Source organism: Oncorhynchus mykiss, chromosome 5, assembly GCF_057628025.1.
Source record: "Oncorhynchus mykiss isolate SJ-2025 chromosome 5, ASM5762802v1, whole genome shotgun sequence".
Taxonomy (NCBI): Eukaryota; Metazoa; Chordata; class Actinopteri; order Salmoniformes; family Salmonidae; genus Oncorhynchus; species Oncorhynchus mykiss.
Window position 1 is genome coordinate 21254604 of NC_143026.1, and position 71578 is coordinate 21326181.

At 45.1% G+C, this 71578-nt stretch overlaps 3 protein-coding genes across 8 annotated transcripts in view; all 3 read left to right on the forward strand.

Moving 5' to 3' along the window:
- The first annotated feature begins 8234 nt into the window (after positions 1 to 8234).
- LOC110522818 (inactive carboxypeptidase-like protein X2) lies at positions 8235 to 38726 on the forward strand. Of its 4 annotated transcripts, none has more exons than XM_036977024.2 (20): positions 8303 to 9137; positions 21917 to 22207; positions 22563 to 22646; positions 22893 to 22937; positions 23036 to 23080; positions 23280 to 23339; positions 23966 to 24043; positions 24805 to 24914; positions 27857 to 27996; positions 28351 to 28435; positions 29242 to 29386; positions 34628 to 34707; positions 35011 to 35134; positions 35256 to 35452; positions 35655 to 35828; positions 35955 to 36086; positions 36562 to 36817; positions 37047 to 37186; positions 37358 to 37457; positions 38005 to 38726. In XM_036977024.2, the coding sequence occupies exons 1-20, from the start codon at positions 8894 to 8896 to the stop codon at positions 38610 to 38612; spliced, it is 3138 nt and encodes a 1045-aa protein (XP_036832919.2). In that variant the 5' UTR covers positions 8303 to 8893; the 3' UTR covers positions 38613 to 38726. The 4 variants fall into 4 exon arrangements, with proteins under 4 accessions (XP_090090276.1, XP_036832919.2, XP_090090274.1 ...); XM_090234148.1 differs by having other exon boundaries at positions 8319 to 9137; positions 22560 to 22646; XM_090234150.1 differs by lacking the exon at positions 22563 to 22646 and having other exon boundaries at positions 8235 to 9137.
- A 620-nt stretch (positions 38727 to 39346) lies between these two features.
- On the forward strand, positions 39347 to 54189 carry LOC110523395 (synaptobrevin homolog YKT6). Its single transcript, XM_021602058.3, has 8 exons — positions 39347 to 39637; positions 40036 to 40183; positions 40682 to 40764; positions 40907 to 41007; positions 42274 to 42378; positions 42577 to 42642; positions 49992 to 50093; positions 50230 to 54189. The coding sequence occupies exons 2-8, from the start codon at positions 40080 to 40082 to the stop codon at positions 50263 to 50265; spliced, it is 597 nt and encodes a 198-aa protein (XP_021457733.1). The 5' UTR covers positions 39347 to 39637; positions 40036 to 40079; the 3' UTR covers positions 50266 to 54189.
- Positions 54190 to 64084: 9895 nt separating this feature from the next.
- Positions 64085 to 71578, forward strand: part of ccar2 (cell cycle and apoptosis regulator 2) — a 20076-nt gene continuing 12582 nt past the window's right edge. Inside the window, exons 1-4 of one of the 3 annotated variants that reach the window (XM_021602060.3) lie at positions 64085 to 64182; positions 71025 to 71098; positions 71185 to 71270; positions 71508 to 71578. The exon at positions 71508 to 71578 is cut by the window's right edge and continues 50 nt beyond it. In XM_021602060.3, coding sequence (XP_021457735.3) covers positions 71087 to 71098; positions 71185 to 71270; positions 71508 to 71578 — 169 coding nt within the window. In that variant the 5' untranslated portion in view covers positions 64085 to 64182; positions 71025 to 71086. Of the gene's footprint in view, positions 65039 to 71024; positions 71099 to 71184; positions 71271 to 71507 lie in introns of all 3 variants that reach the window. The other 2 variants (XM_021602061.3, XM_036977025.2) reach the window with 2 other exon arrangements.

Genomic DNA, 71578 nt, shown 5'->3' on the forward strand with positions numbered 1-71578 from the left:
TCACTCGCTGGAGACTACAGATTAGTAGAAGTCATATTACTAATGTATGGCTAAGGACAGGACTATTAATAAGGCTTTATAGTGCTTTTATAGAGCATTCCTGATAGACGATTCAGATATCTGGCATGTAGGCTGCAAAGAATGTACAGTACATTTATTTGGAAGAGGACTGATAGACTGTACTGCGCTGCACCACCTAAACAGCACTTGGGTCATTCCACCAATCCGGTGCCTTTTGAAAACAAGGTTTGATTTCACCTAATTTTAACATTCCTTCATAAAGAGCACATGTTAATCTTCATTAAAAAAACGTGTTTAAACAGTTCTCCCCATCTTAAGAGGTTAAATGTAAAAAAAATACTATAGTAGGTGCCTATTAAGAGCCAGATAAAGTAACAGGGTTGACCATAACAGGGTTTACGATTTAATCTTGAATCAGCCATGAATCCCCTCGTGAACATGGGAATAGAAGCTTGATGTGTGAAACAGGGTGTGGCAATTGAATGCAAGCTTCATAATTGTTACATTTCTAGCCTGTCTATATATATATGGGTAGCACAGGGTTGACGTGTTAGGTTCAATCCACTCAGTTTTCCACCACAGCTCACCTGCTTTTACACTAGGATTTTACTATTAGATGTTCAATGTTTATTTTAAAATATATATTTAAAAGGAATAGTTTCGCCATATTAAAGTGAGGGACAGACTTGTGGTCAATATTAATTATTTAGAGTCTAAGACATTGGGGGAGAAGGGGGTGCTAAACTGACATAATGGAATTGTTTTAAGATGGTCATACTATGAATTACAGTGCCTTGCGAAAGTATTCGGCCCCCTTGAACTTTGCGACCTTTTGCCACATTTCAGGCTTCAAACATAAAGATATAAAACTGTATTTTTTTGTGAAGAATCAACAACAAGTGGGACACAATCATGAAGTGGAACGACATTTATTGGATATTTCAAACTTTTTTAACATATCAAAAATGGAAAAATTGGGCGTGCAAAATTATTCAGCCCCCTTAAGTTAATACTTTGTAGCGCCACCTTTTGCTGCGATTACAGCTGTAAATCGCTTGGGGTATGTCTCTATCAGTTTTGCACATCGAGAGACTGAAATTTTTTCCCATTCCTCCTTGCAAAACAGCTCGAGCTCAGTGAGGTTGGATGGAGAGCATTTGTGAACAGCAGTTTTCAGTTCTTTCCACAGATTCTCGATTGGATTCAGGTCTGGACTTTGACTTGGCCATTCTAACACCTGGATATGTTTATTTTTGAACCATTCCATTGTAGATTTTGCTTTATGTTTTGGATCATTGTCTTGTTGGAAGACAAATCTCCGTCCCAGTCTCAGGTCTTTTGCAGACTCCATCAGGTTTTCTTCCAGAATGGTCCTGTATTTGGCTCCATCCATCTTCCCATCAATTTTAACCATCTTCCCTGTCCCTGCTGAAGAAAAGCAGGCCCAAACCATGATGCTGCCACCACCATGTTTGACAGTGGGGATGGTGTGTTCAGCTGTGTTGCTTTTACGCCAAACATGACGTTTTGCATTGTTGTCAAAAAGTTAAATTTTGGTTTCATCTGACCAGAGCACCTTCTTCCACATGTTTGGTGTGTCTCCCAGGTGGTTTGTGGCAAACTTTAAACGACACTTTTTATGGATATCTTTAAGAAATGGCTTTCTTCTTGCCACTCTTCCATAAAGGCCAGATTTGTGCAATATACGACTGATTGTTGTCCTATGGACAGAGTCTCCCACCTCAGCTGTAGATCTCTGCAGTTCATCCAGAGTGATCATGGGCCTCTTGGCTGCATCTCTGATCAGTCTTCTCCTTGTATGAGCTGAAAGTTTAGAGGGACGGCCAGGTCTTGGTAGATTTGCAGTGGTCTGATACTCCTTCCATTTCAATATTATCGCTTGCACAGTGCTCCTTGGGATGTTTAAAGCTTGGGAAATCTTTTTGTATCCAAATCCGGCTTTAAACTTCTTCACAACAGAATCTCGGACCTGCCTGGTGTGTTCCTTGTTCTTCATGATGCTCTCTGCGCTTTTAACAGACCTCTGAGACTATCACAGTGCAGGTGCATTTATACGGAGACTTGATTACACACAGGTGGATTGTATTTATCATCATTAGTCATTTAGGTCAACATTGGATCATTCAGAGAACCTCACTGAACTTTTGGAGAGAGTTTGCTGCACTGAAAGTAAAGGGGCTGAATAATTTTGCACGCCCAATTTTTCAGTTTTTTATTTGTTAAAAATTTGTTAAATTTTTTTTGAAATATCCAATAAATGTCGTTCCACTTCATGATTGTGTCCCACTTGTTGTTGATTCTTCACAAAAAAATACAGTTTTATATATTTATGTTTGAAGCCTGAAATGTGGCAAAAGGTCGCAAAGTTCAAGGGGGCCGAATACTTTCGCAAGGCACTGTATTTAGGTATCTGATTTAGAATTTTAGGACCCTTTAGGTATCACAAAAATATAGATATATTTTCTTGGGTAAAATATAGATTTTGGCCTTTACTACGAAAGTCCATAGAAACGCATTGAATAAAACATTCAGAAATGGCAAAAAGGACAGTCCAAAAATAAAATAAACAAACAAGGTTTTGAAGTGTCTGTCCTAAATCTAGGAGATATTTATTTTAAACTCTGGAAATATATATATATTTTTTTACACATATTTAACCCATTCTTTTGGTAGGAACAAAACTACCTTCATACTTCCCATTTTTCAGACCAGTCCCATAACACTTGCTGAGGTCAGAGAGCAAAACAGAGAACACCACCATGTTCGTGAAAATCTCCCCTTTCCAAAACAGTTCGGACGCTACCAAACAGAAGTTGGCACATCAACTGTACCGAGTTCAGACTAGTTTCCTGACACTTGTGGGGTTCGTAGAGCAAAACGGAACATCATCGTCTGTTTGTGAGAATCTCCCCTTTCCATAGAGTGGTCAAAACTGTTTGGGCGCTACAGATGTTTTCGTGAGAAGTCTGATTTTCGGATGTCTCATGCACTGTCAAACACCTCTCTAGCTCTACCACCGATCACCACAGATGTAGAAGTGAGACACTGACAGATGCTGTCGATTGAGATGCATCCAATGCAAAAAACAGATATCTATAGCTTAAATGTATGGATTTTGATGGCAATTTTTTGTTATGTAACTAGATTACCGAGTAGGGGGTATATTAGAGGGCACTTAATTTAATATAACAGGCTTTTAAAATTTAATTGCTGCACAATTTCTACTTGAAATATCAAAGGGATGCAAAAGGCACTAATTTCGGGGTACAACCCACTTATCCAATGTGCACATATCAGTGGGATTTATTATTATACAAACTTCCCCGTGGATCTCTCTGTGGTCATATTATGCTATGTGGTTGATGTTGCTTCTATGGTTTGTTTGAGAGATGAAAGATACTAAGAGATTTTACATAAAAGTATGTGGATTGGTTTGAAATCTAGCCTACAGTCCACAATAGGATAGTAATAGGTTCCCACTTCGAGCCTACCAGGTATACTTGGAAACAGTGGAGAGAAACTGATACACCAATGAAGAACACATTTGGAGAACCGTTATCAAGGGATTCTGAAACAATGTGTTCTAACAGTAGGCTACAACAGCACAAATTACGACAGGGAAATAAGCTCCAAGTTAACTAATAGGCACAAAATGCTTTAGTTAGGTCTTAAATTTCATACTGTTGAGCAGACAGATGGGCTATTGCATTCATAATCATGTTAGTTGTAAATGTGTGGACCTCTAATCATAGCTAAGTGTTTGTGTGATTAGACTCACTACAAAGCTATACATTTTAACCACATCCAATAAAAAACACAAATGTTTCTATTGATATTCGTGCACAAGTGAAGCAGCATCACTTTCACTCTGAGAGGAGTCGATTACTTAGAATGACAACCAGAGTTCACGTGTCCTACCAGCGTAAAATCACACAATTGCAAATAATGACAAGCCAAACGACAAAAAGGAACACGGTTGTAAAGAAAACGGCACATTTTAAACAGATGCTCTGCAATAAATAACCGAGACATCTGAGAGCGCTCATTAGCATTTTAAAGTGCCCGCGCAGGGGTTCCTTCTTCCGCGCACTCGGCCAGTGTTGTTTGTTCGTGTGTGTGTCCGTGCGTGTTGCGAGCACCAAATTACGCACGCAGGAAGGAGCACGTGTTTTTTCTTGCAGAGCGCAGTCGGGCACTTGTAATTGTGGAAATGCTAATTTTATGCGGGGGAGCGGCGTGTGCTTGACCTGTATAAATTGAGGGGCGCCAGGGCAACAAGAATCAGACACGGGGATGTAAGGTGGCGCGCGCAGTGGTACTCGAGTTATCTACCACCTCCTTCACTGAAAAACGTGTGCATTTTCGTCCAAATTTACACAACAGATAATTAAAATGCAGCCAGAAAAGTTGTCACAGGTTAGCAGAACCTCTTTCTCTGTAGCAGACATCATGGATCCGTCTAAATTCACTGGGAGTCCAAGCAGTACCCATCCGAGCCATGGTTCAACTGCTGAGAGTGATGCTGCAAGACAGACCACAGGTAGGAGTGTTCAGTTATTATAACTATTTCTTTTGAAAACTTAAAGGGTTTAAAATCCATTTACTTACTAGTTATATTTTATAAATAAATATTATCCTTAGATTGAGATATAGGGTTGATGCAGAAGTTTAGTTTATAGGCGTAGCCTAGTACTGCTACAGTTGATACAGTAGTATTAGTTATTTCCCAGAAGGCAGTGTTGAGTTATTTATTTTTGGCCCAGCCCTCAACAATTAACGTTTAACATTATTCTTTATCAGCATTCAACCCATATCATCATAACTGCAGATTAGAATGGTTGAGGTCCTTCTCTGAACTCACTATTTTAATATTCAGGTGGGGCAGCCATTCCAGAAAGCCATTCCAAGAGAGTAGAATTCCCAAGTGGTCCAGCAGCCAGTAAATGCTCCACCACAGTGGACTCAGTGGAAAGGGAGTCTCACCCTGCATCTGTGTGCCGTAGCCTGGAGAGGTCAAAGGGCAAGTCACGGCGGGTTCGGACAGCGTTCACCTTGGATCAACTACACATTCTAGAACATAGTTTCCACAGCAGCCACTACCTGTCTGTGTTCGAGCGCTACGCCATCGCCTTGATGCTCTGTCTCACAGAGACCCAGGTTAAGATCTGGTTCCAGAACCGACGCACCAAGTGGAAGAAAGAGTGTGAGGGGAAAGGGCTGCCTGAGCAGCAGCTCCAGTGTGGGGTCAGATACCCCTCACCTCCTCCTATCTATCCTACAACCTTTCCACTGTACAACAAAATGCATTTTCACCAGGGACCACAGATTCAAATGTTCACGCCACCAACCTTCCTCACTCCACAATACAACCATCATCAATTTTAGATGAGAACATTTTTAGCTTACCATTTGCACAAATTATGGTTGTGGTTTCAATCAGATTGAGCTCACAGTTTAGACACTATAACCTGCTATGTCATAAAGGTATTTGTGCAATGTAATAGGCCACTGTAAATTAATATCAGTATTTATGAGTTACTATTTATGTGTTGTTTAAAAGCCAGTGGAAAACTATGTCAATCTATTCCATATGCCGAAGGATTATTGCTGTGAAATGTTAAATGATAGGGTTATTTTCTTATTGTTAAAAGGTGTTGACTTATTTGGATGTAATGTCCATACACAAAGATTAAATATATTTGTACTGTACCAATAGTGTTCTTCTTCACAATTTAGTAAAAAAAAATCAATCTTGAATGATTTATTATGCAAAAAAGACACAAGCACAAGTAAACACACACACACACACACACACACACACACACACACACACACACACAAACACACACAAACACACACACACACACACACACACACACACACACACACACACACACACACACAGAGGAGACGAAGGAAGACAGATGTGGAGTGGATATGATAGTAATAGCCACCAATCCTAGCAGTTTCCTGGTCTCTGAGATGAGAAACAGCAGCACTCATTGAGGATGATGAGAAAGCATACAATCAGACCAGCAGGATCACGCACACAAACACACACACACACACACACACTGGATTCGTCCAGCCGGGGCACATCTGTTTGCAATCCATCATATGCTCTCTGTTAGCCGCAGATGTCAGAGAGCCATCAGTTATCTCTAGATTAAACAGTGTATGTTTTTACTTTTAAAAAATATATAGAGCTATATAAAAAAAAAAAAACTTTTTTTTCCTGTAATTCTACTAGCCACCTAGCAATTTTATGAGTAGGCTTTAGCCCATATAGATTCCCAATCTCCCAACCTCATAACTAGCTACCAAGAAGCCATTTCAGGCTATCAATCAAGTTAGAGTAGCTAGCTTGTCTAACAATCTTAGCTGGCATGCTTGCTGGCAAGGTTGGTAGACTTTAGAAAAGCAAGCAATAACTAAACGTGCTGAATAAGACTCACATTCCTTCCAATCTGTTACCCAGATTTTAGCAGCCATGCAGAGAAGCATATTTTGTTTCTTTAAAAAAAAGAACCACAAGTCAGGAGGATACAGACAGCTCAAGATATGCCTAGATACGCAGAAAGATATATAGATATTTTTTAAACAGAGAATTAGACACAATGATTATGGCACAAGATTGCAGGAAAAAGCACAGTACTTTGTGCCCTTTTAGTATTTTGGGGAGCATGACACTCCTGGACTCTATCACCCTCATTCTCTGTATCACATTCACTGACAGAAATCTTTAAAAAACCGCTGAGCACCCTCAGCGGTCCTACCTCCCACGGTTGTGGCCGAGACACAGATACAGATGATACAGTATAGAAAACAGTATGACTGATCGGCCTGGGTGACTGGTCACATGCTACAGTAATTAAGGAGGTTTTTCCATCCTTGGGGCTTCGACATTAACACACCTTCCAAATCATAAACTATACAGGAATGCACAAGTGTAACTTTAATACATTATCATATTAACAACAATTGAGAATAAGTAACGTAGAGCTAAGTACATAGACTGCTGGATTGCCTCCCAGAGCTCATAGCATTAATGTTCACTGACTTTTGATGATCTATGAATAGCAGCTTTCTATCTTCTGTTTGTACATCAGATCAGATGTGTGTTCATTGATGCATGGCCTTGATGAAGTCAAGATGACCCTCCTGCTAACACTGCAGGCTGACTCAGTGCTCCAGACTAGAAATAAAGAAAGTAGATATCCCAGCACATCTGGTGTAGAAGTAGAATGCTTAGATATCACAGCACATCTGACTGTCATAACTACAATATCATAGGAGAAATAACTCTGGAACTTAGTGGCCACCAGACTCAGTAGTCTCCAGCATGAGTTGTCGGTGTGATTACTGTAGGGGGCATACTTAATCTGTTAACTAGAAGATAAAGTCTCTGAGGAATGAATAGCAATGAACACATTAATATGTTATTACTGTTTATTGTCATATTTTATCACAGATAAACCTTAAACCTCTGGGGCCATTCTCATTCAATGTTTCTAGCCTGAACCCAGTCTTAAGCAAAGACCTCACAAGGAATCAGATGCAACCCACCACTAGGTCCCGACCCACCATTGGTAACCAGTGTAAAGTCATATTTTTTTTAGCAAATTCACTTCCAGTTCACACCCTTCTTTCACACTCTTATCTCTATTTTTCTCTCTTTATCTTCTGTTTTCCACTTGAGAGCAGAGTAGGAGACAGGGACAGGTCCTGACATCTCTGTATGACCTGGAGGCATGTGGAGCTGAGCTGGGTTGTTTGGGTCAGTGTGTGTGTGGGAGTGTGCATGTGTGTGTGTGTGTGTGTGTTTACCAGGTGTGCTAAAACACTTATTCCCAACCACACGATTTGGGCACATTCTTAAACATGGAATGAGTTTTCCTCTCCAATAAAATGTTTTCCTTTTTTTCTGAACTCGTTGAAAAATGGGTCCTGGGTGGATTCAGTAGACTGACTCACATTTGTCTTTTTGTTGCAAGAGTATAGTACTTACTCTGGAAATTAATTATTGTCAACTTCTGCATTTAAATGTTTTTCTAAATTATTCTCTCTCTCTCTCTCTCTCTCTCTCTCTCTCTCTCGCTCTCTCTCTCTCTCTCTCTCCCTCTCTCTCTCTGTCCCCTCTCCCCTGCAACGTGACATGTGGAAGACCCCCTCCCCTATGTTGAGTGGAGAGAGGGAGAAGGGGTGCCTGCGGAGGAGTGAGAGGGTGAGGAAAGACGGGAGCCAGGAGGTGTGCTGTGTTACTGCTGCTGAGACTCCAGACTCCTGCATGCGTCTGTGTTTCCTTTCTTCGTTCTCTGCCAGGAGACTGCTTTAAAACCCTGAGCCCACAGCTCTTTCCTGCTCCACCACCAAACAGGCCTGCGCTCTGTACACATCTGCACACCAAACCTTTCACCGCAGCTTTCTACAAACCAAAGCATTTTACACACCAAAGTTTTATGCACATTTTTTTCAGACTCCATGGCTACTGGAAGGAACCAACCAGAACTCATCTCTTCAAGCTCTCAGAGACTCTACAAGACAGACTGACTCCAACTGAGACTTCTTCTACACCTGAGGACTGTTGTTGGATGTTCTGTGTTGTTGCTCGTCTAGCAAATGCAAGTCATCTGTTAGCTGACGGTTCTGACTGGTCTGTGTGAGAGACTGTGGGTGGCCTGGGGCCTTTTATGCTTCACTGAAACAGGAGTTGGGCTGAGGAAGCTTCTCTTGCCTTCCTAGAGCTGGGGTCAGGTTCCACTGCCAGTGCTGGTCTTGGTAAATCTGGTTCAAGTCTGGTTTAAGCTGTAGGCTGATTTAGTCCGGTCCTGCTTCTGAGTGTAGTAAGACGATGAGGGGGGCATTGTTGGGTTTGTCGGTGTCTCTGGCCCTCTGTTGCTGTGTTCTAGGCTGGGATGGAGGTGTAGAGGGACAGGACACCACAGGTGTCAGGACACAGGTGAGACAGGCTGGACCTGTGGAACATGGGAGAGAGTGGGAGGAAGAGAGAGAGGACGTTATGATGGATGACCCTGGTACGGAGGTGGAGGAGATCAAACCAAAGAAGAAGAAATCCATAGAGGAGGTGGAGGCAGGTAAGAGGTGACTCCTTTAGTTCTTGTTCTCCTCTTCTTCTTCTTCTTCTTCTTTGTCCTTTATCCTTTTCTTGTCCTCATTCTCTCCTTGATTGTATATTCATGGAGGTCCATCAACTAGCCATCCCTGTTACAACCTCTTGGGGACAAACTTACCAAACACTTGGCCCAGTTTTCCCTTGTTAGAGCATGTTCACTAACATGCGTGGAGACCTTGACCTTGAGGTATTGACAGAGATGAACATGGTCTAGTAGAGCTCACAGCTGCATGTGTCACACACTGATGAGCTACAGACGGATCTTAATTTGATCACTCTTTTGTTGACGAGAAATGTCCTGCACAGCAGGAAATACAAACTTGCAGTGTACTTGAGTTTTTAAAAGTTTTCTAAAGTTTGTTGTTTCCGCATTTACATTTCAGACTAGAGTTGCCCTAACAAAAACTGTATCAACCCCTACAAAGATGTCCATTAATTATAATCCACATAATAATTCACATGTCCTGTTGCTGCAGGTTTATTTCCTTTCTGTAGCAAACTGGCTCAAATGAAGATCCTACATCAGTACAGACACACGGCTGTGTTCAAGTTGCAAGTTTTAATGTCACGTGCACATGTACAGTGAAATGCCTTTCTTGCAAACTCTAAACCCAACAATGCAGTAATCAATGTCAATTAAGTACTAAAAATCACATAAATGAGAAAAAAACACACAATAAATAAAAATAAGAAATAAGAAGAAAACAAGAAAGTAAGAAGCTATATACAGGGTCAATTCCAGTACCATATTTACAATGTGCATGGATACTGGAGGAATAGAGGTAGATATGAATAGGGGTAAGGTGACTAGGCATCAAGATATATGATGGACAGAGTAGCAGAAGTTTATATAATGCGTGTGTGTGCGTGGGTGTAGATTCAGAATAAATATGTCTGCATGTTATGTGTGTGTTGGAGTGTCAGTATGCGTGAGTGTGTAGAGTCCTGTGAGTGTGCATAGAGACAGTGCCACATATAAAATACAAGGGTCAAATCAGATAGTTTGATTAGCCATTTTGTTAGCTGTTATGACTTAGGGATAGAAGCTGTTCGGGAACCTGTTGGTGTGGCTAGAGCATTTAACGATTTTCCGGGCCTTCCTTTCACACAGCCTGATATAGAGGTCCTGAATGGCAGGGAGCTCAGCCCCAGTGATGTACTGAGGGCAGTGCTGTTGCATAACAAGCAGTGATGCAGCCAGTCAAGATGCTCACAATAGTGAGTGCAGCTGTATAACGTTTTGAGGATTTGAGGGCCCATGCCAAACCTTTTTAACCTCCTGAGGGTGAAGAAACCATTTTAAGTCCTTAGTGATTAGGACACCGAGGAACTTGACGCTCTCAACCCCCTCAACTGCAGCCCTGTCATTTTGGATGGGGGGCGTACTCGCCCCCCGTTTCCTATATTTCACGATCAGCTCCTTGGTCTTACTGACGTTGAGGGAGAAGATGTGGACCCGGCACCACACTGCCAGGTCACTGACCTCCTCCCTGTAGTAATGGCGCCAGAGGGGATGACTGGCGCTTTACGGGCTCAAAACCAACTGTGCAATTATTAATATTTTTCTTCATTGTTTGTAACTTATTTTGTACATAATGTTGCTGCTACATAATGTTGCTGCTACGGATTACCAACAATGACGAGACAGCCTACAGGGAAGAGGTGAGGGCCCTGGGAGTGTTGTGCCAGGAAAATAACCTCTCAATCAACAAAACAAAGGAGCTGATTGTGGACTTCAGGAAACAGCAGAGGGAGCAACCCCCTATCCACATCGACGGGACCGCAGTGGAGAAGGTGGAAAGCTTAAAGTTCCTCGGCGTACACATCACTGACAAACTGAAATTATCCACCCATACAGACAGTGTGTGGTGAAGAAGGCGCAACCTCAGGACCCAGAATATATTTGGTTTGGCACCTAAAACCCTCACAAAGTTTTACAGATGCACAATTGAGAGCATCCTGTCGGGCTATATCACCGTCTGGTACAGCAACTGCACTGCCTGCATCCGCAGGGCTTTCCAGAGGGTGGTGCAGTCTGCCCAAAGCATCACTGGGGGCAAACTACCTGCCCTCCAGGACACCTACAGCACCCAATGTCACAGGAAGGCCAAAAAGATCATCAAGGACAACCACTATCCGAGCCACTACCTGTTCACCGCTATCATCCAGAAGGCGAGGTCAGTACAGGCGCATCAAAGCTGGGACCGAGAAACTTAAAAACAGCTTCTATCTCAAGGCCATCTGACTGTTAAATAGCCATCACTAGAACCTTAGAGGCTGCTGCCCTAGATAGACTTGAAATGACTGGTCACTTTATTAATGGAACACTAGTCACTTTAATAATGTTTGCATATTTTACATTACTCATCTCATTTTAATTGTTTTATTTATTTCACCTTTATTTAACCAGGTAGGCAAGTTGAGAACAAGTTCTCATTTACAATTGCGACCTGGCCAAGATAAAGCATGTCACGTTCTGACCTTTATTTCCGTTGTTTTGTATTTATTTAGTATGGTCAGGGCGTGAGTTGGGTGGGCAGTCTATGTTTGTTTTTCTATGTTTTGGGGCATTTCTATGTTTTCGGCCTAGTATGGTTCTCAATCAGAGGCAGGTGTCATTAGTTGTCTCTGATTGAGAATCATACTTAGGTAGCCTGGGTTGCACTGTTTGTTTGTGGGTGATTGTCTATGTTGATGGCTTGTTTCAGCACAGTCCATATGATTAGCTTCCCGGTTGTTATTTTGTTTACTGGTTTTGTATAGTTTTCAGTGTTCACTACTTTCTTTATTAAAGATTGACCATGGACACTTACCACGCCGCGTATTGGTCCTCAGATCCATCTCGCCTCTCCTCTTCAGATGAAGAGGAGGACGGCCGTGACAAAGCAAAGCAGTTCGACACATACAACGACACAGAGTTACACATGGAGTAAAACAAACATACAGTCAATAATACAGTATAAACAAGTCTATATACGATGTGAGCAAATGAGGTGAGATAAGGGAGGTAAAGGCAAAAAAAGGCCATGGTGGCAAAGTAAATACAATATAGCAAGTAAAACACTGGAATGGTAGGTTTGCAGTGGAAGAATGTGCAAAGTAGAAATACAAATAATGGGGAGCAAAATAAATAAATAAATAAAATAAATACAGTAGGGAAAGAGGTAGTTGTTTGGGCTAAATTATAGGTGGGCTATGTACAGGTGCAGTAATCTGTGAGCTGCTCTGACAGTTGGTGCTTAAAGCTAGTGAGGGAGATAAGTGTTTCCAGTTTCAGAGATTTTTGTAGTTCGTTCCAGTCATTGGCAGCAGAGAACTGGAAGGAGAGGCGGCCAAAGAAATAATTGGTTTTGGGGGTGACCAGAGAGATATACCTGCTGGAGCGCGTGCTACAGGTGAGTGATGCTATGGTGACCAGTGAGCTGAAATAAGGGTGGACTTTACCTAGCAGGGTCTTGTAGATGACATGGAGCCAATGGGTTTGGCGACGAGTATGAAGCGAGGGCCAGCCAACGAGAGCGTACAGGTAGCAATGGTGGGTAGTATATGGGGCTTTGGTGACAAAACGGATTGCACTGTGATAGACTGCATCCAATTTGTTGAGTAGGGTATTGGAGGCTATTTTGTAAATGACATCGCCGAAGTCGAGGATTGGTAGGATGGTCAGTTTTACAAGGGTATGTTTGGCAGCATGAGTGAAGGATGCTTTGTTGCGAAAAAGGATTGGATTGGAGATGTTTGATGTGGGTCTGGAAGGAGAGTTTACAGTCTAACCAGACACCTAGGTATTTGTAGTTGTCCACGTATTCTAAGTCAGAGCCGTCCAGAGTAGTGATGTTGGACAAGCGGGCAGGTGCAGGCAGCGATCAGTTGAAGAGCATGCATTTAGTTTTACTTGTATTTAAGAGCAATTGGAGGTCACGGAAGGAGAGTTGTATGGCATTGAAGCTTACCTGGAGGTTTGTTAACACAGTGTCCAAAGAAGGGCCAGAAGTATACAGAATGGTGTCGTCTGCGTAGAGGTGGATCAGAGACTCACCAGTGTCGCTTATTATCCCTGGTGTATTTATCCCTGTGTTTCCTGTCTCTCTGTGCCAGTTCGTCTTGTTTGTCAAGTCAACCAGCGTTTTTGTGTCTCAGCTCCTGCTTTTTTTCTCTCTCTTTTCTCACCCTCCTGGTTTTGACCCTTGCTTGTCCTGACTCTGAGCCCGTCCTGCCTGACCACTCTGCCTGCCCTGACCTCGAGCCTGCCTATCGTCTTGTATCGTTTGGACTCTGACCTGGTTTATGAACTCTCGCATGTACCCAACCTGCCTTTTGCCTACCCCTTTTGCTATAATAAATATTGGAGCTCAAACAGCTGCCTCCTGTGTGTGCATTTGGGTCTCGCCTTGTGCCCTTATACCACTACCATCCTTACTATTGGCCAACGTGCAATCATTGGAAAATATACTGGATGATCTACAATTAAGACATAAAAAACTGTAATATCTTATGTTTCACAGAGTCGTGGCTAAACGACGACATGTATAAATAGAGCTGGCTGGGTTTTCCGTGCATCGGCAGAACAGAGCAGCTACGTCTGGTAAGATAAGGGGCGGGGGAGTGTGTCTATTTGTCAATAACAGCTGGTGCGTGATGTCTAACATTAAAAAAGTATTGAGGTATTGCTCGCCTGAGGTAGAGTAGGTTAGGGAGGGTTTGGCCGGTAGGGATATCCTTGTCTCATCACGCACTAGCGACACCTGTGGCGGGCCGGGCGCAGTGCACGCTAACCAGGTCGCCAGGTGCACAGTGTTTCCTCCGACACATTGGTGCGGCTGGCTTCCGGGTTGGATGGTCGCTGTGTTAAGAAGCAGTGCGGCTTGGTTGGGTTGTGTTTCCGGAGGACGCAGGAGTTGTAGCGATGAGACAAGATAGTAACTACTAACAATTGGACACCACAAAATTGGGGAGAAAAGGGGGTAAAAAAATATATTAAATCTTGCTGCGGCCTCAGACGAACCATCAAACAGGCAAAGCGTCAATACAGGACTAAGATTGAATCCTACTACACCAGCTTTGACTCTCGTTGGATGTGGCAGGGATTGAAAACTATCATGGACTGCAAAGAAAAGCCCAGCCGTGAGCTGCCCAGTGACGTGAGGCTACCAGAAGCTAAATGCCTTTTATGCTCACTTTGAGGCAAGCAACACTGAAGCACGCATGAGAGCATCAGCTGTTCTGGATGACTGTGTGATCACGCTCTCTGTAGCGATGTTGGCAAGAGATTTAAACAGGTCAACATTCACAACGCCGCGGGCCAGACGGATTACCAGGACGTGTACTCAAAGCATGCACAGACCAACTGGCAAGTGTCTTCACTGACATTTTCAACTTCTCCCTGACTGAGTCGTAATACCTACATGTTTCAAGCAGATCACCATTGTCCCTGTGCCCAAGAAAGCGAAGGTAACCTTTCTAAACGATTACCTCCCCGTAGCACTCACGTCGGTAGCCAAGAAGTGCTTTGAAAGGCTGGTCAAGGCTCACATGAACGCCATCATCCCGGAAACCTTAGACCCACTCCAATTCACATACCACACCTACAAAATCCACAGATGACACAATCTCAATCGCACTCCACTTGGCTGTATTGGAGTGGGTAGAGTGTTTCAAGTTCCTTGGTGTCCACATCACCAACAAACTATCATGGACCAAATACACCAAGACAGTCGTGATTATGGCATGACAGCACATTTTACGCCTCAGGAGACTGAAAAGATTTTGCATGGATCTCCAGATCCTCAAAAAGTTCTACAGCTGCACCATCAAGACCATCCTGAACGATTGCATCACTGCCTGGTATGGGAGCTGCTCGGCATCTGACCGTAAGGCGCTACAGAGGGTAGTGCACACGGCCAAGTACATCCCTGGGGCCAAGCTTCCTGCCACACCTATATACTAGGCGATGTCAGAGGAAAGCCCCAATAATTGTCAAAGACTCCAGTCACCCAAATCATGGAATTTTCTCTCTGCTACCACACGGTAAGCGGTACCGGAGTGCCAAGTCTAGGACCAAAAGGCTCCTTAACAGCTTCTACCCCTAAGCCATAAGACTGCTGAACAATTTTTCAAATAGACACCCGGACTATTTACATTGATCCCGCTGCTGCTACTCACTGTTTATTATCTATGCATAGTCACTTTACCACTATCGACATGTACAAATTATCTTGACAAATCTGTACCCCCGCACATTGACTTGGTGCTGGTACCCCCTGTATATACTGTAGCCTCGTAATTTTATTGTGTTACTTTTTTATTTTAGAATTTTATTTAGTAAATATTTTATTAATTATATTTATTGATCTGCATTGTTGGTTAAGGGCTTGTAACTAAGCACCTGTTGTATTCGGCACATGTGGCAATTTAATTTGATTTGTAGTTGGTTTCATCATTGCCGGTAATCAGGCCTACCACCGCCGTGTCATCACCAAACTTTATGATGGTGTCGTGCATGGCCACACAGTCGTGGATTAACAGGGAGAACAGGGGGGGGACTAAGCACAGACCCCTGTGGGGCCCCCTTGTTGGGGGTCAGCGTGGCGGAGATGATGTTGCCTAACCTCACTTCCTGGGGGCGGCCTATCAGGAAGTCCAGGATCCAGTTTGCAGAGGGAGATGTTCAGTCCCAGGGTCCTAGGTTTGGTGACAAGTTTAGAGGGAACAATGGTGAGCTGTAGTCAATGAACAGCATTCTCACATAGGAGTCCTCTTATCTAGGTGGATAAGGGCCGTGTGGAGTGCAATTGAGATTGTGTCATCTATAGATTTGTTTGTGCGGTGTGCAAATTGGAGTGGATCTAGGGTGTCTGGGATGATGGAGTTGATATGTGCCATAACCAGCCTTTCAAAGCACTTCATGATTGCAGATGTGAGTACTACAAGGCGGTAGTCATTGTGGCATGAACCCTTAGAGTTCTTGGGAACAGAATTGATGATGATCAGTTTAAGACGTGTGGGGATTACAGACTACAGAATATGCCTGCCAGCTGTTCTGCGCATACTCTAAGAACTGTCCTCGAATACCATCCGGCCCCAAGGCCTTGCGAGTGTTGACCTGATTAAAAACCTCTCGGAGAGCGAGATCACCCAGTCCTCTGGGTCGGTTGCAGCCCTCAAGCACAGTATGGTGTTGTTATTGTCGAAGCGTGCATAAAATGCATTGTTTTTGTCTGGTAGAGAAGCATTGTTGGGCAGATCCCGGCTGGGTCTTCCTTTGTAATTTGTAATGGACTGCTGCCCTTGCCACATGCGGCAGGAGTCGCAGTCTTTGTAATATGATTCAACCTTATTCCAATATCCTTTTGCTCATTTGATTACTCTGCGGAAGTCATACCAGGGCTTCTTGTACTTATTCTGTCCTCAGCCGTAGGCTCAGGGTTGTCCGCGATAGCCCTGTGTGTTGTAGCACTGTCCTTTAGCTTAGCGCCAACTTCAGTGTTAATCCAAGGCTTTTGATTGGGAAAGCAGTGACTCTTCACTGTGACAATGAAGCCAGTGACGAAGGTGGTTAGCTCGTCGATGTCATTGCCGGAGATTTGGAACATATTTCAATCAGCGCCAGCAAAGCAGTCCTGTAGCATAATCTCTGATTCTGATGATCATTTCTCAACAAAGCAAGTCAAGGGTACTTCCTGTTTGAGCTTCTGCCTGTAAACAGGAACCAGGAGTACTGAGTCATGATCTGATTTGCTGAATGGGAGACGAGGGAGGGCCTTGTATACTTGCTTGTGGGTAGAGTAACAGTGGTCTAGGACTTTATCAACGCTAGTGGTGAAAGAGATTTGGCATCATGTGTCAATGACGAGGTATTAAAATCACTGGCAACAATAAAAGCAGCCTTTGGGTCCAAGTTTTCCTGTTTGTTTATAGCCTCGTACCGTTCGTTAAGGTTCAGCTTTTTATATTTTCTGGCCTGTGGTGTAATGTACACAACAGTCACGATAACAGCTGAAAACTCCCTCGGGAGGTAGAAGGGTCGGCATTTGACCATCAGGTATTCCAAGATGGTGAACAATGGGTCGAGACTTCCACTGCGCTCGAGTCAGTCACCATTTTGTTGTTGATGAAAAGGCAAACCCCTCCCCATCTCTGACTCCACTGTCCAGTCCGCTCAGGGAACGGAGAATCCGTTGAGTTGGGTAGCCATGTTGTACGAAAGCCATGTTTCAGAAAAGCAGAGAATATTGCAGTTACGAGAGTCCCGTCAGTAGCAAATCCGCGATCAAAGGTCATCCAACTGTGACCGTACATTGGCCAATAGAATGGAATGAACAGGTGGCCTGTTTTCCCTTCGCCTTAATCTTGCCAGGCTCCCCCTCTCTTACCTGTGTAATGCCAGTGTTTCGTTTTGGATACCCCCGAAAATTGGGTCAGAATTACAGAAAGAGCCCAGAGCATATGAGTTGAAGTTGAAGCTGGAATTAAGGCAAGTAAATATGCCGATCTGATGTTCAGAAGTTCTTGTCGGTTATAAGAAATGATAGTGGATACATTTTGTGAAAATAATATAATAAAAAATAGAAGAAAATCAACATTTTCAACAAGTTACATTTTCAACAATTTTGTGAGCTCCAACCCAACGTTGGAGCTCACAAAATGGCAGCCATACGGTACAGTGCCATATTTTGTGGGTTCCTCTCTGAAACCTCTCTGCCTGATTCTATCTGGCCTGAGAGGGAGAGTAACTGAGAAGCAGAACTTTCTGAAATATTTTTAAGAAAACTTTTCTCTACAGTTCCGACATGTAGAATTGTCTTGTAAAACACGCCTGAGTCAGTTACTCCTTAAGCATCTCACTGTAAAATGACTCACAATTACTCACAGGAAACAGGAAACATTCCAGTTCAGTAGTGTGTGTGTGTGTATGTGAACTTCATCGGGATTAGTGTCCCTTCCACGGGAATGTTGAGCTAACGTAGGTTAATGCGATTAGCATGAGGTTGTAAAAAACAAGAACATTTCCCAGGACATAGACATATCTGATATTGGCAGAAAGCTTAAATTCTTGTTAATCTAACTGCACTGTCCAATTTACAGTAGCTATTACAGTGAAATAATACCATGCCATTGTTTGAGGAGAGTGCACAATTTTGAACATAAAAAGTTATTAATATACAAATTAGGCACATTTGGGCAGTCTTGAAACAACATTTTGAACAGAAATGCAATGGTTCATTGGATCAGTCTAAAACTTTGCACATATACTGCTGCCATCTAGTGGCCAAAATTTATATTGCACCTTGGCTGGAATAATACATTATGGCTTTCTCTTGCATTTCAAAGATGACAATACAAAAAAAATACAAAAGAACGGTTGGTATTTTCTTTGTATTATAATTTACCAGATCTAATGTGTTATATTCTCCTACATTCCTTTCACATTTCCACAGACTTCAACGTGTTTTCTTTCAAATGGTACCAATAATATGCATATCCTTGCTTGAGGGCCTGAGCTACAGGCAGTTAATTTTGAGTATGTCATTTCAGGCAAAAATTGAAAAAAGGGGCAGATCCTTATTAAGTTTGGTGCTTGTATAGATGGCAAACACATCTGGTCTGACTCATGACAGGAACAGGGTGATAAGCGATGGTTCACTGGGTTCTCTTTCCATCCCTTCCCCTTTTCATGTATATTTTTACAACCCTTCTCTCCTTACCGTCCTCTCTACCTCCCTCTTCCCCATCCCCCTCTCTCTCGCCATCCTCTCGCCATTTCCCTCTGTGCAGTGAGGCCAAAGATAGGAAAACTAACATTGGCTTTGCATTTAGAAACCACACAGCTAGCAGCTATCTGACATCAACATTGACGTCTAGACTCTTTGTTTTCTCCCTAGAGTTTATTATCAACCAATCATCATGAAGACTGAGAGTATTTACTTTAATTGTGCTCATAAAAAGTTCTAACGTTTTACGTGTTTGTTTCATAGTGGAAAAGTGGAAAGTCTGCCTGCTGTATGGAGTTGTGATTAACGGTGTGGTGTGTGGCTGATTATGGGTTTTCAGTAACTGCGTGGTGTATGTGTGTGTTTGTTTCGTAGTGGAAAAGTGGAAAGACTCCCTGCTGTATGGAGTTGTGATTAACAGTGTGGTGTGTGGCTGATTATGGGTTTTCAGTAACTGCGTGGTGTATGTGCGTGTTTGTTTCATAGTGGAAAAGTGGAAAGACTCCCTGCTGTATGGAGTTGTGATTAACGGTGTGGTGTGTGGCTGATTATGGGTTTTCAGTAACTGCGTGGTGTATGTGTGTATGTGTGGCTAACACTACAGTAATTCAGTGATGAGGGAGAGTGTTACTGTGATATGCACTTAGAGGTCTAAAAGTGTTTTCTTGGCAGAACCAACTTCAGTCTGTAATGACATGCACTGAGAGTCGGGAAGTAAGTTCAGGGAGTGAGTGTTTTAATAAATAAACAACACATAATACAAAACAAGAAACACTAACAGCACTCAGACATGAAACAGAAACAATGACACCTGGGAAAGGAACCAAATGGAGTGACATATATAGGGAAGGTAATCCGGGAAGTGATGGAGTCCAGGTGAGTCTGACGACACGCAGGTGCGCGTAACGATGGTGACAGGTGTGCGCCATAATGAGCAGCCTGGTGACCTAGAGGCCGGAGAGGGAGCACACGTGACAGAGGTCTCATGACCTGGACTAAGTCCAGCCGTAATATAATATGCTGTTTAGATAAAATATTGCATTATTTGGCAATCTGATTAAATATATTATTTAAAAATGTAAGATTTTTGTTGATTTCCTGCATACCCAGACCCTTGATTATAAGAAGATTAAAATATAAATTTGTTCAAAATACTGAAAATGGGAAAGACAATGTATGACTGGGCCCAGTTGTAACAATGAAACTTACGTTGTATATGCACAGTATTACATTCTCCACTGCATGGAGCAAAGCCATAAGCCTACTAGTTCTTTCCCAAGCCATAAGCCTTCTAGTTCTTTCCAAAGCCATAAGCCTTCTAGTTCTTTCCAAAGCCATAAGCCTTCTAGTTCTTTCCAAAGCCATAAGCCTACTAGTTCTTTCCAAAGCCATAAGCCTTCTAGTTCTTTCCAAAGCCATAAGCCTTCTAGTTCTTTCCAAAGCCTTAAGCCTTCTAGTTCTTTCCAAAGCCATAAGCCTTCTAGTTCTTTACAAAGCCATAAGCCTTCTAGTTCTTTCCAAAGCCATAAGCCTTCTAGTTCTTTCCAAAGGACATAAGCCTACTAGTTATTTCCAAAGCCATAAGCCTTCTAGTTCTTTCCAAAGCCATAAGCCTTCTAGTTCTTTCCAAAGCCATAAGCCTACTAGTTCTTTCCAAAGCCATAAGCCTACTAGTTCTTTCCAAAGCCATAAGCCTTCTAGTTCTTTCCAAAGCCATAAGCCTTCTAGTTCTTTCCAAAGCCATACGCCTACTAGTTCTTTCCAAAGCCATAAGCCTTCTAGTTCTTTCCAAAGCCATACGCCTACTAGTTCTTTCCAAAGCCATAAGCCTACTAGTTATTTCCAAAGCCATAAGCCTACTAGTTATTTCCAAAGCCATAAGCCTTCTAGTTCTTTCCAAAGCCATAAGCCTACTAGTTATTTCCAAAGCCATAAGCCTTCTAGTTCTTTCCAAAGCCATAAGCCTACTAGTTATTTCCAAAGCCATTCATGACTGTTAGAAGTAGGTAACATAAAAAGGCTGAATTGGCAGATTCCGGGACCACTGAGAGATATTTTATTTGGTTGTGCTGCATGGAGATCAAATTATGAATCAAAATTACAAGATTTATGTATTTGTCTTGTGATAAAATGTAATGATTCATGGTGCCACAGGGATCGTTGGGAGCTTCCTTGTTTTTACATTCAGACATCCATGTATCTTCATAGAAGATCGTCCCCCTTCTTTAAGCTTGAGTTTTCACTGACTTTGTAGTATAACCCCATTGATTGACAGCACTTGAGGGGCATCCTCACCCACCAATCGGATGTTAGTGGAACAGGTGAGTAGACCAAGAGAGAACAGACATTTTACTGGGTGGTGTGTTTAGCTGGCCTGGCTGTGCGTGTGAGGATGTTGACGTTTACATTTTAAACAGCTAGGTCATCATGGAACCATAACATAGCTGCAGGAGCTGGTCTACTTAAGTCTACTGGGAGACAACAAGCTCTTCACTGTTCATACAGTCCTGTGTCTGTCTGCTAGTCTGAGGGTAATTACATATAGGATCGCAATCACTAATACTTTTCATTACAAACTAAACCTTTCTACAAACATATACCAAATGAAGCACTATCCACAGCTAATCAACCAGGAATAGTTAGACATATGTCGACAGCAGGGACGTCAACACAGCGGGTTTGGCCGGCTGGCTGCTTGGTCTGAAACCAAAACAAAGCAGTGACCATGTGTCATTACTGAACCACTGAACACTGTGCGAGAGGAGGAATGTGATCAGACCTGCCCTTCAGGAAATAGGGGAGAAGAGAGGGAGAAAGAGAGGGCAAAGTGATACCTGTGGAGAGATTTCCGCTGTCTACTTCTCTCTCTCTTTCATGCTGTATTTAGTGGTCCCATATTCTGTTTCAACCTTGTGTTCTCTTTCTCAATTTTTCTGGATGGGGCTGGGGTGAAGTAATTGTGGTGGTCACTTTCTCACTTACACCCACTCTCTCTCTCTCTCTCTCTCTCTCTCTCCATTTCTCTTTTCAGCCAGAGCAAAGAAAGCCGCAGAGAAGGAGGCCAAAGCCAAGAAGCAGAAAGCCAACAAGGCGCCCAAAGCCCCGAAACCCACTAAAAAACCCAAAGCCACCAAGGCACCCAAGAAGCTCAAAGCCACCAAGGCACCTAAAGCCACCAAGGCACCTAAGGTCACAAAGCCCAAAGCTACCAAGGCCTCCAAGACAACAGCATGGAAGGAGGAGGGGGTGAAGCCGGTGACCAGAAGACCCAGTCTGGAAGAGGAGGAGGAGAAACTCCTGATTGAGCTGGGCTGGGATAGACGTACGTATATATATATTAGGACATCTCTGTTCTAATCTGTTCCCTATGAGTTGCTTTTTTTCATGTCATACCTTTGAAAACAAGCAGGCCATGTTCATTTAGGGGCGGCAGGTAGCCTAGTGGTTAGAGCGTTGGACTAGTAACCGAAAGGTTGCTTGATCGAATCCCAGAACGACAGTAAAATCCTGTCTTTCTGCACCTGAACAAGGCACTTAACCCACTGTTCCCTGGCCATCATTGTAAATAAGAATTTGTTATTATCTGACTTGCCTAGTTAAAAAATAAAATGTAGTGGTACAGTATAATCTCATTAATTTGCGAGACGACTGAGCCATGTGTTGTCTCTGCCCAGTAGACAGCAGACCCTCAGGACACACACCTCTCTCTGCTGGCTCCAAGACCCTGACAGAGCATGGTCAAGATTACTGGGACACCAAGCGTATGTCTGACATGACTCAATGATCTATCACTTTCAATCCAGTCTTCTTTGATTTGAAGCATGAATTTAGCTTGGCAAAGATTATGATCATATGTCACCAATAAGCTATTACAACAAAAGCAAAACACTCATGTTGTCAAAGCCATTTCTAATGTTTGTGAAAGTTGAGAGGAAACACATTGATTTTCCTGTACAGTACAGTAGTTGTTCAGCCCTCTAAGACATTTCTGTTACCATCTCTAACAGTGGACAGAGAGAGGACTACCACTGAGGTCATCATGTATGTATCAGGTAAATAGCCCATCACATAACAAATTAATTGGGCAGTACCCGAAACGACACATTTTAATAATTCAACGTATTTACCATGCATGCAAATTTTCTTTCAGAGGAAACCACAGTGCCCTGGTACGAAGAGTATGATTATGCAGACTGTACGTACATTACACGTTATGTCTGTCTGTCTGTCTTTCCTGCAATTGTTTGGTCATGTATGATCACCTGTACAATCAGCTTGTACTGTCTGCATTCGTTGTGTGATCGTGTTGGTAAGAGCACCCCTCTCTAACCCCCGTCTAACCTCTCTTAAACTCTCTTTAATCTCTCTCTAACCTCTGCTCTCTCTCTCCACAGTGGCAGCTAAACAACTCAAGGAGGAGGCAGAGAAAGCTCGCAAGGAGAAGGAGGAAAAAGGTCTGAATCTCTTTTATCTGTCTGACAGAGAGAAACCTGTAGCCCTGTCCCTTTAGGGCCCCCTTATATGTTAATTCACTTACAGAGATGACCGGATTGTTTATGCAACAAGAACCATTATAGTCTGTAGATTGCAACATTGTCAGTGTTAGGGAGTGGAAGGAGAAAATGACTGTGGCTGTGTGTGAGAGAGGGGACTGGGCGGGAGAAGGATAGAAAGAGAGTTTATCAAAACAGCTACTGCCATGTGTTGGGGCCCTGGGCCGGTAGACATCAGTAAGATAGACGGGGGAGAAGGGGAATGGAGAAAGAGAGGGAAGAAGGGAGAAAGGGTAGGAGGGTGTTGGGGGTTATTTTGAGTGTGTGCAGGACTGCAGGCTGTCTGCTTGAGAAGAGGTTTCAATTGTATACTTACAAATCAGTATAGTTTCATTGGATAAAGTGAAACATATGTTTACAAGAATATGCAGACTTATTGGAGGGAAAACAGAATGGCAGTGACTGTAATATTCAGTCCTCTACTAGCAGCAGCACATGTGGAAGTATTTGATGCTTGGTGAGCTGGAGAGCCATGACCGTGTGTAAACATGCCTAGTCACATCTTGTTTTCCCATCATGCATCACAGTGAAGCGGCTGAGGAAGAAGTGGGAGGAGGAAGAGGAGGAGAGGCTGAGGAAGATTCCAGTACATGCCGAACCCAAGAGTAAGAAAATCACCTCAACATTGGTTTTCATCTTTATTCATGAGCAGCTTCAACTTCACTTGAGGGGCGGCAGGTAGCCTAGCGATTAAGAGCATTGATCCAGTAACCAATGTTGGTTCGTATCCCAGAAACATCTGTCGATGTGCCATTGAGCAAGTCACTTTACCCTAAAGTTTTGGTGTTTTGGTATCAGCTGGTATCAAAATGTGCAGCCGGGGGGGGGGGGGGGGGGGGCCAGGACAGACTTTGGGAAAACCTGCCTTTACATGACTGTCTATTTCCTGCAGCTGGACTGTTGGCCTTGTTTTCTCCTGTCTACTGCAACAACCTAGCTTTCTCCCCAATCAGACTTCTGGTCCTGCCAGAAAGACATGTTTTACTGTACAGTCAGACTAGGAGACGACTAGCATTTTCGCTCTCTTTCTCTTCCTCTTACAAGCACCAGATTACAAGCACCCATAAAAAGGAAAATGGTCGCTGCGAGAATTTTTTGGGGAAGCACTTGAAAACAAACCATTCTCTTTTCACCCTTTCAGAATCTACAAAAGCATTGTGTGTATGTGTTGGTCAGTGTGCATGCGTGCCTGCGTGTGTATGTGTTTGTGTAAGATGTGGTCAGCATCAACTGAGTGTTTTCAGCCTGTTGCTCTTGACGACTACAGACCAAAATATTTATTTGACAATAAAGCAGATAAAACAAAAATGATTTTTGTTTTGTTTTTTTGGAGTGTCACATGATTTCTGAGTTGTTTTGTTCCTAGAATGCCCTCCTCTAGGTCTGGAGTCCCATCGTGTTGACGATGACCAGCTGCTGGCCTCTTCTCAGTCTCACCACGGCTTCTCTGCTCAGCGGGGCAGGCTCAACATGCAGGTAAACACGGTACTACATTACACTGTAGTGTAGATATACGGTGTACTACACCAGAGTGTCACGTTCTGACCTTAGTTATTTTATTATGTCTTTGTTTTAGTATGGTCAGTGCGTGAGTTGGGTGGGTTGTCTATGTTAGCAAATCATAGAAAAGCTATTTCTGTGTTTGACCTGGTATGGTTCTCAATCAGAGGCAGCTGTCAATCGCTGTCCCTGATTGAGAACCATATTTAGGTAGCCTGTTTTCTATTGTGTTTCGTGGGTAATTATTTTCTGTTCTGTGTTTTATGTACAGGACTGTTTCGGTTTCATTTCGTTCTCTTTGTTGTTTTATTATTTAGTGTTCTGAGTTATAAATAAATATAATGAACACTTACCACGCTGCGCATTGGTCCTCCGATCCTTCTTACTACTCTTCCTCAGAAGAGGAGGACGAGAATCGTTACAGAATCACCCACCACAACCGGACCAAGCAGCGTGGTACCCAGGAGCAGCGGGTTCAAGATTCTTGGACTTAGGAGGAGATCTTGGATGGCAAGGGACCCTGGGTACAGCCGGGAGAATATCGCCGCCCCAAGGCAGAGCTGGAGGCAGCGAAAGCCGAGAGGCGGAGTTATGAGGAGGCAGCACGGCAGCGTGGCTGGAAGCCCGAGAGGCAGCCCCAAAAATGTATTGGGGAGGCACACGGGGAGTGTGGCTAAGTCAGGTAGGAGACCTGAGCCAACTCCCGTGCTTACCGTGGAGAGAGAGGGACCGGGCCGTGAGGCGCACGGTGTCCCCGGTGCGCAGGCATAGCCCGGTGCGATACATAGCAGCGCCTCGTATCGGCCGGGCTAGAGTGGGCATCGAGCCAGGTGCCATGAAGCCGGCTCAGCGCATCTGGTCTCCAGTGCGTCTCCTCGGGCCGGGGTACATGGCACCAGCCTTACGCATGGTGTCCCCGGTTCGCCAGCACAGCCCAGTGCGGGCTATTCCACCTCGCCGCACTGGCTACGGGGAGCATTCAACCAGGTAAGGTTGGGCAGGCTCGGTGCTCGAGAGCTCCAGTGCGCCTTCACGGTCCGGTCTATCCGGTGCCACCTCCACGCACCAGCCCTCCGGTGGCAGCCCCCCGCACCAGGCTGTCTCTCCGTCTCCTTCCTACAGGTGCTCCCGCCTGCTCAGCGTTGCCAGAGTCTTCCTGCTGCCAGAGTCTCCCGTCTGTCCTGAGCTGCCAGAGTCTCCCGTCTGTCCTGAGCTGCCAGAGTCTCCCGTCTGTCCTGAGCTGCCAGAGTCTCCCGTCTGTCCTGAGCTGCCGGAGTCTCCCGTCTGTCCTGAGCTGCCGGAGTCTCCCGTCTGTCCTGAGCTGCCGGAGTCTCCCGTCTGTCCTGAGCTGCCGGAGTCGCCCGTCTGTCCTGAGCTGCCGGAGTCGCCCGTCTGTCCTGAGCTGCCGGAGTCGCCCGTCTGTCCTGAGCTGCCGGAGTCGCCCGTCTGTCCTGAGCTGCCGGAGTCGCCCGTCTGTCCTGAGCTGCCGGAGTCGCCCGTCTGTCCTGAGCTGCCGGAGTCGCCCGTCTGTCCTGAGCTGCCGGAGTCGCCCGTCTGTCCTGAGCTGCCGGAGTCGCCCGTCTGTCCTGAGCTGCCGGAGTCGCCCGTCTGTCCTGAGCTGCCGGAGTCTCCCGTCCATTCGGGACCCGTTCCTAGGGTCCCCAGTCCGAGGTCGGCGGCGAGGGTCGCCGCGTTAAAGAGGCCACGGAGGCGGGTAAAGAGGCGGAGAAGGACTATGGTGGAGTAGGGTCCACGTCCCGCACCAGAGCCGCCACCGCGGACAGACACCCACCCAGACCCTCCCCTATAGGTTTAGGTTTTGCGGCCGGAGTCCGCACCTTTGGGGGGGGGACGGGTACTGTCACGTTCTGACCTTAGTTCTTTTATTATGTCTTTGTTTTAGTATGGTCAGGGCTTGAGTTGGGTGGGTTGTCTATGTTAGTTTTTCTATGATTTGCTATTTCTGTGTTTGGCCTGGTATGGTTCTCAATCAGAGGCAGCTGTCAATCGTTGTCCCTGATGGAGAACCATATTTAGGGAGCCTGTTTTCTATTGTGTTTCGTGGGTAATTATTTTCTGTTCTGTGTTTTATGTACAGGACTGTTTCGGTTTCATTTCGTTCTCTTTGTTGTTTTATTATTTAGTGTTCTGAGTTATAAATAAATATAATGAACACTTTCCACGCTGCGCATTGATCCTCCGATCCTTCTTACTATTCCTCCTCAGAAGAGGAGGACGAGAATCGTTACACATAGTACTGCCTCAATTAAGTCTCACCACAGCTTCTTTGCTCAGAGAGGCATGCTCAACGTGCAGGTACACACAGTATGCTACACTATCACTGGCGTACCAGGCACAAATTCCCCGATATCCGGGTACTCATGTCAACATGTTTGCTTTCAGAGCATATTTGATCCCAAATTATAAGGGGGAGCAATACCTCGGTGTCTCAGGCATCCATCGCTCATTGAATACATTAGTGTGATTGGTCATACCAAACCCAATAATAAAACAACAACAATAACAACAAAATAATAGGATATGAACATGTCATATGCCATGGCAAATATGTTGAGAATGACAGGCAATTGGCAAAATGTGTAGAATAGCATGAGATTAGCTATATAACTGCACATTTTCTCTTTCCCCCATAGTTAAATGTGTATAATTGTAGGAAGTTAGCTGCTGCTCATACCCCCCCCCCCCCCTTGCGGACCTTGTGTGTGTGGGGGGGGACATACACCATAGTACGGCAGTTTATAGATACAGAATGTTGTAATACCCATTATACTTGTTGTATTCTAATGTTCCTGTATACAAACGCACAAACCAAATCTTCACATAAAATCATGAGAAATGTCAGGACACACACAGCCCCGACACATCTGACGAGAGAGGGGGCTATTTTGTCTTCCCAGAGCTCTGGTAATGAGGAGGGTGTGTACGGGGGTGCGTGGTGTGCTGAGCCAGAGGAGAAGAACCACTGGTTTGAGGTGGACGCTCGCAGAGAGGTGGAGTTCACTGGAGTCATCGTACAGGGCAGGAACTCAGACACAGCGTAAGTCCTAATGCCTGGTATCACTGCACTGGGATCACTGCACTGTGGTCACTGCACTGTTCACACAGCCAGGGCCAGGTGGAATCCCCATTAACCTGCACAATTGATTTGAAATGAACAACACATGAAATTAATCCAAACCAAACAGCATATACTGTACATCAATAGGTTGAGTTGTATCCATTAGATAAGCAGAATGCTGTAAAAGGGATTATAGAGAAAATGTCAAAGGAAATGGAATCTTACCTGTGGAATCATCTGGCATTTTGAATGTTAGAGATATATGTTGGATATTCGTATGACTTGTAAAGTCTCTCTCTCTCTCGCTCTCTTTTTCTTCTCTCTGTATTTAAGGGAAGATTTTGTGTCCACGTTCTACGTGTCCTTCAGTAATGACAGTCGTGATTGGACGGTGCTCCATGATGTCTATGCTGAGTGGGTCAGTAACCTCTCTTACGATTGATCAGTACAGCCGGCAATTTAATATCCAAATAATCACTTAATTTTCCTCCTCTCTAACCTCTTCCCTCACCATACCTTTCCTCCCCATACCCTCTCCTCTCCTCTCCATACCCTCTCCTCCCCATACCCTCGCTTCTCCTCCCCATACCCTCTTCTCTCCATACCCTCTCCTCCCCATACCCTCTCCTCCCCATACCCTCTCCTCTCCATACCCTCTCCTCTCCTCCCCATACCCTCTCCTCTCCATACCCTCTCCTCTCCTCCCCATACCCTCCCCTCTCGTCCCCATACCCTCTTCTCTCCATACCCTCTCCTCCCCATACCCTCTCCTCCCCATACCCTCTCCTCTCCATACCCTCTCCTCTCCTCTCCTCCCCATACCCTCTCCTCTCCATACCCTCTCCTCCACCTATACCCTCTCTTCCCCATACCCTCTCCTCTCCTGTCCATACCCTCTCCTCTCCTCTCCTCCCCATACCCTCTCCTCTCCTCCCCATACCCTCTTCTCTCCTCCCATACCCTCTCCTCTCCTCCTCATACCCTCTCCTCTCCATACCCTCTCCTCTCCTCCCCATACACTCTCCTCCCCATACACTCTCCTCTCCATACCCTCTCCTCCCCATACCCTCTCCTCTCCATACCCTCTCCTACCCATACCCTCTCTTCTCTTCTCCATACCCTCTCCTCTCCTCCCCATACCCTCTCCTCTCCTCTTCATACCCTCTCATCTCCTCCCCTCTCTGTCCCTCTTTCTCTCCTCCCTCCTTCCCTCCCTCCCTCCAGTTGTTCTATGGGAATGTGGATAGGGACTCTCCAGTGATGGTGCAGTTTGATTGGCCAACCGTGGCACGTTACATCCGTGTCCTTCCCCAGAGCTGGAACGGCAGCCTGTGTCTCAGAGTTGAGGTCATGGCCTGCCAACTGACCAGTGAGTACAGTACAATGCATAACCCCATCAACCCTCCATAAACTCCAGAAAGTCATCACATCCCTAACTCCAACACCTTCATAACGCCTAAAATGACAATAATCACCTCCTCAACATCCCCGTTACCATCCCCATCCTCAACATCCCCGTTAACATCCCCGTCCTCAACATCCCCGTTAACATCCCCGTCCTCAACATCCCCGTTACCATCCCCGTCCTCAACATCCCCGTTACCATCCCCGTCCTCAACATCCCCGTTACCATCCCCGTCCTCAACATCCCCGTTAACATCCCCGTCCTCAACATCCCCGTTACCATCCCCGTCCTCAACATCCCTGTTACCATCCCCGTCCTCAACATCCCCGTTACCATCCCTGTTACCATCCCCATCCTCAACATCCCCGTTACCATCCCCATCCTCAACATCCCCGTTACCATCCCCATCCTCAACATCCCCGTTACCATCCCCGTCCTCAACATCCCCGTTACCATCCCTGTTACCATGCCCATCCTCAACATCCCCGTTACCATCCCCATCCTCAACATCCCCGTTAACATCCCCGTTACCATCCCCGTTACCATCCCCGTCCTCAACATCCCCGTTACCATCCCTGTTACCATCCCCGTCCTCAACATCCCCGTTACCATCCCCATCCTCAACATCCCCATTACCATCCCTGTTACCATCCCTGTCCTCAACATCCCCGTTACCATCCCCGTTACCATCCCCATTCTCAACATCCCCGTTACCATCCCTGTTACCATCCCTGTCCTCAACATCCCCGTTACCATCCCTGTTACCATCCCCATCCTCAACATCCCCGTTACCATCCCCATCCTCAACATCCCCGTTACCATCCCCGTCCTCAACATCCCCGTTACCATCCCTGTTACCATCCCCATCCTCAACATCCCCGTTACCATCCCCATCCTCAACATCCCCGTTAACATCCCCGTTACCATCCCTGTTACCATCCCCGTCCTCAACATCCCCGTTACCATCCCTGTTACCATCCCCGTCCTCAACATCCCCATTACCATCCCCGTTACCATCCCCATCCTCAACATCCCCGTTAACATCCCCGTTACCATCCCCGTTACCATCCCCGTCCTCAACATCCCCGTTACCATCCCTGTTACCATCCCCATCCTCAACATCCCCGTTACCATCCCCGTTACCATCCCCGTCCTCAACATCCCCGTTACCATCCCCATCCTCAACATCCCCGTTACCATCCCCATCCTCAACATCCCGTTACCATCCCCGTCCTCAACATCCCCGTCACCATCCCCGTCCTCAACATCCCGTTACCATCCCCATCCTCAACATCCCCGTTACCATCCCCATCCTCAACATCCCCGTTACCATCCCCATTACCATCCCCGTCCTCAACAGCCCCGTTACCATCCCCATCCTCAACATCCCCGTTACCATCCCCATCCTCAACATCCCCGTTACCATCCCCGTTACATCCCCGTACTCAACATCCCCATTACCATCCCCGTCCTCAACATCCCCGTTACCATCCCCGTCCTCAACATCCCCGTTAACATCCCCGTCCTCAACATCCCCGTTACCATCCCCGTCCTCAACATCCCTGTTACCATCCCCGTCCTCAACATCCCCGTTACCATCCCTGTTACCATCCCCATCCTCAACATCCCCGTTACCATCCCCATCCTCAACATCCCCGTTACCATCCCCATCCTCAACATCCCCGTTACCATCCCCGTCCTCAACATCCCCGTTACCATCCCCGTCCTCAACATCCCCGTTACCATCCCTGTTACCATCCCCATCCTCAACATCCCCGTTACCATCCCCATCCTCAACATCACCGTTAACATCCCCGTTACCATCCCCGTTACCATCCCCGTCCTCAACATCCCCGTTATCATCCCTGTTACCATCCCCGTCCTCAACATCCCCGTTACCATCCCCGTTACCATCCCCATCCTCAACATCCCCATTACCATCCCTGTTACCATCCCTGTCCTCAACATCCCCGTTACCATCCCCGTTACCATCCCCATCCTCAACATCCCCGTTACCATCCCTGTTACCATCCCTGTCCTCAACATCCCCGTTACCATCCCTGTTACCATCCCCATCCTCAACATCCCCGTTACCATCCCCATCCTCAACATCCCCGTTACCATCCCCGTCCTCAACATCCCCGTTACCATCCCTGTTACCATCCCCATCCTCAACATCCCCGTTACCATCCCCATCCTCAACATCCCCGTTAACATCCCCGTTACCATCCCCGTTAGCATCCCCGTCCTCAACATCCCCGTTACCATCCCTGTTACCATCCCCGTCCTCAACATCCCCATTACCATCCCCGTTACCATCCCCATCCTCAACATCCCCGTTAACATCCCCGTTACCATCCCCGTTACCATCCCCTTCCTCAACATCCCCGTTACCATCCCTGTTACCATCCCCATCCTCAACATCCCCGTTACCATCCCCGTTACCATCCCCGTCCTCAACATCCCCGTTACCATCCCTGTTACCATCCCCGTCCTCAACATCCCCGTTACCATCCCCATCCTCGACATCCCCGTTACCATCCCCGTCCTCAACATCCCCGTCACCATCCCCGTCCTCAACATCCCCGTTACCATCCCCGTCCTCAACATCCCCGTTACCATCCCCATCCTCAACATCCCCGTTACCATCCCCATTACCATCCCCGTCCTCAACAGCCCCGTTACCATCCCCATCCTCAACATCCCCGTTACCATCCCCATCCTCAACATCCCCGTTACCATCCCCGTTACATCCCCGTACTCAACATCCCCGTTACCATCCCCGTCCTCAACCATCCCCGTTACCATCCCCGTCCTCAACATCCCCGTCCTCAACATCCCCGTTATCATCCCCGTCCTCAACATTCCCGTTACCATCCCCGTCCTCAACCATCCCCGTTACCATCCCCGTCCTCAACCATCCCCATCCTCAACCATCCACGTCCTCAACATCCCCGTTACCATCCCCGTCACCATCCCCGTCCTCAACCATCCCCGTTGCCATCCCCGTCCTCAACATCCCCGTTACCATCCACGTCCTCAACATCCCCGTTACCATCCCCGTCCTCAACATCCCCGTTACCATCCCGTCCTCAACATCCCCGTTACCATCCCCGTCCTCAACATCCCCGTTACCATCCCCGTTACCATCCCCATCCTCAACATCCTCGTTACCATCCCCGTCCTCAACCATCCCCGTTACCATCCCCGTCCTCAACATCCCCGTCCTCAACCATCCCCGTTACCATCCCCGTCCTCAACCATACCCATCCTCAACCATCCCCGTCCTCAACATCCCCGTTACCATCCCCATCACCATCCCCGACCTCAACATCCCCGTTGCCATCCCCGTCCTCAACATCCCCGTTACCATCCCCGTCCTCAACCATCCCCGTTACCATCCCCGTCCTCAACCATCCCAGTTACCATTCCCGTCCTCAACCATCCCCATCCTCAACCATTCCCGTCCTCAACATCCCCGTTACCATCCCCGTCACCATCCCCGTCCTCAACATCCCCGTTGCCATCCCCGTCCTCAACATCCCCGTTACCATCCCCATCCTCAACATCCCCGTTACCATCCACGTCCTCAACATCCCTATTACCATCTCCGTAACCATCCCCGTTACCATGCCCGTCCTCACCATCCCCGTCCTCAACCATCCTCGTTACCATCCCCGTCCTCAACCATCCCCGTTACCATCCCCGTCCTCAACATCCCCGTTACCATCCCCGTACTCAACCATCCCCATTACCATCCCCGTCCTCAACATCCCCGTCACCATCCCCGTCCTCAACCATCCCCGTTACCATCCCCGTCCTCAATATCCCTGTCCTCAACATCCCCGTCCTCAACATCCCTGTTACCATCCACGTCCTCAACATCCCCGTTACCATCCCCATCCTCAACATCCCCGTCCTCAACATCCCCGTTACCATCCCCGTCCTCAACATCCCCGTCACCATCCCAGTCCTCAACCATACCCCTTACCATCCCCATCCTCAACATCCCCGTTACCATCCCCGTCCTCAACCATCCCCGTCCTCAACCATCCCCGTTACCATCCCCATCCTCAACATCCCCGTCCTCAACATCCCCGTCCTCAACATCCCCGTTACCATCCCCGTCCTCAACATCCCCGTCACCATCCCAGTCCTCAACCATACCCTTTACCATCCCCATCCTCAACATCCCCGTTAACATCCCGGTCCTCAACCACCCCGGTCCTCAACCATCCCCGTTACCATCCCCATCCTCAACATCCCCGTTACCATCCCCGTTACCATCCCCATCCTCAACAACCCCGTTACCATCCCTGTCCTCAACATCCCTGTCACCATCCCCGTCCTCAACCATCCCCGTTAACATCCCAGTCCTCAACCATCCCCGTCCTCAAAATCCCTGTTACCATCCCCGTCCTTAACATCCCCGTTAACATCCCAGTCCTCAACATCCCCGTTACCATCCCCATCCTCAACCATCCCCGTCCTCAACATCCCCGTTAACATCCCAGTCCTCAACCATCCCCGTCCTCAACATCCCCGTTACCATCCCCGTCCTCAACCATCCCCGTCCTCAACATCCCCGTTACCATCCCCGTCCTTAACATCCCCGTTAACATCCCAGTCCTCAACCATCCCCGTCCTGTACATCCCCGTTACCATCACCGTCCTGTTCATCCCCGTTACCATCCCCGTCCTCAACATCCCCGTTACCATCCCTGTCCTCAACATCCCCGTTACCATCCCTGTTACCATCCCCATCCTCAACATCCCCGTTACCATCCCTGTCCTCAACATCCCCGTTACCATCCCTGTCCTCAACATCCCCGTTACCATCCCTGTTACCATCCCCATCCTCAACATCCCCGTTACCATCCCTGTCCTCAACATCCCTGTTACCATCCCCGTCCTCAACATCCCCGTTATCATCCCTGTCCTCAACATCCCCGTTACCATCCCTGTCCTCAACATCCCCGTTACCATCCCCGTCCTCAACATCCCCGTCCTCAACCTCCCCGTCCTCAACGATCCCCGTTACCATCCTCGTTCCTCAACATCCCCGTTACCATCCCCGATACCATCCCTGTCCTCAACATCCCCGTTACCATCCCGTTCTCAACATCCCCATTACTCCCCAATGAATGATCGCTCCCATGTGTATTCAGCCAAATGCTTCCAATCTCTGCTCACCCCTTCCCACAGGCAGCTTCCGTAGTGAGAATGAGGTCAACCCCACAGACAACCTTGACTTCAGACACCACAACTATAAGGACATGAGACAGGTGAGTGTTTAATGAGAGTGTGACGGGTGAGATTGATACTGTCCTTCATCTCTTCCTCATCCCTCTCCTCTCCTCCCTTACTCCTCTCTCACTATCTCCCTCCTCTCCCGCTCCCATTCTCCCTCCATCACACCTCTTCCCACCTCCCTCCCTCCCTCCCTCCATCCCTCCCTCATCTCTGCCACTCTCCCTTCTCCCTCCATCACACCTCTTCCCACCTCCCTCCCTCCCTCCCTCCATCATCTCTGCCACTCTCCCTTCTCCCTCATCCACTTATTTCCTCCCTCCCTCTCTCCATGTCAGATGATGAAGGTGATAAATGAGGAGTGTCCTAACATCACTAGGATCTATAACATTGGGAAGAGCTCTGCAGGCCTGAAGATGTATGCCATGGAGATCTCTGACAACCCCGGGGAACACCAGACAGGTGAGTGTGTGTGTGTGTTTGTTTGTTTGTGTGTGTGATAGTTGAGCCATACAGCAAAGGAACACACACACATACTAAGTGATCACAAAACACCATCACAGGATGTCATCTTCCTCACCAGGTGAGCCGGAGTTCCGCTACACGGCGGGTCTCCATGGTAATGAGGCACTGGGGCGGGAGCTGCTCCTCCTGCTGATGCAGTTCATGTGTAAGGAGTATAATGAGAACAACCCCAGAGTGCGCCGCCTGGTGGAGGGAGTGAGAATACACCTGGTTCCCTCACTCAACCCAGACGCCTACGAACTGGCCTACGAGATGGTGAGGGACCTGGGCTCATTCCAGAAAGATGCTCCAACAAGGAATATACAGTATATGTTTAAGCTGATGAAACTGGAACCAATGTTACATTACATACTGTCCTTCCATATCCGGTTTCTCACACCCCTCAAACTCCCTGCTCTTAATCTCTCCAATAGAGATCCTTTCTTTATTATTTTCTAGCCTCCTCTCTCGTCTCCAGGGCTCTGAGATGGGGAATTGGGGTCTGGGCCACTGGACTGAGGAGGGATACGATATCTTCCAGAACTTCCCGGACCTCAACAGTGTTCTATGGGGGGCAGAGGACAGAGGCTGGGTCCCACGCATTGTACCTAATCACCACATCCCACTCCCAGAGAACTTCCTCAATGGCTCGGTGGGTGTTAGGGCTACAGATGTTGTTTTTAATATTTATTTATTTTGTATTGTTAATTTTCCAATTATACTACAGTTTGTATTTCTGGTGCTAGATCTACATTTCTCTCCCACTCTCTCTCTGTAGGTTGCCCTGGAAACCAAAGCCATTATTAACTGGATGGAGCGGACCCCATTTGTGTTGGGAGCCAATTTGCAGGGTGGAGAGAAAGTGGTGGCGTACCCGTTTGACATGCAGCGACCTCCAAAGGCTACATGGGTGGGTTCTGTTCTGACTGGAATAGGATGAATCAGCACTGGCAGGGCCGGATTACCGAACAAGCACTCAGAGCACATGCCCCAGGGCCCTGACTTCCATGGTGCCCCCAATCCCAAATCATGGGGTTGGGGTAGCAAAGTGTTCTCTCAGCATCATGGCAAAATGTGAACAAAAGCATAAGATGAGCTATGAAACATTAAGAAACATTAAAAACAATTCCCTGCCTCATTGCAACAAGTATACAATTACAGGAAATGTTCTTACAACTGCCCTGATGCCCCAAATGCTGTAGTCCGGCCCTGAACACTGGTGTCCAAAAGTAGTCCACTATTTAGTGAATTTCTATGTAGGGAATTCTATGTACCCAATGAATTATATTTGCACTGGGAGCCAAGAGAATAGTGTTCCATTTCAGGCCCAGCCCTGGTCTCTTCTATAACATGAACATATGTCTTATTCCTCTGTCTTCCAACAGACTTTGGGGTCTCGGCGTGAGTTGAGACCCGGTGTGAACCATGAGATGAATGAGGAAACGTGGGCCCGGATGCAGCGTCAGAATGGGGACGCGCTACGAGAGACGTCTGACGACACCATGTTCCGCTGGCTGGCCATGTCGTACGCCCACAGCCACCTGACCATGACGGAGACCCAGCGGGGCTCCTGCCACACAGACGACATCTCTGGGGGACAGGGCATCATCAACAGGGCCAGTTGGAAACCTGTGGTGGGAAGTGAGTCTCTATGGGGAGGGGGAGAGATGTGAATAGTAGTAATGAGGGAAAGGGAAGAGGGAGAGTCAGGGGAAGAGGGAGAGAGATGGCGAGAAAAAAATGAAAGGAGAGAGTATGACAAAGAGAGAATGAGGGCGGAAGAGAAAAGTACAGAAAAATCTGGTGAGAGAGCTCCTAATTAACCCAATATCATGTATTCTTCACTCCACGCCACGCTGTAAATTCCCAGGTATGAATGACTTCAGCTACCTGCACACTAACTGCTTTGAGCTGTCTGTCTTCCTGGGCTGTGACAAGTTTCCTCATGAGAGTGAGCTTCCTCTGGAATGGGAGAACAACCGGGAGGCACTACTGTCCTTCATAGAACAGGTGAGAATACACTGTTTTTAAACCATTCTCATACTTGTTTTTTAATGTATTTAATGTGTCTTTACTGGAAACTGTACTGTATGTTGCTGATGAGTAAATACTTGATTGTATTGCATCCAGTGATGTCATCTGAGCATTGAGCCCTTATATAGGTGCTGTTTCCTGTGCTAGGTGCATCGTGGGATAAAGGGCATAGTGAGGGACATGGAGGGTAAACCCCTGGCCAACGCCACCATTTCTGTGGACGGCGTCAAGCACGATGTCAAGACTGGTAAACCTGCATTCACACCCAAACTTGAACCCGATCTAACATTTCTGGAGATACCTGAAAATAGCTGTGCAGCGATGCTCCCCATCCAATCTGACAAAGCTTGAGAAGATGGGAGAATCTCCCCAAATACAGGTGTGCCAAACTTGTAGCATCATACCCAAGAAGACTCAAGGCTATAATCCTGCCAAAACTGCTTCAACAAAGTACATAAGTACATGAATACTTATGTAAATGTATTTTTATTTTTTATTTTATTTGCAAAACTTTCTAAATACCTGTTTTTGCTTGTCATTATGGGGTATTGTGTGTAGATCGATGAGGGGGGGAAAACAATTTAATCAATTTTAGAACAAGGCTGTAACGTAACAAAATGGGGGGAAAAAGTCAAGGGGTCTGAATACTTTCCGAATGCACTGTATAACACCAAATGACATCTCTGATCCACTTTCTCTCTCTTTCTGCTCTCTCTTTCTGCTCCCTCCCTTTCTCACACCCTCTTCCTCCCTCCCTCTCTCCCTCTTCTTCTCTCTCACCCCCCAACCTATAGCTGCGGCTGGTGACTACTGGCGGTTGTTGAACCCCGGGGAGTACCGTGTGACGGCTCGCGTCGACGGCTACACGCTCCAGACCCGGCTGTGCATTGTGGGCTACGACTCCGGAGCCACCCCCTGTAGCTTCACCCTGGCCAAGTCCAACTGGGACCGAATTAAGCAGATTATGGTCCTCCACGGCAAGAGGCCCATACGGCTTGTTACCAAAGCACCCCCCCGGGTAGGAAGTGACATCAGCGGTGGGTCAGTTGGCAGCGTAGACGCAACAAAGATGGGCGCCACTGGCGGGATGGGCGGGACGTCGGCCAACTCCCATAATGCAGAGCGTCTCCGGCGGTTACGGCTGATGCGCCTGCGCAAGATGCACCAGCAGAGACTCAGGTATAACTTCTCCACCGCCACGCCCGTTGCCACGACGACCACCACGGCGGCCCCCACAACGACAGCGGAGCTGGAGACAGAGAGCACTACTTCCTGGTATGACTCGTGGTTCCCTGTGGAGAGTTCGTACACAGAGCCCACACCTGCCGAGGTCTTCACAGAGATCCAGGAGTCAGAGCCTACACAGGACTACACCTCTGAGTACAAGTTCGAAGATTACTAAGGTGAATTTAATTAAATTGCTAAAGTAACAAATTACAGTTTTTAAAAACACAATCATTATTCAAATTGTGTGAAATTAAAAACATATTTAATTCCTTGCAGAGCTGAAAGAAAATATAGCATTTAAAAAAAACACTTTTTATAAATAATACTTTCTCTGTGCTCTTCCATTTATGTCTCATGATGGTCTGTATTCTGATATTTTTTGTAATGCTCACACATAGATCAGAGAATAGTCTGCATTCTCTCTCTGCAGAGCAGGGAGTTAACAGCATGTTTTTCATATTATTTACTTAAGCAAGCCTATTCTGAGACGTAGATATAGGGTGCTTCAAATGTTTCACAATAAAAGAGTATAAACAGGTTATTTGACACACGCTGAAGTCATGCTTTGCCTCAAAACGTGGATTCTTATGTTTGGTTAGATATGATTACTAATATCTATGGAAACTGCGGTGTGTTTGTATTATTACATTAAAAGTGTTCAAAAAAGTATATCTTTGTTGTTTATATGATGTTGCAAGGCCTTCACCTACAGAGAAATAGGACCACAAACACAACTAAATATTCATTTTGATGACATATTATCCTAAGTATTGCGGTACAAATAATAGTGTTTATAACGAAGTCAATAATAACAGTATATTTCTTTAAGTTATTGGAAGGAGAATTTGTAACAGCTGCTAGTGAGTGATAGTGGAAGGGGTAGGTACCTTTCTCCCGCTCAACTTTTGGAATTCTGTAAACCGGGATATCTCTGAGGATGGACGTTTTCCGCTAATGACGTAGTCAACATCCTGTGTAGTTTGGAAAAGGGGAGTTTTTTTGCTAGCAATATCTCTGGTTATAGTTAATACCACCATCGCTTAACTAAACAAGCTAGTGAAACTATATTCAAAATACATTTGTATTTATTTTAAACTTGTTAAAATTGTACTGAAATTAATTAGTTAACGTTAAGCTAGCCTACTCATACTATAGCCGGTAATTTCTGGTGGATCAAGTTTGTGTCGAGGAGAGAACAAGGTAAAACTACTTTATCTTACTAGCTAGCTATGTTTCAAGTCTGTCGCAGTCTTTAATCGGCTAAACTGTCATTAGCAGCAACCTGTTGATTTGCTGAAATGTTGGAAGTTGATTTGATAGTGACAGTTGTGCCCTGTAGCTTTCAGACGCTAGCTAGTTCGCTAAAGTTATCTAGTTGCTAATGTTAACTGCTAGTTACAGATAACGTTGTTTGGTTATTGTACTACAGCAAAAACGGTGCCTAATACTGCTGCCAGTATGTCCAATAACTTAATTCAGATCATGTTGTATAGTTAATCAGAGAGAGAGAGATAATGTCACACATCAGTGTGGATAATTAGCATGACAGCAGCGGCGTGTAGCTGAAAGTGACACAGGACTTGATCTCATCGTTGCAGGCTGCCTGCGTTAGAAGACAAAAGAGATTGTTCACACCACCACCATGAAGCTTTTCAGTCTGAGTGTGCTGTATAAAGGGACCACCAAGTCTAACCTACTGAAAGCTGCCTTCGACCTGTCATCCTTCAGCTTCTTCCAGAAGTCCAGGTAGGATTGGCTCTTTGTCTATGTATCTATGGGCCAGTTTCCCTGGACACAGATTAAGCCTAGTCCTGGACTAAACAATACTTTAAATTAAGAATTTCCATTAAACCTCCTATGTGATTAGTCAGTGTTTTGGGAAACCAGCCCTATCGTTTATGACAGGGGGGGGCAGGCTTACCCTCCATTTGTGGAGTAGAGCTATCCTAACCTCCCGCAGGACTTTGTTCCATCCCCAGTAATATAAATACACACATTCTACTAATCAGCTGCTCCTTGATTAGCTAAATCAGGAAGTGTGTTCGTGTAGGGCTGGTGCTATTAGTAATGCACACCCACTAGCTCTCTTGGAGAAGGGTTGGCCACACCATGTTTCAATTATGACATGTCACCTGTTTCTTTAAAAAATTAGTGTTTAAAAAAGCAGTGTTGCCCAGGTTTTCCGATTGCTACATGAGTATTAATTGAGACTTGCTTCATTATTTGTGTGTGGTTGTGTCTCAGTGTTCAGGAGTTCATGACATTCACCAGTGACCTCATAGTTCAACGCTCGTCTATAGGGAGCCGAGCCTCTGTCAAAGAACAAGGTTAGTGTGAGGACGACATACATACCTAGGCAGCTCTCTCTCTTACACATACACACCACACACAATACCACCCACATTCACTAACTCCACGTTAGCCCCCATAGGTGTCTCAGAGACTGAATGTGTGTGTGTTCCCTCTCAGAGTACCTGTGTCACGTGTATGTAAGGAACGACTCCCTGGGTGCGGTGGTGATTGCTGACGGAGAGTATCCCTCTAGAGTGTGCTTCACCCTACTGGATAAGGTAGGAGAGTATCCCTCTAGAGTGTGCTTCACCCTACTGGATAATGTAGGAGAGTATCCCTCGAGTGTGCTTCACCCTACTGGATAAGGTAGGAGAGTATCCCTCTAGAGTGTGCTTCACCCTACTGGATAAGGTAGGAGAGTATCCCTCGAGTGTGCTTCACCCTACTGGATAAGGTAGGAGAGTATCCCTCGAGTGTGTTTCACCCTACTGGATAAGGTAGGAGAGTATCCCTCGAGTGTGCTTCACCCTACTGGACAAGGTAGGAGAGTATCCCTCTAGAGCAGGGGTCTCCAGCTTTTTCTAGCATGAGAGCTACTTTTAAAAGAATGTCACAAGCTACTCCATATTTTATATATTTTTAGCTTTTAAATAGGCACATTTTTCTATTCTCCTGTACCCTAAAACTCTTCCCCGGGTCCTTAGTGTACAAGAGATGTTTTATATCAATATACCTTGTAAAACAATGGGACTAAGGGGTCCCATAAAATTATATTATGTATTTTCAAGAATTCAGTTTTCCTCTGGGGGTTTTCTCCAATTTTTTTCTCTCAATGTTACAATTATTCATACAGAAACAATGTAAATGGATGTTCTGAGTCCTTGTCAATGCTTAAATCACATTAGAAGACCAATTTTGAGTCAGAAAAACAAGTGTAATTCCCGTTTAATTGCGCATTTAGAAAGAGTGGAATGTGTCGTCTAGTGGTGTTACTGATTGAATTACTGCTGCAGCTTGTCATGGCAGAATATGCAAAACAACGGCCACCAAATTGTTACAAATAATCTTGTCAGCTAAGCCTACTTTATAGTTAACATTTAATTCGAGAAGGTTTTTGTGGAAAGTCTTTCTGTCTACCCACAAGACTGTTATCATTACTAGCATCGCTAACTGGCTACATAAGGAGTGATAGGCAAACGCGCCAGACAGACCGGGGCAATACTGCTGAAAATTAATTGGCAGATATTGTGTTACGTTTGACCATATTCACCTATTCTTGTGATCTGCCTTACATTCAGACCCACTTACTGAGTGGAGTCGGAGAACTAGATGAGTTTCTGCATTTCCTATGTTAGGGCCATTAGTCATGGATTGTTAGTCATAAAATATTACTGCCTCTGAGGATTTACCATCTGTCTTTTTGAAATTCAATTTAGAAACTCAGAGGTTTGATTGATGCATGTATCCTGCTTCGGATGAGTACTCAGTCCTGACTACTCTCTCCTTCTCTCCCCTCCCTCCTTCTCTCCTCCCCTCTCTTTCAGGTGCTGGAGGAATTTTCCAGACAGGTGAGCAGTATAGACTGGCCCTCTGGTTCTCCTGACACTGTCCACTATACTGCCCTGGACAGCTACCTCGCCAAGTACCAGGTAACACACACACTCCCTCTCACAGGTTAATCACAATTGATTTATTTACATTTTGATTTGCATTAGAATACATCAATATGTTGCACACGATTGAGCTGATCTGGAAGTGAGTTCCATAGATGGACTTCTTATAACAACAAGTGTTACAATGTGGGGTTTTGTTTATGCGTTAACTTAACCCTGTTTATTTGCCTGTAGAATCCTCGGGAGGCGGACGCAATGAGTAAAGTACAAGCTGAGCTGGACGAAACCAAAATAATTCTGGTGAGTTGAGTTCTCGTGTGTGTGTGTGTGTGTGTGTGTGTGTGTGTGTGTGTGTGTGTAATAACAAAATGTAACATTCATTTTAATTAAAGTGTAAGAACATTTTCTGAAACAAATAAGGAATAAGCAGCCTTTATACAGAGAGAACAACTGTGATGACAGAGTTGAGTGACTGAAATGTGTCATGATTCTACAATAAATGTCCATGGAGTCTTTTTGAAATGTGCTCGCATATCTACATCCATAGGTAGTATCCAAAGAGATATCCAAAAGTACTTTGATGTAAGAGAACTCCACACACAGCACTTGCAAATAAATATCTGATTTAATCTGCCAATGTTTCAGTCTTCGTCAAAGCAACTCTTTGCCAACAGCAATACTCTTCAATGTTTACCAAATGCATTGATTCATTCATTATATCTTATTTGAACAAGAGCAGTAACATGAGGGCTATGTCATCCTACCTGACCCAGTAACTGGGATAAAGGTTATGACACATCCGGATAGAAATATATTGAATAGAACAAACATGCTAATCTATTATCTAGAGTAAGAAATCCTGTCTGCTCTAAATATGACATTTCTGTTTGCACTGTTGTTGGTGCACATAGAATTGTGTTGCACCCTTCTAAATGTGACTCAGATGTTAGTTGGAATCTACTGGTTGGAACATATTTTACTCCAAGGGAACTGTCGAGTTCTTCTCTCTTATGAAGAGTACTGATTTTTAAGTAAATCATACTTGAGCATCTGCTACAGGTGTTGGACCCTTAAGGTTTCTCTGCTGGTGCTGTTTTAAGTTTGCTGCGGTGCTACTACATTTTCCAGACGTTTCTCCCCTGTGTGAGAAATATGCCATCTCAGTTGCCTTTTCAGATTTGACTCCTGGTTGAAACATTTCCCACAATCGTTGCATGTTTGTTGTTTCTCGTTTCTCTCATGTGTGAATCCTCATATGTCTGTTCAGCTGTGTCTTAGAGATGAAGCATTTGACCTATTTTTACGTTGATATGATTTCTTCCGAGTGTGAGTAATCATATGAGCTTTCAGGTGATCCTCACTGTAGAAGCATTTCCCACATTCTTGACATGTATATGAATCTAATTAAATGTTATTTGTCACGTGCGCCGAATACAACAGGTGAACCTTACAGTGAAATGCTTACTTAAGACCTTAACCAACAATGCACTTTTAAGAAACACCCCCCAAAAAGTTACAGATAAGAATAACAAATAATGAAAGAGCAGCAGTAATTAACAGTAGCAAGGCTATATACAGGGGGTACCGGTACAGAGTCAATGTGCAGGGGCACCGGTATTGAGGTAATATGTACATGTAGGTAGAGTTATTAAAGTGACAATGCATAGATATTAACAGAGAGGCAGCAGCGTATGGGGGGGGTGGCAATGCAAATAGTCTGGGTAGCCATTTGATTAGCTGTTCAGGGGTCTTATGGCTTTGGGGTGGATGCTGTTTAGAAGCCTCTTAGACCTAGACTTGGCGCTCCGGTACCGCTTGCCGTGTGGTAGCAGAGAGAACAGTCTATGACTAGGGTGGCTGGAGTCTTTGACAATTTTTAGGGCCTTCCTCTGATTCTCTCTGCTGCTCTTGCTGTCTCAAACTTTGAAAGCCAACTTACATTTACTCCTGAGGTGCTGACCTGTTGCATCCTCTATAACCACTGTGATTATAATTTGACCCCGCTGGTCATCTATGAAAGTTTGAACAATGATCTGGCTTTAATGGCCATGTACTCTTATATTCTCCACCGGGCAAAGCCAGAAAAGAACTGGCCCCCCCTCAGACCTTCCTCTCTAGGTTTCTTCCTAGGTTCCTACCTTTTCTAGGGAGTTTTTCCTAACCACCGTGCTTTATCTGAATTGCTTGCTCTTTGGGGTTTTATGCTGCGCTTCTGTATCAGCACTTTGTGACATCTGCTGATGTAAAAAGGGCTTTCTAAATACATTTGATTGATATGCTTGATCAGAGCAGAAATATTTTTGATGCATTTGCCACGTTCTTTACGCTAACATGGCTTCTCCCCTGTCTGACATCTGATATGGATAGTCAGATCTGACTTTTGGATTAAACATTTCCCACAATCCTTGCACTCATATGGTTTCTCTCCTATGTGAATCATCATATGCTAAAGCTTACCATATGCTTCCCAGTCCAAATAGTTTGCACCTAATTTTATGATTTTTTTTTCCCCCCTTCTTGAGGCTAGTCGAAGTCTTCACACCTTCGGTGATTGGTCAATAGTAAGGATTCTTCAATGAAGTGTTTTTTTGTCATTTAACGGAGAAGGCTATTTATTTTTTTTCATTTGAGAAATGCTGCACCAAACATCTTAGTAAATTGTCAAATCGCACAATTAAGACCTCTGCAGAAAGGTCAAAATATATTACAGATTTCTTGATTGATCTTAGATTAATTGAGACTATTTTGAGGAAGTGAATATTGGCTATTTGTTGCCACGATGTCTCAAACTGTAATATTTTCGCACATTTTTCAACAAAAGGTCTTTAAAGGGAGTATGCGAGGTACAGATGTTCGCTTCGCCTAGCCGAGTTGTGCTAGGAGCAAACCAAACCTAATGTGGACGCCTTTAGTCAGTATGTCCTTACGGTATAAATATTTGTCACATTCTTGGCACCTACACTGAGTATACCAAACATTAGGAACAACTTCCTAATATTGAGTTGCCACCCCCCTTTTGCCATCAGAACAGCCTCAATTCGTCGTGGCATGGACTCTACAAGGTGTTGAAAGTGTTCCACATGGATGCTGGCCTATGTTGACTCCAATGCTTCCCACAGTTGTGTCAAGTTGGCTGGATGTCGTTTAGTTGGTGGACCATTCTTGATACACACATGTAACTGTTGAGTGTGTTAAACCCAGCAGCATTGCAGTTCTTGACACAAACTAGCGCGCCTGGCACCTGCTACCATACCCTGTTCAAAGGCACTTACATCTTTTGTGTTGCCCATTCACCCTCTGAATGGCACACATACACAATCAATGTTTCAGTTGTTGCAAGGGTTAAATGTCCTTCTTTAACCGTTTTTCTCCCCTTCATCTACACTGATTGAAGTGGATTTAACAGGTTACCTCAATAAGGGATCATAGCTTTCACCTGGAATCACCTGGTCAGTATATGTCATGGAAAGAGCAGGTATCCTTAATATTTTGTATACTCAGTGTATATGGTTTCAACCCTTAGTGAATCATCACATGCCTGGTCAGATCTGACTTGGATGAAACAATTCCAACAATCTTTGCAATTATATGGCTTCTCCTTTGTGTGAATCATCATATGTCTGGCCAGATGTGTCTTAAAGATGAAGCACTTTACACATTATTTGCATTGACATGATTTCTTCTCTCTTCTTTTACAATCAGGAGAGAAACATTTGCCATTAACATGACAAATGTTTAGTTTCAGCTTTAGTGTGAGTTTCCAGGTGATCTATCAAACTCACTGTGGACTCAAGGTCTTTCTCGCGCACACCACAGAGATGTTCATTATGCTTAATGTGTTTGGTTCGCACATGAAAAGTTAAATAAAGCAGTGAAGTAATATTACTTTTAGACGCCTTGCAACAATGAGAAGCAGCATGTCTTTAACTAGGAGATTTCAAACAGGACAACTTTCGGTTTATGCTGCCTGGCAGAAGTCCTCCACTCTTCTGCAGTTCAGAGTAGTCTGGATTTACTGCAGAGAGGGGCTGAGGGTCACTGATCTTAAAAAATATAAAACAATTCTTCTACTTTGACATTAGAGTATTTTGTGTAGATTTTTGACAAAATATTATGACAATGAAATCTAGTTCAACCCCACTGTAACACAATAAAATGTGAAGAAATCCAAGCGGTCTGAATACTTTGGCAAAGCACTGTAAATATAAGGTGGATGAAGGAGTATGTAAACATTGTTTAAGTGACCAGTGTTCCATGTCTCTATATACACTACCGGTCAAAAGTTTTAGAACACCTACTCTTTCAAGAGTTTTTCTTTATTTGTACTATTTTCTACATTGTAAAATAATAGTGAAGACATCAACTATGAAATAACACACATGTAGTAACCAAAAAAGTGTTAAACAAATCTAAATATATTTGAGATTCTTAAAATAGCCACCCGTTGCTTTGATGACAGCTTTGCACACTCTTGACATTCTCTCAACCAGATTCATGAGGTAGTCACCTGGAATGCATTTCAATTACCAGGTGTGCCTTAAGTTAATTTGTGGAATTTCTTTCCTTCATGCATTTGAGCCAATCAGTTGTTTTGTGACATGGTAGGGGGGCATACAGAAGATAGTTCATATTATGGCAAGAACAGAAATAAGCAAAGAGAAATTACATGGTCAGTCAATCCGGAAAGTTTCTTCAAGTGCAGTCGCAAAAACCATCAAGCGCTATGATGAAACTGGTTCTCACTAGAACCACTACAGGAATGGAAGGCCTTTTTTATTTTTTTAACCTTTATTTAACTAGGCACGTCAGTTAAGAACAAATTCTTATTTTCAATGACGGCTTAACTGCCTGTTCAGGGGCAGAACGACAGATCCCTTGTCAGCTCGGGGATTTGAACTTGCAACCTTCCGGTTACTAGTCCAACGCTCTAACCACTAGGCTACCCTGCCGTCCCTCATTAGAGTTACCAGCCCAAATAAATGCTTCACAGCGTTCAAGTAACAGACACATCTCAACATCAACTGTTCAGAGGAGACTGTGAGTCAGGCCTTCATGGTCGAATTGCTTTAAAGAAACCACTACTAAAGGACACCGATAAGAAGAAGACTTGCTTGGGCCAAAAAACATAAGCAGTGGACATTAGACCAGTGGAAATTTGTCCTTTGATCTGGAGTCCAAATTGGAGATTTTTGGTTCCAACCACGGTGTTGGTGAAAGGATGATCTCCGCATGTGTATTTCCCACCGTAAAGCATGGAGAAGGAGGTGTTATGGTGTGGGGGTGCTTTGCTGGGGACACTGATTTATTTAGAATTCAAGGCACACTTAACCAGCATGGCTACCACATCATTCTACAGCAATACGCTATCCCATCTGGTTTTGGGCTTAGTGGGACTATCATTTTGTTTTTCAACAGGACAATGACCCAACACACCTCCAGGCTGTGTAAGGGCTATTTTACCAAGAAGTAGAGTGATGGAGTGCTGCATCAGATGACCTGACCTCCACAATCCCCCAACCTCAACCAAATTGAGATAGTTTGAGATGAGTCGGACCGCATAGTGAAGGAAAAGCAGCGAGCAAATGCTCAGCACATGTGGGATCTCCAAGACTGTTGGGAAAGCATTCCAGGTGAAGCTGGTTGAGAGAATGCCAAGGAAAGCTGTCAAGGCAAATGGTAGCTATTTGAAGAGTCTAAAATAATAAAATATTTAACACTTTTTTTTGGTTACTACATGATTCCATATGAGTTATTTAATAATGTTTATATCTTCACTATTATGTAGAAAATAGTAAAAATAAAGAAAAACCCTTGAACCCTTGAGTAGGTGTTCTAAACGTTTGATCAGTAGTGTCTAAGGTGCAGGGCAGAGTACCGGGCGGTGGCTGGCTAGTGATGGCTGTTCAACAGTCTGATGGCCTGGAGATAAAAGCTGTTTTTCAGTTTCTCGGTCCAGGCTTTGATGCACCTGTACTGTCTATCTGCTATATGGGAGCAGAGTGAACTGGCTATGGCTCGGCTGACTGATGTCCTTAATGATCTTCTTGGCCTTCCTGTGACACCAGGTGCTGTAGATGTCCTGGAGGGCAGGCAGTCTGCCTCCGGTGATGCATTGGGATGACTGCACCACCCTCTGGAGAGCAATGCGGTTGCTGGCTGTGCAGTTGCTGTACCAGGCGGTGAAGCAGCCAAACAGAATGCTCTCAACGGTGCATCTGGAGAAGTTTTATGAGGGTCTTGGCTGAATTTCTTCAGCCTCCTAAAGTTGAAGAGGTGCTGTTGCGACTTCTTCACCACAGGTTCCATTTCAGGCCCTTGGTGATGTGCACACCAAGGAGTTTGAAGCTTTTGACCCTCTACTGAGGCTCAATCAATGTGGAAGGGGGCGTGCTCTCTCTGATAGTCCACAATCAGATCGTTAGTTTTGTTGACGTTGAAGGAGAGGTTATTTCCCTAGAACCATTCCGCCAGGGCCTGTAGGTTGTCTCGACGTCATTGTTGGTTATCAGGCCTACCACTGTTGTGTCATCAGTAAACTTGATGATCGAGTTGGAGTTGTGCATATACGGCAATAGATGTCGGTCAATTGGTAATATTCATTTTGTATTCTTCTAATGTATCTTTAGGGGAAAGTAATCTAAAAGTAATCAGAATACTGAGTTTGGATTACCCATTTTTGTCATTTAACTTCAACAGATTACATTTATAAAGTAATCTACCAAACCCTGTAAATTTATCATCTGATTTATGTGATATCTAGCTAGTTGATACAAACCTGCTCTGTGACTTTCTCTGGTTTGAAAACCAAATCCAGTACCATCTGTAGACGTCCGTTCTCCTCTTTGGAATGGGACATTTCTCTGCTAACGTTTTTCCACGGCCTGGGATTTCTCAGAAGCAGCCACTGTTAGTCGTTCAGTAAGAAACACATTCAACGGCTGTAGTTTGGACATTTTGAGTTCAAAATTGAGAGGTTTATATTACCACACAATCCTGTGTGCCTTATCCACCCCATTCCTGTTTCCGATTGTGGCACACAGCTTTTTTGTCTTCAACTTAGGCGGAGGTTTCAACCTAAAACCACCATGTCAACCAAAACTACTACTTATTTGGCCCCCAAATTGTTTTTTGACACCTTTTATTTAACTAGGCAAGTCCGTTAAGAACAAATTCTTATTTACAATGACGGCCTAGGAACAGTGGGTTAACTGCCTTGTTCAGGGGCAGAACGACAGATTTTTACCTTGTCAGCTCGGGATTCGATCGGGGATTCGATCTAGCAACCTTTCGGTTACTGGTCCAACGCTCTACATACCGCCCACAAGCTAATAAGCTACGATGCAGTCTTGCTATGAAACCGACTGTTAACACTGTACTTGCTAAGTCTAGGGGTCCTAGGCTTGCCTAATGGTTCTGTAACCTGAATGAATGTGTGGATAAATGTGAGAAGAAGAAAAAACATGCCCAAACAAAAGATTCATGGCACCAAGAAAAAACAGCTTGCAGAGCTGTGAGGCTGCTACATTTCCACTTCTACCCACCATTTTCATGTCAATAACAAGAAGTTGTTTACCCGTGGTGTAGTGAACATGTTAAATTTGTCATTCTATCCCTTTTTAATGACTTCTCCACCTCATCTCCTCTCTCAGCACAACACTATGGAAAGTCTGTTGGAGAGAGGAGAGAAGCTAGATGATCTAGTCCAGAAGTCCGAACACCTGGGGAACCAGTCTAAAGCCTTCTACAAGACGGTGAGAAACAAATTGGAACACACACACACACACACACACACACACACACACACACACACACAATAATTCATGAGAGGACATACAGTATTAGATTGCTAGTGTAATCATACTGAATGTGTGTGTGTGTTCTCCCCAGGCGCGGAAGCAGAACTCTTGCTGTGAGGTCATGTGATGTTGCTGAACCCCTCTTGATCTCCTCACCCCCCGGATGTGCCATGACTATCAGCCTTCATATTATACTTCTTACTCTGCGTGTGTGTGAGCGTACTGGCGAAATGGTTGTGTGGTGAAGTGTATCAGGTGATAGTTGTTGGAGCCTTTTTGCAGTTGATTAGGCCTAAGTGCTGTTTTCTGAATATGTTCAGTGAATTCTATACATTCCTAGTTGTGAAAAAGTACATGAATTGTTTGTGTGTGTGAGAAGTGAACATTGTGCATCAAAGGTGTGTGATTGTGTGTTCTCTGTATTGTGTGTGTGTGGGTGTGTGTGTGTACAGTAAAGCAGGGGTTATTAAACCTTTTCAGCCTGTGAACCAAATGAGAAAGTTGATGTTTTCTTGGGACCCAAGCTCATGAAAACATGCCCCCTTTTTGGGGGTCCTAAGAAAACATCATGAAAACATGCCCCCTTTTTAGGGGTCCTAAGAAAACATTTTAGTGGCCCCCCTGTTGATGGCGGAGAAAGAAATGGTTTCTGCAATTCTACACATTTTGCCATGGGGCAGAGCATTTTTATCTGCAGTTTTACAGCTAGTTTCCTGCAATTCTACCCATTTTGACATGGCTTACATCATGTTAATATGGTATCTGAGTGAGAGTAGTTACCAAAATCAATGTGCTCCTGTACAGTGTTGGAAAAAGTACCCAATTGTCATAATTGATTAAAAGTAAAGATACGTTAATAGAAAAGTGAAAGTCACCCAATAAAATAGAGTAAAAGTATTTGGTTTTAAATATACTTAAGTATCAAACGTGATTGTAATTGCTAAAATATACTTAGTATCAAAAGTTAAAGTATAAATAATTTCAAATTCCTTATATTAGGCAAACCAGATGGTACGATTTTGGTTTTTAATTTATGGATAGCCAGGGGCACACAATTTACAAACAAAGCATTTGTGTTTAGTAAGTCATACCAGATCAGGGGCAGTAGAGATGACCAGGGATGTTCTCTTGATAAGTGTGTGAATTGGGCCATTTTCCTGTCCTGCTAAGTATTTGAAATGTAAGTACTTTTGGGTGTCAGGGAAAATCTATGGAGTAAAAAGTACATTCTTGTATATATATTTTTAAAGTACAGACACAAAAAAACCTACTTAAGTAGTGCTTTAAAGTATTTTTACTTAAGTACTTTACACCACTGCCCTTGGCCACGTGGCCTGTTGGTATTTTGCCATGATTACTACAAGTTTAGATAGCTGGCTAGACTGAATTACCAATCTAAAAACTGTTAGCTGACATGGCTAATTGAGTGACTGACATAACGAGAAAACTGGTGATGCACAACCACATTTCTAAATAGCACCTTGTGTATTCTACTATTCTAACTAAGTTTCAACAGTAAGTTGAGACCCCGACTGAGTTCCTAAAAAAAAAGAATTTGAAATGCATTTATTAACATCTACATTTGCCACATTTATTCTATACAGACACCTTAATGCAAACTTTTAAATGATATTATGTGAGCTAAGCCTACAAATAAAATATATAAAAACGTCTACATTTGAGATTACTAATGTTACTGTCCCCACTACAAAATATTGTTACGTTACAGCCTTCTTCTAAAATTGATGAACTACATTGTTTTCCTCATGTACACACAATACCCCATAATGACAAAGCAAAAAGAGGTCTCAAGTCTTCTTGGGTATGACTAAAAGGTGGGCACACCTGTATTTGGGGAGTTTCTCTGCAGATCCTCTCAAGCTCTGTCAGATTGGATGGAGAGTGTTGCTCTACAGCTATTTTTAGGTCTCCAGAGATGCTAAATTGGGTTCAAGTCCGGGCTCTGGCTGGGCCACACAAAGACATTCAGAGACTTGTCCCGGAGCCACTCCTGCTTTGTCTTCGCTGTGTGCGTAGGGTTATTTTCCTGTTGGAAGGTGAACCTTCGCCCCAGTCTGAGGTCCTGAGCACTCCAGAGCGCTCTTCATCAAGGATCTCTCTGTACTTTGCTCTGTTCATCTTTCCCTCGATCCTGACTAGTCTCCCAGTCCCTGCCTCTGAAAAACATTCCCACAGCATGATGCTGCCACCACCATGCTTCACTGTAGGGATGGTGCCAGGTTTCCTCCAGACGTGATGCTTGACATTCTGGCCAAAGAGTTAAATCTTGTTTCTCATGGTCTGAGTCCTTTAGGTGCCTTTTGGCAAACTCCAAGCGGGCTGTCATCTGGCTTCCGTCTGGCTACTCTACCATAAAGCCCTGATTGGTGGAGTGCTGCAGAGATGGTTGTCCTTCTGGAAGGTTCTCCTATCTCCGCAGAGGAACTCTGGAGCTCTGTCAGAGTGACCATCGGGTTCTTGCTCACCTCCCTGACCAAGGCCCATCTTCCCTGATTGCTCAGTCTGGCTGGGTGGCCAGCTCTAGGAAGAGTCTGGGTTGTTCCAAACTTCTTCCATGTAAGAATGATGGAGGCCACTGTGTTCTTGGGGACCTTTTAATGCTGCAGAAATGTTTTGGTACCCTTCCCCAGACAATTCCTTCGACCTCATGTCTTGGTTTTTGCTCTGACATGCACTGTCAACTGTGGGACCTTTTTATATAGTGTGGTGGAATTATTGAAATCAAAAGGAGACTTTTAGATTTCCTAAAAATAATCCAACTTTATTCTTTAATTACTGCAGTAATGGAGCTGGTCGGTAATCACCCCTGGAGGTGATCACTGAGAACTTAATGAAATGGTTTGAGCCACAGCATTTTATAGCAAAGTCCATCCTTCTTCAGTCTATATGACAAACAACAGATGTATGGATTGGGTCACAAGGTTAAGATTTGTATGAAAGATAATTATAATTCACAGCAGACAGTATCGGCTGTAAAAACAGTTCTCATTGTGTAGAGACCAGGGTCTGGCCCCCAACTCCATACGGGAGCCATCTCCCCCTGGTACACCAGTACAGAAACATTAACTCATGCTCTGGAATGTGGTATCACCCAAAGACATCGTAAATCTCCTATCAGTGTTATCTCCCAGAGGCCCACTTTCAGTTCACACAGACACAATAGAGTTATAAGAACCCTCTATTCTGTTGCATTAAACAACCATTTGATGCAATAAAAATATTATAACATACTCTTGTAATTTCCACCATAATAGACAGGTGTGTGGCTTTCCAAATCATGTCCAATCAATTTAATTTACCACAGAATGACTCCAATCAAGTTGTAGAAACATCTCAAGGGTGATCAATGGAAACACAATGCACCTGAGCTGAATTTAGTCTCATAGGAAAGGGTCGGAAAACTTATGTAAATCATGTATTTTTGTATTTTTAATACATTTGCAAATATTTCTGAAACTGTTTTCGCTTTGTCATTATAGGGTGTTGTGTGTAGATTGATGAACATTTCCTATTTAATCCATTTTAGAATAAGGCTGTAATGTAACAAAATGTTGAAATAGTCAAGAGGTCTGAATATTTTCCTAATGCACCTGTAGCATCAGCAATCCAAAGTGGATCTCAACCCATACTTTAAGAAAGGCTGCAGTAAAGCATCGGGTAACATGGTACCAGATAAGAGTCTTTCATTCTCTGCCGAGAGATTCCAAACTCCGGCAGGCCTTGCAACGTGCCTTCTCTCTCCAGCCTGGCCTGGGACCCGACTCCCTACCCTTCTCCTTGTTCACTCCACACCTGAAATGAGTCCAAGCCACCAGCCAAATTCTGGTAAATGGTCTGAGATGCTGCTGACATTTTTCATCCAACAGAGATAATGGATGATGGACATACGGTTATTTTCAGGCCCTTGGACTATAAGGAACTCCCTCCAGCTCAAAGTTCCACCAATGCATCAGTGTGTACACTCCAGGAACCACAGCCTCACTGTATGTGCCAAATGTTCTAAAATAAACCTTCATGCCGGTTCATCTTATATTATTGTAGCGATTTTTTTGACAATTGTTTATTTACTTGAGTAAAACCCTCACACCTGCATCCATTCTGTATATTCAGGTTAACCTGCCTACCGACCATAGGTATGTACAGTGAATTGCGAAAGTATTCGGCCCCCTTGAACTTTGCGACCTTTTGCCACATTTCAGGCTTCAAACATAAAGATATAAAACTGTATTTTTTTGTGAAGAATCAACAACAAGTGGGACACAATCATGAAGTGGAACGACATTTATTGGATATTTCAAACTTTTTTAACAAATCAAAAACTGAAAAATTGGGCGTGCAAAATTATTCAGCCCCCTTAAGTTAATACTTTGTAGCGCCACCTTTTGCTGCGATTACAGCTGTAAGTCGCTTTGGGTGTCTATCAGTTTTGCACATCGAGAACCTGAATTTTTTTCCCATTCCTCCTTGCAAAATAGCTCGAGCTCAGTGAGGTTGGATGGAGAGCATTTGTGAACAGCAGTTTTCAGTTCTTTCCACAGATTCTCGATTGGATTCAGGTCTGGACTTTGACTTGGCCATTCTAACACCTGGATATGTTTATTTTTGAACCATTCCATTGTAGATTTTGCTTTATGTTTTGGATCATTGTCTTGTTGGAATACAAATCTCCGTCCCAGTCTCAGGTCTTTTGCAGACTCCATCAGGTTTTCTTCCAGAATGGTCCTGTATTTGGCTCCATCCATCTTCCCATCAATTTTAACCATCTTCCCTGTCCCTGCTGAAGAAAAGCAGGCCCAAACCATGATGCTGCCACCACCATGTTTGACAGTGGGGATGGTGTATTCAGGGTGATGAGCTGTGTTGCTTTTACGCCAAACATAACGTTTTGCATTGTTGCCAAAAAGTTCAATTTTGGTTTCATCTGACCAGAGCACCTTCTTCCACATGTTTGGTGTGTCTCCCAGGTGGCTTGTGGCAAACTTTAAACAACACTTTTTATGGATATCTTTAAGAAATGGCTTTCTTCTTGCCACTCTTCCATAAAGGCCAGATTTGTGCAATATAAGACTGATTGTTGTCCTATGGACAGAGTTTCCCACCTCAGCTGTAGATCTCTGCAGTTCATCCAGAGTGATCATGGGCCTCTTGGCTGCATCTCTGATCAGTCTTCTCCTTGTATGAGCTGAAAGTTTAGAGGGACGGCCAGGTCTTGGTAGATTTGCAGTGGTCTGATACTCCTTCCATTTCAATATTATCGCTTGCACAGTGCTCTTTGGGATGTTTAAAGCTTGGGAAATCTTTTTGCATCCAAATCAGGCTTTAAACTTCTTCACAACAGTATCTCGGACCTGCCTGGTGTGTTCCTTGTTCTTCATGATGCTCTCTGCACTTTTAACGGACCTCTGAGACTATCCCAGTGCAGGTGCATTTATACGGAGACTTGATTACACACAGGTGGATTGCATTTATCATCATTAGTCATTTAGGTCAACATTGGATCATTCAGAGATCCTCACTGAACTTCTGGACAGAGTTTGCTGCACTGAAAGTAAAGGGGCTGAATAATTTTGCACGCCCAATTTTTCAGTTTTTGTTTTGTTAAAAAAGTTTGAAATATCCAATAAATGTCGTTCCACTTCATGATTGTGTCCCACTTGTTGTTGATTCTTCCCAAAAAAATACAGTTTTATATCTTTATGTTTGAAGCCTTAAATGTGGCAAAAGATCACAAAGTTCAAGGGGGCCGAATACTTTCGCAAGGCACTGTAGCATGCCTTCTTGACTAAAATACCCTCTTCTGTTTGATCATTCAAACTTCTCTTACCGCTCTTAAATGTAACCATGGGCTTGCAATCATAATCAATAAAATCATTTGAACCATATCAAGATTTGTGGTGGTTATATGAATCTGAATTCCACTTGCTTTCTACGTTGTGTCCATAATTTATTTTAACACCAGTTCATAATTACATACAAAGCATGTCCCCAAATAACTTTTTATTTATCTTTTTGTACTTTTACCCCTTTTCCTCCCCAATTTTTTGTGATATCCAATTGGTAGTTACGGTCTTGTCCCATCGCTGGAACTTCCGTACAGACTCTGGTGAGGCGAAGGTTGAGAGCCATGCGTCCTCCACACTGCTCGCTTAACCCGGAAGGCCAACCGAACCAATGTGTCGGAGGAAACACTGTCCTGCTGGCAAAGTCAACTTGCAGGCGCTCGGGCCGCCACAGTGAGACACTAGTGCGCGATGGGACAAGGAAATCCCGGCCAGCCAAACCCGGATGACGCTGGGCCATTTGTGTCCTGCCTCATTGGTCTTCCGGTCACGGCCGGCTGTAACACAGCCTGGCATCGAACCTGGGTCTGTAGTGCCGCCTTAAGCACTGCGATGCAGTGCCTTATGCCTTACTGCTGTGCCACTCGGGAGGCCCCCCAAAGAACCTTTGGTTAGAGGGAGAGCCCTCTGGGACTGACATGATTTATGGTAAACAGAGACCTCTGGGACTGACATGACATGATTTATGGTAAACAGAGACCTCTGGGACTGACATGACATGATTTATGGTAAACGGCTTAAAGAGCAAAAATACAAAACATGTAATAAACGTTTTCTGAATTCTAATTACAAAGAAACAATAAATGCAATACCCACGTGTATCCATCTGAAATGACCACACATACATAGCATGTGTATAGGAAATACCAGAATTGGGGTCAATTCCATTTCTATTATTGACAATTCAATAATAGAAAATTACTTATTGAAAAACAATTTTAATTCTTCAATTCGGATTTCATTGAACACTAGTAAAGATAAGGAAGTTCATTCGCATCAGTGGAGGTGCAGAGTAATGCAGTCAACATTACTGTGTCGTGTTTAGGAGGGAATGCACATTATATTAATTTGACAGGTTTTCTAACCAGGCAAACTCCGATGTTGGCTCACTTTAAGAGTAATGGTGCTGCTGATAGGTTCCTCATCTGGGTTGTATTCATTAGTATGCACTGTTTCAAAACGTAGCAAAATGTTTTCCAACAGAATACAAAAACAAGTGTTTCTTATTGGATAAGTTCAGATTGTCCCCTCCTGTTTCAGTCCGTTTTCTTCCGTTTGGGGCCTGATAGTGGACACTTCGGCTGCATCTCATTCTACAGTGGCTTCCTCAGTTTGTTTCCCCTCCATCTGCACTGATCTGGAAACTGGTGATGTCATAGGTGAATTTTATTTGCTTTCACGTTGACATGGAATCCTAGGATTTGCTAGCCTTGCCCCCTCGGCTCCTCACTCCGGTGTAGCAAAAACTCTTCAAGTGGTTCTTGCCTCAGAAGTCCTTCTAGGAAGAGAAGGGAGGGATGGATGAAGAGAAGGGAGGAATGGATGGAAGGAGGGATGAGACAAGGTTAGATCAGTGTATTCATTACACTTTGAAATGTAAATGCCTGCTTACCGTTTGCTGCTCCCAGTGTGAAAGAAATAACCATGAGAAAAAAGTGAATGGAATGTCGGCAAACGGCTTGCTACTCCCCAGTGTGGTCTTTGTTGAGCTAGGTTAGGGTTACGGCTAGGGTTAAAGGGTTATGTCTGGGTTAGAGTTAGTTAGGACGGAGCCTTACCTTGATGGTTGTCTTGATGACCCCGTCAGGTTTGGGCTTCTCTCTCCTCCTGCCTGACATTGGGTTGGCCCTCCCCTCAGCGTCGGAGGGACTGAAACGGACAATAAGAAATGGTTTAAATTCACCATAATCTGAGTGTAAGGTTGAAATATTATAGAAGAGGTCTCTAAGCAGTGTGCGTCTTACTAAGGTATTTCAGGATGTTTTTTAGGTGTGGTTGATGACGGCAGGGTGCAGGTCTTTAACGTTGTCCTCAAAGTATGTTTGAGTGACAGAACAACGGACCAATCAGTTAAGGGAGAAGAAAGAGAAACAGAAGGGAGAGAAACAGAGGAGAGAGAAGCCCATTCACCTTGAGTGAATGGGCACACAATCCAAACTCATATACTACCAGGTGTGAGGTGAACAGGTATGCTATGATATCACAGAGGTGTGTGTACGTACCCGATTAGCAGTATCTGAAGCCCTCGATCTCCATCTTCAACCCATACGGCTTCAAAACCCACTCAGCGTTATCTGAGAGACAGAGAGAGATGCTAGGTCAAACAGTCTATATCAATTAGATCCACACAGATGCTAGGTCAAACAGTCTACATCAATTAGATCCACACAGATGCTAGGTCAAACAGTCTACATCAATTAGATCCACACAGATGCTAGGTCAAACAGTCTACATCAATTAGATCCACACAGATGCTAGGTCAAACAGTCCATATCAATTAGATCCACACAGATGCTAGGTCAAACAGTCTACATCAATTAGATCCACACAGATGCTAGGTCAAACAGTCTACATCAATTAGATCCACACAGATGCTAGGTCAAACAGTATATATAAATTAGATCCACACAGATGCTAGGTCAAACAGTCTATATCAATTAGATCCACACAGATGCTAGGTCAGTTAAACAGTCTATATCAATTAGATCCACACAGATGCTAGGTCAAACAGTCTACATCAATTAGATCCACACAGATGCTAGGTCAGTTAAACAGTCTATATCAATTAGATCCACACAGATACTAGGTCAGTTAAACAGTCTATATCAATTAGATCCACACAGATGCTAGGTCAGTTAAACAGTCTATATCAATTAGATCCACACAGATACTAGGTCAGTTAAACAGTCTATATCAATTAGATCCACACAGATACTAGGTCAGTTAAACAGTCTATATCAATTAGATCCACACAGATGCTAGGTCAGTTAAACAGTCTATATCAATTAGATCCACACAGATGCTAGGTCAGTTAAACAGTCTACATCAGTGGTTCCGAAACGTTTTATAGTCCCTACCCGTTCAAACATTCAACCTCTAGCACCAGGATCAGCGCTATCTCAAATGTTGTTTTTTACCATCATTGTAAGCCTGCCACACACACACACACTGTACGATATATTTATTAAACATAAGAATGAGTGTGAGTTTTGTTACAACCTGGCTCGTGGGAATTGACAAAGAGCTCTTATAGGACCAGGGCACAAATAATAACCATCTTACATATAAAACCTTATTTGGTCATCGGAAATTGTGAATATCTCACCACAGTTTGAGAAGGGTGTGCTTGAAAAGATGCACATAACTCTGCAATGTTGGGTTGTATTGGAGAGAGTCTCCGTCTTAAATAATTTTCCATAAACAGTCTGTTCCTGTATTTAGTTTTCATGCTAGTGAGGGCCGAGAATCCACTCTCACATAGGTGCCTGGTCAGTTTCTTAACAGCGCGATTTGCCAAGGCAGGATACTCTGAGTGCAGCCCAATCCAGAAATCTGGCAGTGGCTTCTGATTAAAAATTCAATTTTCACAGAACCGCTTGTTGCAATTTCAATGAGGCTCTCTTGTTCAGATATCGGTAAGTAGACTGGAGGCAGGGCATGAAAGGGATAACGAATCCAGTTGTTTGTGTCGTCCGTTTCGGGAAGGTACCTGCATAATTGCGCACCCAACTCACTCAGGTGCTTCACTATATCACATTTGACATTGTCCTTAAGCTTGAGTTCATTTGCAAACAAAAAATCATACAATGATGGAAAGACCTGTGTGTTGTCCTTGTTAATGCAGACAGAGAAGAGCTCCAACTTCTTAATCATAGCCTCAATTTTGTCCCGCACATTAAATATAGTTGGAGAGTCCCTGTAATCCTAGATTCAGATCATTCAGACGAGGAAAAACATCACCCAGATAGGCCAGTCGTGCGAGAAACTCATCATCATGCAAGCGGTCAGATAAGTGAAAATAATGGTCAGTAAAGTCAACTTTAAGCTTGTTTCCAAATTGTAAAAAAACATGTCAATAATTTGCCCCTTGATAACCAGCGCACTTCTGTATGTTGTAAAAGTGTTACATGGTGGCTGCCCATATCATTGCATAATGCAGAGAATACACAAGTTCAGGGGCCTTGCTTTAACAAAGTTAACAATTTTCACTGTAGTGTCCAAAACATCTTTCAAGCTGTCAGGCAGCAAGAGCCTCTCGGGGGATGCTGCAGTGTACCCAAGTGGCATCGGGAGCAACTGCTTTCACGCGCGTTACCACTCCACTATGTCTCCCTGTCATGGCTTTTGCATCATCAGTACAGATACCAACATGAGAAGCAGCTACGTTTGGCTACATACGGACCGATGTGATTGGATGTTAATTATTTGACTAGACTACCTGTAATTGGCATTGTGTTGTTAATTCTCTGAACACTAGATGGTTTAATTTTATTTTGGGCAGTGAAACGAAGCTACTCAGGTGAGAAAAAAACCTCCCAAATGTATAGCCCCATTGGAAAATATAAATGGACTGTTTGAAAATGTGAAGAAAAAAATGTACAAAAAAATGCATTTAAAAAAAAAATGTGAATCACATTTTTATCTGGCGGTTTTGTGCGTACCCCAGTTTGGGAATACCTCGTCTACATCAATTAGATCCACACTTAGAGACGCTAGGTCAGTTAAACACACATCAGATAGAAACACCTGTGCCTGTGCGTACATCCTGTGAGTGTGTCCTCCACCTCGGCCAGCAGGGGGAGCTCTGTGTGAGATGAAGGTGAAGGTGTGACTGGGTCGTCTGCTTGCACCATTCTACAGATGGAGAGCGAGGCTGAATTGCTGAGCTTTATCCACCCTCTTATAGAGCTCTGCTCAAATGTAGTGCACTACAGGAGGAATAGGGTGCGATTTGAGACGTAACCTTTGTGTGTTATTTCAGAGTTGCAGCTTGTTTCCATCTCTACGTGAACAATAAAGTTGTATTCTGTTGTGGTGACACTTACCGTCCGACGCAGTGGATGTAGGACTCAACGGTGATGGGGAAGTCAAAGTTGATGAAGTTGGAGACATTCTGGAAGTCGATTCTTCTGGAGACTCCTTACTCCTTAGCTCTGTGGGGGTCAATGTACCGTCACCTGGGGTGTATTAACTATGAAGCAAATGTAACAAAACGGGGAGGGACCATACAGAATTTGTCCAATAGAAACTCTTCTTTTCGTTGCAAAATGTTTTGTTTGAAGCGTTTTGCAACTGTTTGCTACGGTATGCACTAATGACTACATCCCTGCATTAGTGTAGAGTAGAGGACTTCCCTGGCACAAAGGGCAGTCAGATGGCGGATCATGGCCTGTACCTGCTGCCCCATCTCCTTGGTAGGAAACAGGATAAACACTTTCACATGCAAGGTTCAAGATTTTACTCCAGCTGGCCGTTCTGTCAGTTAGATTTTACTCCAGCTGGCTGTTCAGTCAGTTCGATTTTACTCCAGCTGGCTGTTCTGTCAGTTAGATTTTACTCCAGCTGGCTGTTCTGTCAGTTAGATTTTACTCCAGCTGGCTGTTCTGTCAGTTAGATTTTACTCCAGCTGGCTGTTCTATCAGTTAGATTTTACTCCAGCTGGCTGTTCTGTCAGTTAGATTTTACTCCAGCTGGCTGTTCTGTCAGTTAGATTTTACTCCAGCTGGCCGTTCTGTCAGATTTTATTCCAGCTGGCTGTTCTCTCAGTTCGATTTTACTCCAGCTGGCTGTTCTGTCAGTTAGATTTTACTCCAGCTGGCTGTTCTGTCAGTTAGATTTTACTCCAGCTGGCCGTTCTGTCAGATTTTATTCCAGCTGGCTGTTCTCTCAGTTCGATTTTACTTCAGCTGGCTGTTCTCTCAGTTCGATTTTATTCCAGCTGGCTGTTCTCTCAGTTCGATTTTATTCCAGCTAGCTGTTCTCTCAGTTCGATTTTACTCCAGTTGGCTGTTCTCTCAGTTCGATTTTATTCCCGCTGGCTGTTCTCTCAGTTCGATTTTACTCCGGCTGGCTGTTCTCTCAGTTCAATTTTATTCCAGCTGGCTGTTCTCTCAGTTCGATTTTACTCCAGCTGGCTGTTCTGTTAGTTAGATTTTACTCCAGCTGGCCGTTCTGTCAGTTAGATTTTACTCCAGCTGGCCGTTCTGTCAGTTAGATTTTACTCCAGCTGGCCGTTCTGTCAGTTAGATTTTACTCCAGCTGGCTGTTCTGTCAGTTAGATTTTACTCCAGCTGGCTGTTCTGTCAGTTAGATTTTACTCCAGCTGGCTGTTCTGTCAGTTAGATTTTTCTCCAGCTGGCTGTTCTGTCAGTTAGATTTTACTCCAGCTGGCCGTTCTGTCAGTTAGATTTTACTCCAGCTGGCCGTTCTTTCAGTTACATTTTACTCCAGCTGGCCATTCTGTCAGTTAGATTTTACTCCAGCTGGCTGTTCTGTCAGTTAGATTTTTCTCCAGCTGGCCGTTCTGTCAGTTAGATTTTACTCCAGCTGGCCGTTCTGTCAGTTAGATTTTACTCCAGCTGGCCGTTCTGTCAGTTACATTTTACTCCAGCTGGCCGTTCTGTCAGTTAGCGCCTGGGTGGGGGGATTAAGTGTCTGAGCAAGCTAGTTAACTAATTAGGAAATTAAATAAGCACAAAAGCCTGAGCATCTCGTTTGTTTATTTCTGAAGGGCTGTGCTTTCTCCATGACAACTTCTTGAATTTCCTGTAGCAGGGGTGATTGTTTAACCCTTCTGTTGCGTTTGTTTCGGGTAAATTAATTCTGTGTTCCCGAATTAATTTTAAATCCATAATAATACATATTTTATTACCTACTGTTGTGTTATGTCTTTTTTATCAACTTAAGTTCTTGCGAACATTACAAGTTTTTAACTTCTATTTGCTATTTATGGCCTGTAGGCCTCATTGACCTGAGTTCATACAACTTGTTTTTGAGTAAAAAAAAGCATAATGTATGGATTATTTTTACTATAACAAATACTCAGATGAAACATATTGTGCTATTTATCACAGACTACTTTGTGTCAAAGTTTAACAAGGACTCTCCTCCTCTCTAGTGTCATGATCAAAGATATGATCAACAGCCTCACATACAGTATATCGTTTGGTAATTGTGCTGCCACAGAATGAATTGTGAGCAAGGCCTCAAAAAAGCTTTATATACCAGAGCTGCAAGAACATTTCTATATATTATTGAAACAATGTTGGAATTGTTTGTGAAAATGCCAACAGGTGTGGTTCCTATGGGGGAAAGATTCCTGTGGGGGTTGCCATGGAAGCCAAGAAGGGGAGTGAGATGTGTGTGGTGCAAACACACATGCATGTGGGGGTCTGGGAGATGAAGTGTGTCCATCTGATGAATGTGCATGTGCCTGAACTAAATTTTATACACTAATTGTAGTCTCACCCATTCATTTCTAATGACCAGTCATTTTTGACCGGGAACACCACAGTTCCACAGAACACCAAAGTTAAAACACCCCAAATGTAATGAAAATCATCTAAATGTATTTTGTGTGTTCAGATGCCCTGTGTGGACAAATTCATGGACATTTATAACAATCTGATTAAATAAATATTTTTCAGAGAAAACTTGTAAATCGACCCAATTCGACCGGAACACAGCAGGACGGTTAAATAACATCTAGCTAGCTACATACTATGCATAATTTGGTTAATTCCATTTACTCTTGAATATGTAAATTAGTTCAAATTCAGGACGATTGACAGGCAAAGTAAACACATTCACAAGCTAATGTTGGCTAGCTAGGTTAGAGATCCTAGCTGCTTTCAGTGTCTACTGATGTATGGTTCTGTAACCGTTTGATATCACAATTGAGGTCATGCGATTTAACACTTCATTTATCCTCATATTTTCATCGGAGAGAAGATAATCTAAACCCATTTCATGGAACTGCAGCCTGTCGGTAGCCATCTCTTGTCTCTAGTGCTTGACTAGTTCCACTAGTTATCACAGCCACAAAGTCAAAATTGGTGCCTGGTGCTCCCACGCGTGTGTACTTCGCTTGAAATATACGTCATTCATCACGTGAACACAGTGACGCGAAGAAAATGTTCATAGAGGACCGTGTTCGAGAGGAACAAAACCGTAATGTATCATGGGTAATTTATTACTGACTGACCTACAAAAAATAATGGGTAGTTATTAATGATGCAAGGTTATTTGTAGATCCGTCAGTAGGCAGTGGCCTGCACTGTCAAATAAACCCAATAATAGCACAGGTGGAACAATGGGTTAGTTATAACAAATATTTGATGATAGAGGCCTCTAGGGCCCAAAATGCCGTTTTAGCATGGCCAGCGCCATTGAGGGCTTCCACCATTTTAATGTAGTCAACCACAGATTATCCATTTTATTGGCGAGATACTCAACTGGCCGCTCTATGTTGAAAATAAATGTTTTCAAAGATGGAAGGCAGTCGGGAGGAGGCAAGATCAGGTGGGACCATTCTAGCCAATGAGAGGGCAGATATAAAGTATTTTTCCAATGATTTATGTATTATTCTCAAAGTTGGCGGGATTTCACGTATCCTACTTATATCAGAACACTCGTAACAACCTAAGCATTACGAAACTTATATTCGATCAAATAAGCCACACGTAGCAAATAAGCCATTACATTTTTTGTTGACCAATTTCGGCACTCTCTCATTGACCTCCATACAGAAATGCATCACTTGGTGAGCGAAAGAAACGAATCAACGCCACCTGCTGGAGAATATAGATTTTTGTCCCAGTTGTCCCTTGCTTCGCCTCTTCCTCTTTGGCTCCGCACATTAGTGTTCTAATCATTAGCCGTAGGTGCCTCCCCGTTTCGTTACGTTTTCTTCCGTTTATGAAACTTTTAGCAACATAATCTGCGTAATTATTACACCCCATGTAGCGACGGCTCCACTTCAAAACATAAAAAGCACTAACGTTTTGCCAGAGAAGGATTGCAAGGAGAGTTTGTGTCAGAGTGAGTACTGTTGCTAGCTAGCTACCTAATTTGCTATTTTTTCGAAATCATAATTACAAACGTATAGCTAGCTAGATCGCTGTGTTCAAAGTGACCGTTTGGTGGTGGTAGTTACAAATAATCTCAATTATAGCTACCGGTATTGTAGCTAGCTAACATTTTTTGTAGTAGCCAGGATCATCAACGTTAGATGAATGTGTTCGTTCATCTAGTCAGTTAGCTAGCTAGCCCAGGTTCTTATGCTCCAATCAATGATGCACAGATCTTACAGCGTATTGGCCATGAGTTTTAGCTAGCTAACTAGCTAGGTTATTCACCATGGCGTCAACCATCGGGGTTCAATATAATTATTATTTGTAATATTTCTATTGACCTGAACATTGGGTCCAGTTGATTATAAGAGGAGTCTTTTTTTGCTTTAGAATGTACTTTACACCATAAAAGGTCTGACGACCCTCTACCCTTCCTGGGCTAAAGACCCTCTTGCAGTTTTCCTGCCAACCAAGCAATATATCTAGCCATTTTTGGGCTTTTGCTTAATCTCAGCAACATGACATATTCGTGAGCATGGATAGGTAGGCAGATACTACATGCATGCTGTAGATTTGCTATCTCAATGTAGTGATTGAGGGGTAACAGCTCAAGTGAAGTTTGAACCAGTGACCCAGTGGTTATAGGGAAAGTGAACTTCACAGAGAAAGGGGGAAAATCAGAAGTGGGCTAATTGAGTGGTTGTCATGTGCAAAAAGAACAAAGATGTACGTATGGATCACTCCAATATATTGGTATCACTCCACGGTGGAGGGATACATCCGTGGTGAGGATTTACAGATTGACTCCCGTGTACACCTGTGTCACGGCTGGGGTCTGCCCCTATATATAGACCCCATGGCTGCGACACACGTTCTCTACATCATTTTTGAGGCGCCTCTAGCACCGTAGAGGATTGGAGTGATCCATATAGCTCACATAACCGTGGTCATAACCGTGGTTACATATGTAACCTTATATGTTTCACCTTATTGGATCACTCCAATATATGGGTATACCCGTACCAGATTAGTCGGTGCTAGAGGGAGTCCCAGCGTGGGACCGAGACGCAGGGGTCGTCATTGTGGAAGAGGGGTCCCGGCACAGTCTCCGGAAGGGGAGACGATGCCCAGGACCGCTGAACTAACCGCAGAGGGAGGTGCCACATGTACCTGATAGTACCTAGTAAAGGCATAAGAGAAAGCCCAGATATCACTGAGGGGCACTCATCTCAGGAGTGCCCAGGACGCAGCCACACCTCGTGTTTAATATGCCACCACAGATCCCAGCACTGGCCTTCCAGCCAGGCGGTAATCTACCGTAATCGTGTCCACGATCCAATGAGAGAGCCTCTGCTTTGATAGCCCAGCCCCCAGGACTCTCTCACCATAGCAGACAAAGAGCTGGTCTGCTCCACATAGGCAGCCAGTATCCGCATAGGGCACACCATGCCGGAGGGAGGCCCAGACTCCCCTGCCACTGCTGGGGGGTTGTAAGCAGAACTTTCGGGAGGAATGGAGGGTTGGGACGGAGAGATATACTCCTCCCACCGGGCTCCATCCGGTAGCACTCAGAACTTACCGAAAAAGCATGGTGCTCACCCACCCTCTTCATGGAAGTAATCGCTACTAAGAAAACCACCTTCATAGAGAGGTGTTTCATTGAGGCAGACTCCAACGGTTCGAAAAGCGACTTTGCCAAGCTGCCAAGACCACATCCAGATCTTAGCTCGCCATTGAGCGGGTCCTAGTGGGATGCAGGCGACAAACCCCCTTCATAAACCTGGAGAACAAGGCATTGCACCCCACCTGTCCATCCACCCCACGTGGCAAGCAGATATAGCGGCCAAATACCCTCTCAGTGTAGAGGCTGCCATGCCCTCATCCAAGCGAGACTATAGGTATTGGAGAACATACTGCACCCCGCATGACTCGGGCACAACCTCAATACCAGTGCACCAAGAGCAGAACAACCGCCAGCGCAACTGGTATGCCGCGGTTGTAGCCGGTGCCCTTGTGCTCTGCATGGTGTTCTTTACGTCCTCCTGTAGTCCTAACATGGACCATTGGTGCCGTTCAATGGCCAAGCCCACAGACTGAGGCGGTGCGGTCTCAGACGACAGAGTTCCCCCGGCAGGTCGGGTCTCAGGGGCAGTTGCCAAGGTGTCCCAGACAACAGGGACAGGAGAAGGCTGAACCAGGGTTGTCTGGGCCAGTATGGGGCCACCAGCAGCAGACGATGCTCCGCCATCCTGGTCCTGTCAGGCTCAGCTTGGATCAGGGGAAAAAGAGGGGGTAATGCGAAAAGCTCCAGCCTTGGCCAATCGTGAGCCAGAGCATCCAATCCTAGAGGCCCTGGTGGATCCGACATGGAGTACCACAGGGGGCTGTGTGCATTGCTCATGGAGGCAAACAGATCCATCTGCGCGCTACCGAACTTGACCCACAGGTGCTGCACGACCTGGGGATGTAGGCTCCAGTACCTAGGTTGCGGGCCCTCCCTCTAGAGCTAATCCGCAGCCACATTCAGGATGCCAGGCACGTGTGCTGCACATAGAGACACTAGACTTCCCTGAGCCCAGAGAAGGAGCTCCCATGCCATAAGATGGAGGCGGTGGGACCTCAGGCCACCCTGTGGTGTTGTCTGTTCTCACCAGGACATGTCTTCCCTTCAGATGTGGAAGGAAAATCTACAGAGCCAGCAGTACAGCTCAGACGTCTTGTCGCTCTAAGAGGGTAGCCAACAGCTGCTGCGCTGCAGCAGTTGCAGCTGCTGCTGTGGATACCACCCACCCACCCCTGCCGAAAGTGGTCTAGGCAAGATTAGATCGCCTGAACCCTTCTGGTGGACAGGCGTGCTCTCATGAGGACCGAGTCCAGTTCAGCCACCCTTTGAGTGGGCATCAGATTACTCTTCTTGCCGTTTACAGTAATGCCCAGCCCGACGATGTGGGTCAGGAGCATCGCTCTCTGACAGGACCTGGGTCCTGGTCGGGTACAAATCAGCCAATCGTCCAGGTAATTGAGGATCAACAATCCTTGGGACGTGAGAGGTGCCAGGACAGCATCTATGCACTTTGTGAAAGTGCAGGGTGCCAAGTTGATGCTGATGGGAAGAACCCTGAATTCGTAAGCCGTCCCTTCGAAAGCAAATCGGAGGTACTGCAAATGAGCTGGGTGAACAGGAACATGGAAGTACGCATCCCTCAGGTCCAGCGTCACATACCACTGGTCCCTGGACATGCCTGCAACAAGTGGGCTGGGGACTTCATGTGGAACCTCAGTACCTTCAAGTACCCATTGAGGTTGCAGAGGTCCATAATCGGTCGAAACCCTCTATCTTGTTGGGACCAGTAGAACCCACCTTTCTGATGTCTCGATTCTGCGGATGGCACCCTTGTCCATGAGTGAGGAGATCTCCAGCCGCAGGGTTTTCTTCGGGGGTCGGCCACCGGAATTGGAGTCGGTACCCCTCGCATTGTGGGTACCCCACTTTGCCCTTTGATACCGGGAGAAGCGATCGGGGAAGGGTGTGTTATGGGTCCTGCCGGGGCCTGCCTCTCCTCTGGTGCCCCGAGCGCCTGGGTCCCCCAGGCACGTCCCTATGGCGGTGGCGGTTGATACCATCACACCTGTCACAAAGAGAAGCCATAAACTCAGCCAAACCAACAAGGCCACGAAGGGGCGTCAGGGGTCCAACGCCCTGGAAGAGCTTATTTCGTGTCCTGCTTGGAGGAATAGGAACCCGGTGAGGGATAAATTATCCAGTACCTCTGGGGGAAAAAAACTAACGGGGAAACACAGGCTGTTGCTTCATTGCACGCTGTGCCCCTCCCCGCTGTCGTCCCTTAGCAAGAGGCGATGGGGCAGGAGATGGACCCCACTGTCGTTCGGGTGCAGATGGGTGGCGACGGTCTGCCTTGGACCCGGGGCCTGAGGAGGTAGCATGAACTGGTTGACTGGCAAATGTGCTCTGGAGAGCACCTAGCAGACGGGACTGGGCTAGCCAGAGATGGTGCTGGGAGGTAACCACCTGCGCCATGGCCCATCTGTTGGCTCAGGCCATATCCCTTTGGAGCAGGGAGAGCAGGCGAAACATCTCCATCGCTTCCCGGAGGAGCTCCTCTGTGCCCTCCTGCTGTCGGGGCAACAGAGTCTGCAGGTAGCCCTGCAGCAGCATGGCCGTATTGGTAAGGTGAGAGCAGAGGGACCCATATGTGGCTTTCAAGTCTGCATCAAAGACTTTTCGGGGATTCCGGCTTCAGTCGCGGTTTCCACCCTATAATCCCTTGGTCCAGGAGGACCATGGCAGGACCATGTTGTCCATAGTCGGGTTCTTCCGGAGGCCGAGTGACTCCACGTCCGCAACATATCTCCATGGTCTAGTCTTTGCTGTGAGTCAGAAGCACCCCCAGGCAGAGGCCCAGCCTTCATGCAAGGCCTCGTGGAACTCAGCAGAGATGGGGACAGATGGAGTCCTCACTGTCCACCAGTTTGATGTCCATCTCAGTGGCTACCTGAGTGAGTAGGCTCCTCATAGCCTCTCGAGCTGCTGGGGGCGATGAAGCCCCGTTGCCAGCTTCTGATGGCGTGGTCGCCCCACTCACGGTGGTGAACAGCGCCAGCATCGTCCCCCAGGAACAGCCTATCACTGGCCAACAGGGAACAACTGTCGTCGCCATCGACGCTATCAACCTCCTGATGCAAGGCATGCACCTTCCGTTCAAGGTGGTCCTAGCGGTCTGACTCATACCCCCGTCCAGGACTGGCAGCAGAAGGGCCCAGTAGAGAGGCCTGAGGTGGCTTCGGCCACGCTTCCTGGGAGGGGTACTGGGCCCAGTAGAGGGATTAACAGCTCGCTGCGCACCACTCCTGAGGGAGGGAGCTCGTCCCCAGCCTGAGCCCGAGGTTGGCTGACCCACTCGCGCCAGGAGCAGACGTTCTGAGAACACCACACAAAACAGGGCTCCAGTAGGGCGTTCCACCGCCCTCTCCGTGTGGCTCAAACGCAGGCAGTGCATACATGAGGTATGCAGATCCCCAGGGTGGAAGACACCATCAGATCTGTCACAAAGGGAAGCCATAAGCTCAGCCAAGCCAACAAGGCCACGGCGCAGGGATCCGACACCCTGGGATGGCTTATGTCGTGACCCACTTAGAGGAATAGGAACCCGGCGAGGGATAACTTACCCAGTACCTCTGCAAAAACCGGGGAAGACCCATGTGGGAAAAACAGGCAGACAAAAAAACAGCAACCAGATAATGGATTTGATTTGTATGTTTTTATTTTGTATTTTTACTGCATTTATTACCTTTTAATATCCAAGCCGTAAAAACAGCACTATATCATGGAGTAACTGTGTTAAGGAACTTCAAAGTTAATGTCTCAACGTAGTGGAAGCCCACTAAGATACTCTTACACTCTGCAGGGTAATTAGCAGAGAACCAATTCACAACACACATTGCTAGTGGGCAAGTTGTGTAAGGTAAATTACAGTTTGTGGCAACGAGCCACCATACTAATGGATGCACATGGAGTCGTAGTGTAACGCTAACGAAACACAAGTACGACAAACCACGGGCGGAAGATACAGATCAACTGCGCGCATTGAGTGGAGCACTCAAGAGGAGAGGCGGCCATGTGGCCAGCTGCTCCAGGCTGCAAACAGCCAGTGAGTATACTTCCACGCAAGATATTACACTTACCAGTAACTTACCAAGCGAACTAGAGAAAGTTTGTACTTCAAACCATATGGACATCTGCCGAGAAAACGAAAGAGAACGTGTGTCTATATATAGGGGCGGACCCCAGCCGTGACACAGGTGTACACGGAAGTAAATCTGTAAATCCTCACCTCGGATGTATCCCTCCACCACAGAGTGATACCAATATATTGGAGTGATCCAATATAGTGAAACATAACTAGAATAATTATATTTCTATGGTTGTGTGTCAGGTCTGCTCCAGAAAGAAGTAGGTCCAGACCGATCCAGCTAAGGAGTGATACTGAGCAGATACATGGATAGCCAAGTAAGACAAACGTGTGTGTGTGTGTGTGTGTGTGTGTGTGTGTGTGTGTAATGCGTCTATAATGGTGTGTTTGTGTTCGCTCCCAGATGAAGCAACGTGTCTTCACTGGGGTTGTGACCCAGCTCCAGGAGCATTATGGGATGGTGGACCAGGAAGTGCGTTTTCAGAAGAGGTACAAAGGACTAATACCAAGTTCCAGTAGTTATGCCCCAATCTCAAATGGACCCCTAACCCACTATTATGCACATATGTCGATTTGAGAAGCTTGGATAGGTGTAAGCAATATAGCTAAAATATCCGTTTTCATTTACTAAATTATTCAATTATATGAGGTCATTCAACTGGTGGTAAACACTGTGTGTACTGTGTTAACTCTGTGTGTGTGTGTGTGTGTGTGTGTGTGTGTCAGTGTGGTGAAGGGGAGAGTTCCGGCACTGGGGGAGAGGGTGCTGGTAAAGGCTGTCCTGGATCTGTCTCAAT

What these genes read in the sequence shown, in the direction of transcription:
- LOC110522818 (XM_090234148.1), top strand. Translation starts at nt 8,894, where the DNA reads ATGAGGGGGGCATTGTTGGGTTTGTCGGTGTCTCTGGCCCTCTGTTGC. An exon ending in GGGGCAGGCTCAACATGCAG is followed by an intron (nt 24,915 to 27,856) that starts GTAAACACGGTA and finishes TTGTCTTCCCAG; the next exon opens with AGCTCTGGTAATGAGGAGGG. An exon ending in ACGAACTGGCCTACGAGATG is followed by an intron (nt 35,453 to 35,654) that starts GTGAGGGACCTG and finishes TCTCGTCTCCAG; the next exon opens with GGCTCTGAGATGGGGAATTG.
- LOC110523395 (XM_021602058.3), top strand. Translation starts at nt 40,080, where the DNA reads ATGAAGCTTTTCAGTCTGAGTGTGCTGTATAAAGGGACCACCAAGTCT. An exon ending in GCTACCTCGCCAAGTACCAG is followed by an intron (nt 42,379 to 42,576) that starts GTAACACACACA and finishes ATTTGCCTGTAG; the next exon opens with AATCCTCGGGAGGCGGACGC. An exon ending in ACGAAACCAAAATAATTCTG is followed by an intron (nt 42,643 to 49,991) that starts GTGAGTTGAGTT and finishes CTCCTCTCTCAG; the next exon opens with CACAACACTATGGAAAGTCT.